This window comes from Ictidomys tridecemlineatus, chromosome 16, assembly GCF_052094955.1.
Source record: "Ictidomys tridecemlineatus isolate mIctTri1 chromosome 16, mIctTri1.hap1, whole genome shotgun sequence".
Taxonomy (NCBI): domain Eukaryota; kingdom Metazoa; phylum Chordata; class Mammalia; order Rodentia; family Sciuridae; genus Ictidomys; species Ictidomys tridecemlineatus.
The window spans coordinates 7,283,247-7,355,335 of record NC_135492.1 but is presented as its reverse complement, the minus strand read 5'-3'; the positions used below and the strand labels follow the sequence as shown (position 1 = coordinate 7,355,335).

General features: G+C 39.4%; 3 pseudogenes; 2 read left to right on the top strand and 1 right to left on the bottom strand.

Annotated features, from left to right (window-relative positions):
• Positions 1-18,418: 18,418 nt before the first annotated feature.
• LOC144371385 (chemokine-like protein TAFA-3) lies at positions 18,419-20,611 on the bottom strand (annotated as a pseudogene).
• Positions 20,612-26,331: 5,720 nt separating this feature from the next.
• LOC144371384 (protein phosphatase 1J-like) lies at positions 26,332-34,026 on the top strand (annotated as a pseudogene).
• A 2,236-nt stretch (positions 34,027-36,262) lies between these two features.
• On the top strand, positions 36,263-69,321 carry LOC144371383 (uncharacterized; annotated as a pseudogene).
• The last annotated feature ends 2,768 nt before the right edge of the window (positions 69,322-72,089 follow it).

Here is a 72,089-nt window from a genome sequence, read left to right as displayed (position 1 = left end):
TCATCCTCCTTCTTACCTCTCTCTGTCTCTCACTTTCGTTTTCTTCTTTCTTTGGCTAAGACTTCTAGTACTGTGTTGAACAGAAGAGGTGACAGACGATAGGTATCCTTGCCTTGTTCCTGATCTTAGTGGAAGAGCTTGTTTTCCACCATTGAATATGATATTAACTCTAGGCTTTTCTCATGTGGCTTGTGTTATGTTGAGATAAATTCCTTCTATTTTTAGTTTATTGAGTATCATGAAAAGAATCTCATCATGATAAATACTTTGTCATGTAGAATCTTCACAAATGCTTTTTTTGTTTTTATATCAATTGAGATGATCACAGAATCTTTGTTCTTCATTCTGCAGATGTAAGCATATAAAGTTTTATAATTTCTTCTGTTCATAACGCTTGTAGATTCTAAAAAGAGTCAATAAAAGTTTCAATTGTTTTCATGAGTGTAGATCAATATCAGATCTGGGAGAAACAGGGCTGGACTCATGAGGTTTTAATGTTCATGGATATTTTGTAATGTAGATGTTTGCACACTGGAAAATTCTAATTTTTCACTAAAAAGAGAGTTATAATATTTCACAAAATTTTATTTAAAACATAGCTATTTTTCTCTTTAATTGTAGCTAAAGTGAATGAATAATGGAGCTTAGTTAGTATACTCCCAACTGGATGTGACTCAGGCCTGTTCATAGGATTTCACTGAGAAGATCCATTAAAAGTCTGTCTTTCTCAATGGCCAGGATGTAGGGAAGAAAATTTTTAACTTCTTGATGATGACAAAGAAAGAACACAAAAATAAATCACTTAACCTCTTTTTGAATAATTACTTCTTTAGGCAGAATGAGGCTTTAATGTCCATGGATATTTTGTAACATAGATGTTTTCACACTGGAAAACTCTCATTTTTCAATAAAATGTTTCATAAAAGTATTACAAAGATATGAAATATTTTCACCTCCAAAATATCATTGACCATTTAAAATGGAATCTTTTTTTGAAAGCTGGAAAATATTAAAAGTTTTCAAATATTATAAATTTATTTTTGAAATAGAAAATAGTGACATCAGTAAGGAAGGACTTCATATATTGTAGCACTTTATTAATTTAGAAATAGCTTTTCTTAACACTACCTCGTAATTTAGCCTTTCATTTCCTTTGCAGTGTCCTCTCCAGTGGAGAATCTTACAACCATATGCAAACTCTCACTTTTAATGATCAGTTCCCACAAATCATTAATCTTCACCCACATCTCAGGTGGTATACACATAGGATTCTGTAGATGCTTGGATCTGGTTTTAGAGTTCCACTGTCCTTATTTGAGTTATTCAAGTTAAATATAATGTTCATCACTCTTTCTTTTATTAAAAACTAGAGAAGTTAGCCTTAAATTACTCAGAGATCATGTTATTATTCTTAATGTTATGATTAAAGCTTTTGAAAAAGTATATGGAAATTAGATTAATAAGCTCTCACTTCTATTAGGATGAGAAAGTAATGATGGTGCAGCAGAAATTCTTTGGGTCATTTAAAAAAGACAATTAAATGTGGAACTTAAAGAGCTAGAGGCAATGGAGGCTATGCTGGCAAATGTTAAGCATAAATAGAGACAGAGAAGCAATAAAAATCAGAAGAGGTAGGAATTGTTTGAAGCAAAGGAATTATGTGAACAAGTATTAGTGGGGCTGAGTTTGTTCCTACAGGGAATATGGAAGACTATTTGTGATCATGCTTGGAAGAGCTGGGGGACATATGAATAAATATTGAGTTTATTGCATAAATAATAGAATACTTTCTTACTTTTGTGGGTATGGCATGGTTAAATGTTTATTTTAGAAACTAATGCTTGTGAGAGGGGAGAATGGCACACTTGAGAGAGGCTCATGACAGGAAGATCAACTAGGGGCAGGTCACTGTTCTCTAGGCTAGAGATAAGAGAAAGGAGGGTTGTAAGCACTGGCAATAATGACAAAATGAGAACTTATTTAGAAAGCAGAATAAACAAAACATAATAGTAAAGATTTAATTTTTATTTGGTTTGTTGTAGCTAAAATCACAAAATTTAGAGATTTAAAATTGCCTATAGTTATGTCTCAATTATGGTAAAAACTGCATTAAAATAATTGAATACTTGGTGTGTCACAGCAACTCATGTGGTGGGAACAGCAGCAGTGGCCAGGCAGCACAGTTTCAGAAGGTTCCTGAGAGCCACTGCCTGCAGCACCTGCATGAGCCTTGTGCTCTCAGCCAGAAAGTTCCAGAGGAAGGTCAGCTCTGAAGAATGTGAGGCTAAGAAGAAGCCCAAGAGGAGGTCTTCCAGGCTGTCTTCTCCGACTGCTGCTGCCAAGGCAGATGCCAAAACCAGAAAGGTTTTCTTTTTTAGTCAGCAAATGGAAATAGTGATGTGAATGAATAACTGTGATATGAGGTAATAAATGCAGTTTTGCAAATATTTCCAAAATAGAACTGACAGGAAGCAGCAAGTCATCAAGTTGACTGTATAAAGTGTATGTTCACAAAAGGGAGATTTTATAAGGATCCCAAAGAGGAGTTGGATATTTCCAGATGGAGCAGAGTGAGACTGAGAAGTCTGTGAAAAGAAAATAGGATTTCAGGAGGTGCATCATCATCTGCCTAACTAGAAATATATTAGACAGTTAAGGGAACTGAAAGACTTTAATTTGATTGAAATGCACAATATAATTCTATAACAAAGGGAAAATAGGCAAAAGAGAAATTAGAGAGTACATTGCTTGGTCCTTTAATAAGCAAAGACAAGAATAACATGGGGACATTTACATTTTAGACTAATTTCATTGGCTTTATTGTTGATGATGGGATAACAGATGTAAGACCTATGAATAAGGGGCTCAGAGTAGAGTTTACTATATTTTAGCAGAGAGATGATACAAATTTTAATGTCATTATCAGTTACCAGACGATGTTATTTAGAGTCAACAAAATATGATTACATAGAGAAGTAAATTGAGAAGTTGATATATGTTTGATTTGATATATTTTGACCTAGAATTTATATATTTTAAAAAACCTTTTATAATTTACACTAAGTGTTTACTGTGCCTCTATAGATGAAATATTTGAAGGATTTACTGAGTCTGACAATTTTAGTGTTTTAGCCTACTGATTCATTAATATAAAATGTTACATTTTAAGTAAGGGAAGTATTTTTTGTTTGAATTACTGCTGTCTAAAAAAGATATTTAAATGATTATATCAAACAAGGATTTATTATGTCTGTTTTTATTATTTAATTTTCCTTTTAATGTGTTATGGAAAACAAAAGTTTAATAATGGAAAATTACATTTATTTTACATAATTTTGAAATAATTTTTAGCTAAGTTATCTAAGGCAAAAAATCAAAAGTAAAGTTTTAGAAAGCCAGATATGTGGTAGGAGGTGGGAGAACTAGAGGTGTGCAGAATTTGTGGTTAGAGACTGATCTTTCCCATCTCTTCCAGATGCTTCCCTTATTCTTAACATTTCTCCAAATTTGATATTGATACTCTCTTCTCATATTTATCCGAAGAGGCAATTACATTACTTTCTATGATTGCAGAAAGTTATGATTACATTATATTAGATTTTGACACTAAATTACACACTGGTGAGAAAGCCATGCTCTTCATTTGGTTTTTATTTTCATCACTAAGACAATACAAAGATGACTCCCATTCTGTAGTCACAAGTTACTTCAATATTCCTAGTAAAACATAACAGAAACATATATATGTTTTATTTCATTAAGATCTCCTGAAGGGAGGAAAAGTATAAACTTGCTATACAACCAGACAATGCAATATTAGCAATAAAAAGGAGTAAATTAATGACTTACAACAAAAGAAATGATTCTCAACAACATTATGCTAAGTGAACGAAATTAGGCACAGTTAAATATAAATATGTATCTATAGTGTTCAGAAAGCAGTCCATTGATTGCCTGGAACCCAGATGCATGGATGGGTTGGAGTGGGGGCTGAGAATAGTTTGGGATACCACACAGATAACTTTGTGTGTGTGTGTGTGTGTGTGTGTGTGTGTGTGTGTGTGTTACTGAGCATACATGACAACTTTTAAGGAGATGTACGTGGTATTTAAATAATCATGTCAGTGGTATGTAAATGTGTCAAAATTCATCTAAATATTCACTTAAAATGGGTGCATTTTATTGCATGAAATCTGTACTTCGATGAAGTTCAGTTTTAAAAAAGAAAAGAAAAGAAAAAGGAGGCAGCTTTGACTGAGCTTCAACCTGGACAGGCAATATTCTGGCACCTTTGTATCTTCATTTTTACCTACAGAGCCCTAGGTTTTCTGCTCGGAGACTGTCGGGGTGCCACAGAGCCCAAGAGGAACTCTAGTTAATACCTTCAGCCCTGATGGACTCCGGACAGTGGAGCAGGTGAAGGTGGCGCAGGCTGAGTCCAGCGAACAGGCCTGGAAGAGCTGGAGATAGGATGTGGAGCTCCCTCATCGCCCCCGCGAGGTTGGGCGCCGGGAGCACCACCCGATCCCACCACTAGGGGCCGCTGATTGTTCGGAGGCCGGAGGTCCAGAATACCCAACCAATATGCGTGCCCCTGACTATGCACGGAGGCCGGATGGCCCTGGAGGTCGTGGATCCGCCCTTGGGTCCCCAATGCCTCAGCCTCGCACCGGCTCCTGCACCGAGCGCCACCGCGTGCCACGTCTGGAGGACTGGGGCGGTGGACCACCCAGCAGTGGGAGCGGGGAGGACCTGTCCGGCCAGAGCAGCCTACCGGGCGGGAAAGGAGAAGTCTCGGCCTCCTCTCAGAAGGCGGTCACACGCCCAGATGCGCCCAGATCTGCCCTCCTGCAAAGCCAGCTAGCTCAGGACGTGCAGGGTGGCTCTGGCTCGTCCACTAGCCTCCTGTGCCCCATTGTAGCCCAGAGGTGCATCAGTGGACATCCTCTGGGAGACGCCGCCGATCCCAGATCTGCGGGCTCCGCAGCTCCCCGAGGGGCACTGACAGAGCCTAGCCTGATGCGGTCCGGTCCCGACGGTCCTTGGTTGGTGCTGCTTCATTGATCCGAGGCATCTGCCCACCTCTAAGTAAAATAGAATTCCTGGGAGTCACTGTCCAACCAGAAGGGGATGGGGACGACAGGGAAGCAGAAACTGTCTTGGAAGAGCTGTCGCCCTGCTTAACCCAGAGACAACCCCCCCCCATCTTGTACATATCCTTCACCCACTCCCCACCTCCACCTTTCCAGCCCCCCACCTTCCCCTTGGACGTCTAATTGACTAATGTCTATGATTGCAACCAATTGTTTCTATGTAAACTTAATTAAAAGATTTTTTTTTCTGGAAGATTATTGTTTTGCAATCAGCTTACCAGCAGCTTAATCTTTAACAATCAACAACTAAAAGCAAACGATGTTTGCATGTCCCCTGGCTTGTATTGGACAACACAGAAAAGGGGCACGAGCTGGTGAAGAGCAAAGACAAACCCCCTCAGGTGGGAAAAAGGGAAGTATCCTTGACCTTTAAGCTTTGAAGACTTTCCAAGATATCACTCTTGAGGAGAAAACAAAAAACCAAAAACACTTTCTAGTCCTCTCAGCTGAATGCCTTGGGCTCAGTCCTACACAAGAGCTTAGGGACTGTGCAGGGTGAGACTTGGATACTGAGCTGCTCACACTGCTCCTGTTTTTGACTGGTCATTGATAGGTCTTGCAAGTCTGAATGGGCCTCGTTTTCCACATCTGTCACTTCTTTCTTGTGGAAAAATGCATCAGAGGAAATGTTCTATCATGTGCCTCTCCAGCTCTATCCAGGCTCTGGATGGCATGTAGCAATCTTGTTCTGGGAATCCTTGTGCCTTAAGAGACGTTAAAGAGAAACTTGATGCTGTGTCAGAATGAGAGGGAAAAGACAAAGCTCAAAATTCCTAGAAGCTAAAGGGCAAAAATTATTTGTGTTCAAAGAATCCCCTTCCTGCCCCAGCAGTCCATCCTTCCCAGGCAGAGTGGCCTCTTTTCTTTCTTGGGAATTCCTGGACATCTAGTCCTCCAGAATGGCCATACCATCAAAACTTTTGCATTTCAGTCTTTCCTCCCAGTTGGTTAAAATTCAAATGGTAGCCCTTAAAACAGAGTACCACTGTGTTTGCTTGTTATGAATACAGCTGTAAAAATAAATAAATAAATAAAAATAACTCACATGAAGGGGTTATAGGCTCTGCAGAAGGCAGTATATTGGAATACTGAGCCTTCAGTATGTAAGCAGTCAGTCATCTGCCTAGTAGATGGAATTAGGGCTGCCACTCATCAATTGGAAAGAGAAAACACACACACACACACACACACACACACACACACATACCACCACCACCAAAAACAACAACAAGAAGCATTGACTAGAGAATAGAAAAACCCTGGAGATGGAAAACATCTTCATCTTCCTCTCCCCTATCTCTGCACCCCCAGGCCAACTCTTGTTTTAAAAACTTATCATTTCTTACCTAGATTATTGTCAAAATTTCTGATCTTTCCTGTGCAGTTTCACCACTCATCTGGACTTAGCAGCTCTGTCTTCAATGTGCTAATCTACTTTGGCTTTTGCTCCTGAGTTCTTGTGTGGCTGTCCATTGTCTTTAGTGTAGAATTCAAACTACACAGTATCCAGCTTCTTCCAAGCTCACTCTGGCCAACTGTCAGATTCTGCAGTGGCATTTATTACTCAGCCTATCCATAGGCCTTCTAATACTTCCCTAAGCATTTCTTGTGGAGTGTTTGGACTGTGGGGAATGACCAAGGATATGACCAGGACACAGCCCACATGTTATAAAATGCTACAAACTCTAGAGCTGGGCAATCCTGGGTAAATCCTAGTTTTTCTGCTTGTGGGCTTTATGATCTTGGGCAAATTAGTTAGACTCTGGGTCTTAGATTCCTTGTCTACAAAATGAGAATATTAATAGCTACCTTATGGAATTGTTCTGAGGATTAATGAGACAACTCACATTGCCTGATCGTCCCCCACCAATTCTCACTTTGCATATGTATTTTCCTGGTCTCTCTCCCAGTTAGAATGAAAGCTATCGAAGGCCCAAAAGCTTTTTTTTCCCTCTCTGCTTCTGTAAACTGGTGTTAATAACACTTACCTCATAAGCCTTGAGCAGATTAAATGTTTCAAGGTACATGTAATCAGTTCACTGAAAAATTTTTCCAGTTCACTGAAGTATAATGACTTGGGTGGGGAGGCTCAAGTAGGAAATAGTTTCATTATTTACCACACCTTTGTCTTTAATCCCAACATTTTTGTGGTTCTGGATGAATCTCAGGCAGCTTCTGCATATATATTTCTAGTTGCTTTCTGATAATAAATTGCCCTGATCAATTTCATGAGTTTCAGGGAAGAAAATAAATTTTAGTATTTATGTTAACATATTGTATTTATATAATTAATTATGTTATAATTGTATGATTATGGTCATAATAATATTCATATAAATGTAAGGAAAACATTTTTAACTATTTCAGTTCTCTTTTTTATAGCTAGTTATGTGGTCATAGTTGGTGTTTTTAACTTCATTCTCTATTATTCAATCTATATTCCCTTTGCTTCCAGCACACTAAATGTCATCACTGAAAGATATCTGTATTATTGGGCTGGGATTGTGGCTCAGCGGTAGAGTGCTCGCCTAGCATGGGCAGGACCCGGGTTAAATTCTCAGCACCAAATAAAAATAAAGGCATTTTGTTGGGTCCATCTACAAAAAAGATATTCTCTCTCCCTCTCTCTCTCTCTCTTAAAAAAGAAAGATATATGTATTACATGTTTTACTTACATGCCATTAACCTAGGCAGTTATATATTTTTTTTCCTAAACCTGAAAAGAACAAAGTTGTGGGGCTAGAATGCAAAAAATTTCCCTGATGGATCACTAAGAATGACAATGAGAGGAATCATTCTCATTTCAACCTCTTGATTTTCAGACCATGAATGCTGAATATGGGGGAAAAAGGCACTACATATTGATCATTGCTTCAAGACATACACAGCTTCCTGAAGTACATTGCTTCAGCTCTGTCCAATGCGAGTATTCAACTGGCATTGAAACTGTGTCACCAAGTGACCATTCCACCATTCTATTAGGCCATTTACTTCAGAGTGACCAGGTACATTATAAGACCTCTGAATTCTATGATCATGAGTACTTTGCCATATTTTATTTGCTGTTAAAGGATCCTTGATCAGAAGCCATGTTTAGTGAAATATTATATTAATAATATAATATTATTAATATTCTGTAAGTTGGTGATCTAGTTAGCAGTATGTAGACCAGGAAGGAAAAATCCATATTCAGATTAAGTGTCTCCTAGTGAGGAGAGGCTTGCCCCTTCATAATAGAAGTATTCCAATGTAATCAGCCTGCTACCATGTGACTGGATATTCACCCTGGAGAATGGCACCACATTGAAGGTTCAGTGTTGGTCTAAGCTGTTGGCAAGTTGGCCTCTAAGCAGTGATTGTAGACAGATCAGACTTCATGAATAGAAGCCCAAATTACTAAGCCATGCACAATTTCTGTCCCTGAACTTATATAATGGAACTATGAGACACTGGACAAAGATAGAGATGGCTGATAAAGACAGTTGGGGAAAAAAAATTGCTATCTTAGTGCCCTGATTATGAAGATCATCCTCCACTAAGATTTCACTTCAGTGGACATTCATGAAGACACAAATATTTTCACTTTGTCTCAGCTCATCATGCTTCATTCATATACCTCTTCCCCACATTTCCTTATTACCAATTTTCTAAATGTATATTTCCCTTTAATACTATGAGTATCAAGTCAAATTTTCAGCCACAGCACAGACACCCACTCAAAAACTTTTTTTAAGTATATATTTTTATCACTGGCTATCTGGCCTTCCAGGAAAAATGAGCAACTATGTGTATTGCTCAAAACTTCTGAACAAAGGGAGGGTTTTCCAGCTATCTTTCTGGGTCCCCTCTGAGTGGGAGAGTAGTACTGCAAATATTTTCCTTTAGGTCAACTGGGTCAGAGAGAATTTCTCATAAGGTCACATGACAGGGAAAAGGCAGTTTAGCAGGGTTAGGAGTCAAGGGAATGTGGGGCACTTGTTTATGCAATTTTTTTTTACCTTTAAGGCTTGCTCAAGTTCTAACACATATGCATACCACTTCCACTTTATAGTAGAATATTGCTGTAAATAATATCCAGCTCACGATAGGCAGCTCAGGTCACATGGTAACTTGGCAATCCAGAGTCAAACATTGAGTTTCTAGTAGCCCCTCCCCAATGAAGCCAAAAAGGGAAAGTATTATCTGAGGAGAATGGCATAGTTTGGTCCAAAATCCTAAAGGTTTGTTCTGTGATTCATCTTTAGCATCTGCTGAAGTTTCCATACACTTATTCATAGTCCTACACAGTACCAGACACTTGAAGCGCCATTGAACCTGAAAGCTTGGTTCAAGGAGCAGATAAGTTTGCACATTCTGGGTCCTACTCAAAACTGCCAGACATTTGAATTATTTGATATATGAAAGCTGCATGACCAAAAAAATTGAATGTTTCTTTCCAAATCTAAGGAGGCTCACTAAACACTGTACCCCTTTCTTAGTGTAGAGAAGCGAGAGGTAGTAATTTGTCTTTCACCTTAAATGTGATACTTTAATGTATCTCAAATCTCTGGGCCTCAATAAATTTTACCCAAATTTCTATGGTACTTATTTCCAACCATCTGGATGCATGTGTCTTACCAAAGCCTCTGAAGTACTTACTACTTGCTACCTACCTGGTCCATTCAGCATCATCTCATTCCTGTAGTAGATAAAGCCCTGAGGAAGGAAGATGAAGGCATATTGCTGGCTTTACCAGTTGGCAGTAAGCTTAGTCTGGTGATCTTTCCTAACAGGCATAAAGAATAAGCATTTTGCCAGGTCAACACCTCAAAACAGATGCCATAAGAGGTCTTAGATCCACAGGCTGGAAATTTAAAAGCACAGCCAGCAGCTGCTCAGTTTCTATGAGGGCCTCAGTGTGGCAGGGAATATGGGTGTGTGCAGAAGAGGCAAAACCCACTCCTATGTGAAAGGCATTAACAACCAAATCACCTTTTAGAGATCCCACCTCCCATCAATTCAAATTACAACATGAGCTTTGAAGGGAATAAACCATGATCAAGGAGTATCCATGATTTTTGGAGACACTGGGGGAATAAGGTTTGCATAGAGAAATTGTAGGATCAGAGAAAGACTTTCAAACTTTTTGAGCTCAGGCAGGCCAGCTACTAGAGAAGGATCCTAGAGAAGTCAATGGAAGTCTGTTGTCTCTGCCTCTGAAATATGGACTGGGATTTCTGTGGGTCAAAAGGGCTGGAAGTTGCTACTACTACTGGTAGTGGCATGGGGCAGAATAAGTACAACCTGGAACATGCTGGAAGTAATTGCTGCTTCTGCTGAATTTCTCTGCCTTACACATAATTTAAAAATATATCTTTGTAGCCAACCCTAACCATGACAAGAAGATGATTCTGTAAAATATAGTTCTAGCTTACCCAAATTGACCCTATACAAAATCACCATACACCATTTATTAGCTTCATGATATTGAGCAAATTATTTAATATCTATGAATCTTTCTCTTTCTATCACAGTTTGGCATTGTCTTGAGGACATTGTCCTGGGTTTCTGGATGATGCCCTATTGCAGAGGATCTCTTACTTATAGGTATAAGTAAGAGGTTCTCTGCAATAGATGTGGACAATACTCCTCCCACTGGCCACTTAAGACCATTTGGCCATGTGGCTTCTGTAGGTCTTTCCCTAGTTAGGGTCACCTCTCTTTTCTAGGCCCTCCAGGGCAGTCTACATCTGGCCCATGGAAATTGCACACATCTGCTCTACTAAGCTCTCAGGGGTGCACTCACCCTGAAGGCAGTCATCTGGACTCACTATCAGAGCAGCAATCCTGTCACAGCCACTTGCCTTTAGATTATCTTTAGACCTGAGTCCCTTTACCCCCAAACATATATCAATGATTTCAGTTAAAACTCTTTTTCCTCTGGAATACCCACCTTAAGTGTTATAGTAAGAAAGAATCAACACCCTTGGCTGGAGGGGGAAGAAAGTGACATCTCTCTGCAGACAGCTCTTCAAGTGCACCATTTAGCCTCAACTCTTAGCCTTCTGTCATTCCATGAGGAGGCAGGTAATGAGCTGTTGACCACCCACTTTAAGTCTGAACAAATAGTCTTGCATCTTGATTTATAATGTAGGGTTGCTTGAGAATAATTCGTACCCCATTTTCTTTTTCCAACCTTTAATCCCTCTATCAAAATTTTAGGATGGGAGGAGTTCCATTTGTGAACAAAAAATAACAACTCTGCTCTAAGGAATAAGAAAAAGATTTATTCAGAACCAAACATGAGTAACCATGGGCTGGGAACAGATTCAAGTTCCCGGAATGACATGGTTCTCCTGTGGAAGAAGTTGAATGGGCTTTTATAGTCACAGAAGAAAGTAGATGGGGACTACAAAGAGATGGAGAAATCTCTTCTAGAAGACTCGGGTGTTGTCTTTCATAAATTGAGGAAATCTGTTATAAGATTCAGATGTTATCACATTTTTACAAAGCTTAGTATTCATTCCAGGAGTTTTATTTCATAGTCACAAGAATGCTAGGTCGGATACACAGGTCAATAATAAAAAGCTATCAAAAGAGATTAAAGATAGCCCAAGATAACTTGGCTCTTGATCTGCAACATTCCATCTCTCCACTCAAGATATGTTAGATGTCCAAGATCCAACAGTCTTCAGGCTCTTTGGAGATCTTTAGTTCACATGTTTAATATATGGTTACTTGATACATGGTAGACATTCATTAATAGCAGTGATGATGGTATATTGCCAATCACCCAGCATGTAGGTCAATCCAACTTTTGAAAATGCATAATTGTTTTCAAAAGTTGAACTCCCCTCCCAGAGTTAATACCTTCATTAATGGTTTAAAAAGCACTCCACTGGGTTTTCTTTTACCTATTCTACAAGGCTATTCCAAATACATAAATAGCCATCTGGGTCCAGTAGCTGCTGTGCCTATGTCCACCACAGAACCACACTGAGTGACAAACCACAAGCTTAAGGATATCAGGATCCAGTTTAGCTACTTGCCCTGGGGGAAGAGAGAAATGAGTCCTCTCTACCCTGTAATGGAGTCCCATCTTAACCCCAGCAGGTGGAGAAGAAATGTACAATAATGTGCTGGACTGTGTGCAGCCACTGTGTCCTGGTCTAGCCATCTGTCTTGATTAATCATCTCTGTGCTAAACTTGTTTGATGATACAAGTGTCATCCTTGCTTGTAGGTATGGAAATACAAAAATCCACAGATACCCCAAACATCAGCAGCATACAGGCATGTACAATTATATCATTACCCCAAGGTACATATGCAGTTTATTCTTTTTTATTAAAGTATTTTTATAGTTGTAGATGGACACAATATCTTTATTTATTTATTTATTTTTATGTGGTGCTGAGGATCAAACCCAGTGCCTCACACTTACGAGGCAGGCTCTCTACCACTGAGCTACAGTCCCAGCCCCTCCAGTTATATTCTTTAAGTTTAAAAGTAGAAACAACATTAACTTGGAAAGTATGAACTGAACTGATATATGGAGAGACAAAACCTTAGGGAAGGCTCTATCTGCTCCAATTCTTCTCTTGGCATCTCTCTTAGTCTTTATTTCTTTCTTTTTAAAATTCATTTATTTGTATGTAGTGCTGAGAATCAACCCAGTGCCTCACACATGTTAGGCAAGCGCTCTAACCACTGGGCCATAGCCTCAGCCCTTCTCTCTTAGTCTTGATGTCTTCAATTCTTTTCAGGTATCACAAGTGACAACGGAAGGGAATAAAGGGGACACAGGCACACTCAGTGTCAAACAAGCAGGCCCCCCCAAAGCAGGAATACAATGCAGTCTCATTTTCCAGATTGTGAAGTGTGCATATTGAGAAAGCTTACAAAAACTCTTTAGCAGGGATTGGCAAAATTGTTCTATAAAGACTCAGATAATTATTTAAGTGTTTATGGGGGAGGGAGGCCATATGGTCTTTTTTAAAAAATTCAACTCTGAGGCTAGGGATGTGGATCAAGTGGTAGCGCGCTCGCCTGGCATGGCTGCGGCCCGGGGTTCGAACCTCAGCACCACCTAGAAGCAAAGATGTTGTGTCCGCCGAAAAACTAAAAAAATAAATATTAAAAGAATCTCTCTCTCTCTCTCTCTCTCTCTCTCTCTCTCTCTCTCTCTCTTTCTCTCTCTCTCTCTCTCTCTCTCTCTCCTCTCTCTTTAAAAAAGTTCAACTCTGCTATTATAGCACAAAAGTAGCCAATAATAAGTAGGCAATAATAAACAAATAAACATGGTTCTGTTGCAACAAAACTTTATTAATAAGGAAAGGTGACCAAGGAGTTTCATTTACAGACTCCTGTAGCAGACTGTAAGAAAATAGAAGCCATCAGGGCTGGCTTCACAGCTTTCAGAGGTTGACAGGGGCTCCATTCTATTTACTCCAGAAAAGGCAAAAATCAATTCTTTTTGTAATGGCATTAGTTTTGTTTTATTGTGTCTTGTGTTTTAATGTTGTGGTAAAGTGATACAGTACTGGGCTTGAACCCAGGCGCACTTGACCACTGTTATATAAACACCCTTTTTTACTTTTTATTTTGAGACAGAATCTTACTAAATTGCCTGGGCTGAGCTCAAATTTGTGATCCTTCCGATTCAGCTTCTCCAGTCACTGGGATTACATTTGTGCCCACTGCACCTGGCTGCTTCTTTCCTCTTTCTGTGTGTATATCTCTAAATGTTTCCATTTTTCTTCTGTCCTCTTGCACTCAAGCCATGAAAGTGTCCAGGCTCTTTCATGTTAATAATTCTCCTCCTTTTCCTTTCTCTTCTTCATCCCTCTCTCCTCCTCCTCCTCCTCTTTTTCTTCCTTTGTGTTGGAGATTGAACCCAGAGGTGCTTAACCACTGAGCGACATCCCCAGCCTATTTTATAGTTTATTGAAATACAGGGTCTCAGGAACTTGCTTAGGGTCTTGCTGAATGTTGAGGCTGGATTTGAACTTAGATCTTCCTGCCTCAGCCTCCTGAGCTGCTGGGATTACAGGTGTGCACCATAGCACCTAGCTTCACATTCATTCTTGCTAACTACTTTCCAGGTCCCTCAGCAGTTCTGGGGTAAAAAGTGATGAACAGTAATGAAAAGATCACTTGTCTGGGTGGGTCCCTGGGCAGAACAAGCAAGCAGTCTGCTGCGTATCTTTGGGAAAATTATCTAAGCTCTCCAAGCCATCCGTTCGTTATCTAATAAATGAGTGAGTTAACTAACTGGCCTGAAATCCCTTCCAGCTGTGAGCTTGTGATTTTAGGAAGCTACAGCATAAACTCTGTGCAACTGTCTGGGGCCATTAATTAAGATGTCACTCACAGACCTTAAGGAAACTGCCAGGAGACAACAGAAATCCATTACGTGATCTGTAACTAGCAACCTTCCTAAGGCCTTCATAGCTGAAGAGCAGAGGGTGCCTGTGATCTCAGAGGATGTGAGACCCAGCACACTAAGGGGAGATGAGGAAGACAATCCATGGAAACCAATTTACATTCTAGGCTCTCATTGTACAGCTACAAAATGCACACAAATATTGACTTAGTTGGAAACAAGATCCCAGGTAACTACTATTGGAAAGTGGGACAATTTCTCCATCAGATCCTCTCATGTGGGGCTTTTCTGGCAATGTAAAAGATACCCTTCAAAGCCCTTCAGATAAATATATGAATAGGTTTAGAGGAAATGTGTCTTTGAGGAGCTAATAAAATAAACTACCAGATCCCAGCATGTGTCAAAGGAAAGCAGTCTCCTCTGAGCTTTTATTGCCTGACTCTGCTAAAGTTGTCTCACTTGTAGTCTAAATAATTAACTTACCCATCCCTAAAGGAGCATTCAGAGAAAAACAAAACCCACTCCTGTCCTCAAGTTCAGGTTTTCACGGCACCCAGGGCAGGCCAGGATGCTGGGAAGCTATCCCAAGCTGCAAACATGGCCTGACTTCAGAGGTTCACTGGGGTTAGTGACCTTCTGAAAAAGGCCAAGAGTTGCTTTTTGTATTTGAGCTAAAGTTTTTTTTGCAATTTTGAAAGTTTTTTTTAAACCAAATGACACAAACAGCAAAAACAAAGAATGTGCAACAAACTGTCCTCAATCTGATAGAGAAGGTGTCCCACTTTTGTGGTCTGCAAAGCCTAAAATATTTACTCTCTAACTCTTTCCAGGAATAGTATGTCAACCTTTACTCCCCTCCTCCAGGTCCTTTCCCAGCCTTGAGGGAGGCAAGAATGGCTCTGATCATCTCACTGACAACCCCATCTGAGAGCCCACTCTATGCAGAGAGTATAGTTGTCAGAGCACTGATATTTACAGTTCAGCAAGAAGCTGGCACCATTGTTCACCCCATTAACAAAAAAGAAAGAAAAAGGAAAAATACACTAGGGTGGGGTGAGGGAGACATCAGTCTTTGTTCTACTGTATAAAGAGGTAGGCAGAGAGGGAGGAACTGAAACTAGTCCCAAATCATCTTATTTGCCTACTTGAGGATCAGAAAGTGGCATCATCCCAGTTGATTTCTAATGACACCCTACCCCTAAAGCCCTGGTGATCCCCACCATCACAGAGGCTGCATCCAAGATATCATATGGTGCCAGCTGATCCTCAGCCCTAGACAAAGGCTCCAGCCTACCACCTCAGCAGGTGAATTTGAAGTGACAGGACTTTGTCCAGCCCTACACCCCTTTCAGACTTTCTCCTAGAACCAGAACCTCTGAGAGCATCACAGTCTAAAGACCACAAAAGAGACGGGTCAGAGCAGGTAATGGGGATGCCAACTGAGCACCCCTACTGCAAGTGGGCTGAGTGACCTCTGTGTTATCATGGAGCCTATTTGGAATTTGGGGGGCTTAGGGCAGAGTGGAGACAAAGTGACTCTACATCCTGGTGTGTAAAGATTCTGGTCTATTGCAGATAGGACAACAGTAAACTTGGTCTAAGTGTCTAGCATGTTCCAAGAAATATGTTGCTACTGTGCAGCCAATGCTTTACAGGGTCAGGTGTAATAAGGAAGGTCTAGGTTGGAATTCCAATGTCCACACTAGTGAAAGGCTGCAGTCTTAGAGATTTGAGAGACCAGGCTGTGAGCTCATGGGATAATCATCTCAACCTCAGCACTCTGAGCTCAGTTTCTTCTCTCTCTCTTCTCTCTCTCTCTCTCTCTCTCTCTCTCTCTCTCTCTCTCTCTCTCTCTCTCTCTCTCTCTCTCTCTCTCTCTTTTGGTAATGCTGGGGATCAAACCCAGACCTCTCACATATGCTAGGCAAGTACTCTACTATTGAGTTACATCCACAGCTCTTTTTATTTTGTGACAAGGACTTGCTAAATTTTCCAGGCTGTCTTTAAACTTGTGATCCTCCTGCCTCAGTCCCAGAATTGCTGGGATTAGGTGTGCGCCACCATATCCAGCTTTCTTATCTGTTACAATAAACAAATGAACAGAAACCTGAGGTGCTTGGATGAGGCTGATTCTAAGGACCTGTGCATTCCATACCCAACAACACAGCTCAAACATGCTGTGACTTCACAGATGCTTCATTGCTTTCCTTCCCCAAGTCAATCCAATCCCATCCAAATGAGAGATTACTGGCCTGGCATAAGGAAGAAAGCTTTCCTTCAACTTGTTAGCAGTTTACCATGGAATCAGAGTGGATGGAAAGGTGCTGATTGTGAATTCTCATCTTTGTGCCTTGTGACCAGGGAGTAGCTAAAGAGCTTCAAAAATTCCATCCCCAAACTCCTATCATACCCTCAGCAGGTGGTTCAGAAGTCATGGTTCCATAGACTCTCAATGACCTAAATTATCTATCTTCAATTCCCCAGCCCAACTGGATATTCCTTAAGGGCAGGAATTGTGTCTTTAACTTCTTTGTCTCTAGCAGAGCACAGTTTTCAAGATATGTGGTTGGAGATCCATCCATATCTTCTTAGAGACTTGATTAAAATCAAGAGAGTTAATGCTGAATTTGACATGAAGCATGAGTCCAGGTAAGTGCTGGGTGATGACTGGATGCCATTCTTCAGTCTAAGGCTCAATCAAGCTTCTCCTGTCCAGGCTGTGATCCCTAAGAGCTATTGTGTTACCTAAACAGCAAACAATAGAAGACAAGGTGGATCCATTCCATTGTGCCAGAGACTCTCCAGGATACACAGGTCACATTGCTGCTGGTCCCTTGCTCCTGAAGCAGTCCAGGCTGCAAAAGTGGCCCAGCTGGACAATGCAAACATAAATCAGGCACGCTTTACCCACTATTTGCTTCCAGGTCACTGTACAAATTGCAAGCACAGTGTAGGCTTTATGGGCTACAAACCTAAACATATAATGTGGTGACAAATGTCACAAGCTCTGTGGTGGGTCTCACTCTCATCTAGGCTTAGGTATATTCAGAATGGCTGTCTCCTTTCTCTGCCTACAGATAAGATGCTCTATATCTAGTCAAACTCCCTGCTCCATTTGTTCTGTGCTCTGGAAAAATTGTTGCTTTCTTCAAAACTGTTGAGGCTGCCTTTTTTTCTCTTCTTGTTTGCTTGCCTGTTTGATGTGTGTGGTGATGGGCACGGAATGTAGAAGGCAGTGCCTTGGCTTGCCCCACATTGTCACGCATCTGTACAAATGGTGATGACAAAAAGATGCAACTAATTAACCATGACACACATGGAATTGCTAACAACTTTAATAAAATTTTAATTACCCCTTGTTTCATCAGATAGGCAACAAACCATGAAAATAATAAACCTTTTGGGTGCTGTCACAGCAGACAGAACAATTTGACTAGAGGAAGGGAGGTATGAACTGTTTGGAGTTTAGAATTATGGAAATGGGGGGACAGTCCATGGAGAAGTGTTGGGCAGAGTGACTAGTATACCTGGAATTCAGGTAGGAGGAGAGACTCCTCCCTGAATTATCTAGATAGCTTCCCCAATTCCTCACTTTGTTTGTATAGACTTGATGTTTTCCAGAAGCAAACTCGCTATAGGCAAAGAAGAGAAAACAAGGCATATGGACCATCAAAAAATCTGCCAGAAAGACACTCCTGGATTTCTGATCCAGAGCCCTAACACCAGTCCTCAGAGTCTGACTGTACATGGAAGGACCACCTGGGGATGCAGTGAGTATCTCACTGCTCACAGATACCAACTTGGGTCATGCCATCCTGGATCCCCAGGGCTCCTGTGCCCCCTTGGATGCCCCAGGTGAAAGAGGAAGAAGAGGAGTAGAATGAGGTGTCCACCTGGATTCCTTAGTGGGTTTTGACTTTGTGTCCACTGCTGCAGCTCCATCCTGACAGGTCCGGAACACCTTACAATCCTCCCCTGGCAGGCAGGGCTCCATCTGACACCACCACCTCTGCAAGATGAGAGAAGCTATTGGGGCAGGAGGCAGGAGTGCAGCTCTAAGCTCTCTGCAAGCACAGCCAGCAGTCAAGAGGGGGGGTGTCTGTGAATGAGGTACACATTTCCACACACCCCTGGCATGGAGTCCTGTGTTTCCCTTGTCTTCTTCCTATTCCGGGGTGCCCAGAGAGGAAGAAATGTTGACGCCTGGGGACATAGCCCTACCAACTTTAATCCTACAGGTCCCAGCATCTCACCAAAGACATTGAGGGGGAAAGGAGGCAGGTGAAGTTATCTCTGAGGCAATAATGTCATTGGCACAGAGGTACCAATCTTCAGCTTGGTGTGTGTGAGCTACTATGCACCATGTGCAGAGGTCCACAGACCAGGAGGGCACAAGCTGGCATGCATGTGATCACACTGGGCATGGTTACTCAGATGCCACTTAAGCGTGAGAACAGAAGCCAGAGTGGGTAGGTGGGAAAGGGTGATGTGAAGGAACACACGTGTTCATGTAAAGGCAGGGTTGAGAGTAGAGCATGTGGAAGAGGCTGGGGATAGAGCAGTAGGTGAAGAGCCCACGTCTGAAAGGCTGTGTGTGGCAGAAAGCCTAAAGTATGAGGGAACTTGTCTGTCGGTGTGGGCTGGGCAGTGAGGGACAGCACACAACAAGAGCTTTCCTTGTCTATAACACAGAGATAGTCATATCTGCCCTCCTGTCCCCCCGGGGGTGCCCCATCATTTGAGACTCTGATCATGAAAGCACTGAGATGGGTATGAAATTAAATCCCCCGAAGATGAAAAGGCCCAACCAGACCTCCTTATTTCTCTGCTCAGAGTCTCACTGACCAGGGCCTAGCTTCTCACTCACCATCCACATAGAAGGTCTTTGCCCGCATAGTGCCAGCCACCTGGCTGGAAAAGCAGGAGCATTTTACGGTCTGGGAGTGATCCTCTATGCGGTTCCTGTGGCAGCAGCAGTGAGAAGCGATCACCATACAGGTGCCCTGCTTTACAAAGACTGATGGGGCCAGCCACATCAGATCAGGTCCCCAGCCCAGGCCTCCAGCCCTGCTCCCCTCCCACCCACCTGCTGGTCCTTGAGCCGCTTCTACCTGCTAGGGTGAAGGCCTTTCCTTCCTTCCTTTCTTGTTTGTGTGCGTTGGGTGGAAACTACTAGGGATTGAACCCAAAAGCCCTCTACCACTGAGCCGCACCCCCAGCCTTTTATATTTTATTGGGAGGTGGGGTCTAGCTCAGTTGCTGAGGCTAGCTTCAACTTGCCTCAGCCTCGGAAGTCACTGGGATTACAGGTGTGAACCACTACACCTGGCTGGGGGAAGGTTATTTAAGAGATTTCCAGGGCTTCGGTTTTAGCTCACTGATGGACCACATGCCCAGCAGCATCAAGTCCTGGGTTCGATCCCCAGCATCACACACAGAAAAAATCCAATGGCAGGGGAGAAAGAAGCAGATGAAATCTTCCTGTTCCTCCCCAGTGAAGCCGCACTCATCACCCTTTGGCAGCCCCTGGGTCTGAGCAGAAGAAAGCTGAAGTCCGGCACCAGGTCCTGCCCCCACCTCCCTGCTTTCTCAGGCTGAGGGCAAGGGTCCCAGGCAGGGCTTACAGTGCGTGGGGAGGATCATCCACTTATATAGGCTTCAGCCATCCCAGAAGGAAAACTCCAGAATTAGGCCAGGAGGCTAGACTTAAGCCCCCACCCAAGGGCCTCTCTCCCTGCAGAACACCTTCTGGCCTGGAAGGGACAAAGAACAGTGGGTCTGCCCAGGCATCCTCCTGGTGGGAATAGCAGAAGGGAGAAGTTGCCTGGGTGATTAACAAAGGAGGAGTCAGAACCCTGAAATCTATGGATTGTACTTTGCCTCTGAGATCTGCTCACTGTGTGGAACAGGGTGGGGTGTTATCCAGTTTTCCAGTTGTGCTGGAAAACCTCCTTTCCAGTCCCTGCTGCCTTCCCTTAACCTGTGGCAGTTGGAGGCTGTGAGGAAGCAGAGGCCAGGAGGGTCCACAGCCACATCAAGCACAGTGCCAGCAGCCAGTGGCCTGAGTTCCAGTTCTGCATGGCCCTTTCACTCATCCTGTGCACAGAAGGGCACACCTCACATAGCTCCAGGAAGGAGGGGCTCTCCTAGTGCCCAGCCCCAGTTGCTTCTCTGTGCTATGCCCTCTGGGAGGCAAGGGTGGGTAAGATGCCCACCTTGTCCCCAAGTAGCTGAAAGCCTGGCACAAAGTCACTGTAGGAAGTGATGAATGCCACAGAGAACAGGGGAGCAGGAAGGGAGGACCTGAGGAGGAAGTGACATTTAAAAGGGGTCTTAGAGCTGGGCACAGTGGCACACTTGTAATCCCAGCTGCTTGCGAGTCTGGGGCAAGAGCATCCAGAATTCAGAGCCAGCCTCAGCAAAAAGCGAGGTGCTAAGCAACTCAGTGAGACCCTGTCTCTAAATAAAGTATTAAATAGGGCTGTGGATGTGGCTCAGTGCTTGAGTGCCCCTGAGTTCAATCCCTGGTATCTCCCCAAAATTAAAAAAAAAATGGGCTGTGGTGTGGGAGGAACAATCATGCTAACTCCCTTTTTTTTTTTCAGTTCTTAACCCAGGCATGCTCTTGAATCCTTCATGACTATTCCAAAAAGTAGGATAGTTATTACCAATTTTATAGATGAGCAAATGGAAACTCAAAAAGTCTGGACATAACCCAAACAGCCACCAGTGAGGACTGGCTAAATACATTGAAGAGAATCTGGGCAGTCTCTTCCAAACAGCTGTGGAAACACAATGGAAAATGCTTTATTTAATGATGCATGCAGTGATTTCCAATGATAATCCACTGTTAAGAGGGAGCAGCAACATGTGGGATGATGTGTATAAAATGTGTAAAAGAGAGGGATTATTTATGCTGCTTGAATAGGCATAAACTAGCTCTGGAGCCACATGTGGTGGTCTGTACATGTAAATCTCAGCAACTCTGGAGGCTGAGGCAGGATTGCAAGTTGGATGTCAGCCAGGGCAACTTAGTGAGAACTTGTCTCAAAATACAATAAAAAGGGCATGCACTTCAGAGGCCAGATAAGTCTGGCTGAATATTCCTTAAATGGTGTGTCCTGCAGTGTCCTGTTAGTAGGTTCTATACTAGGCTCCGATGTCATTGGTGTAGGATCCATATTTTAATACTGTTCCTAAAGTTTCATTTAATACCAAGATGTCTTTGACTTGATTTTATTCTTTGTAATTCTAGAAATGAGATTGTAGTTTAGCCATTACTGATATTTTTAAAAAGGGATATGATTTCTTGCACAGCGCTTCAAAAGAGAAACAAGCTTCGCTTCTCAATGCTGACCTTTCTTTTTCAGGTACAAGTTTTTTAGCTCAGACAACTGAGAAAAACTATAGACCATTCTTGAGGAATTGGTTACACGTTGATTTTCTATATTGCAGGCAGATTGGGATGTGATGGGTGGTGTGTAGGCAGATACAGGATCTGACAACCTGGGAGGTTCTGTACTAAAATGTTACTTTGTATCAGTTTCAGTACAACAAAATAAAGGACAATTTCAGAAAAAAAATAATTAAAAATAGAAAGGGCCAAGGAAGTAGCTGGCAATAGAGTAGCCCTGAGTTCAATCACTAATACCGAGAGCACGCTCACGCGCACACACACACACACACACACATACACACACAAAAAACACCAAACCAAACCAAACCTCAGCAAACAAAAATGTCAAAAAATTAGCTATGAAAAAAAAAACAGGAATAACATTGTTTGCCATTAAGAAGGAAAGGTGGTTGGCTGAGAAAAAAGATGACTTATTTTTCTACCAATTTCTTTTTTACTCCCTATTTATTTTTTCCTTTTTTGTACCAGGAATTAGACCCAGGGATACTTAACCATTGAGCCACATTCCCTGCCCCACCCTTTTTATATTTATTTATTTATTGTTTGTTTGTTTGATTTGAGAAAGAGTCTTGCGAAATTGCTTAAGGCCTCCTTATGTTGCTGAGGATGACCTTGAACTTGCATCTTCCTGCCTCAGGGAGTTGCTGGGTTAACAGGTGTACACCACCATACCAGGCTCTTTTTAATTTTTTGAGTTTCAAACCTGGGGAATGTAGTGGCCATTTAATTTAAACAATATTTAAATCAAAAAATGAAAATGAAAATTGGGGGTGGCAGGGGCCAGAACCCAGCAATCTTCCCTATGCCCACCTACCACCTTGCTTCTGAGCCAAACTCTCTTCCCCTTTCTTTCTCTTCCTCCATCCTTGGTGGTTCAAACTCCTAAATCTGTTCCAGAGAGTCACTAGAAATGGAGGTAATTCCATCTGGAAAGTAGAAGTACACAAAGGCTTGGAGCTGCCCAGCCACAGATGGGGGCAAAATCAGTCTCAGGAGGCATCAGGGTCTCAAGCTCAGGGATAGACCCGGGTCACTCCCTCTGTTGCTCACCTAGCCCCTTGGGTCACTGCTGACCTCCCTCAAGTGCCAGCACAATTCTGAGAGTATTAGGGATCAACCAAATGCCAGGAACCTGCTGCCATATTAGAATAAAATGTCTGATGTCTGCCCACCCCTCACACTTCAAATCTTCAACTGTTTCTTCACTTACCTTTTGTTAGGATCTTTTAGATTCAGTCTGCTCATCTGCTGGTCTCAGACTCACTCCACCTGGACAAGTAGGAAAGATTTCAGTGAGTGTGAGGTCCAGAGGGAGCCCGGGCCCTGGTCTGGTTGGGTAAAAAAAAGCTTGGGAGAAGGCAAGGGGGTGGGCTGGCCAGAGTTCAGTTATGAAGCTGTTCTAGGCAGGGGCAGAGTCTCTTCTTCTGGATTGGGAATGGCCCTTAGAGAGTCAGGATGAGCCTGGGACCAGTGGTCAGGGAGCTTCAATGTCACAGGAGTGAAGCAGTGGTGGGAGGGGTCTAAGAATCAGCATTGTCATCTCTCTGATCTTGGGACAGAGCTGAGGATCAGGGGAGGGTTCTAATCAGAATCTGCCAGATCGATTCCTGCTGGGATAGACCTCTGGGGAGGATTCCCGAGCCCTGAATCCTCTTTGCCTCTACCACCAATTTCCCATGGCACTTGCTTCCTGGACTTACATACAGCTGGCTCAGTTCTGCCACTGTCACCCTCTTTCACTCCACAGAGCCAGAATGGGGGTTCAGCAGGTCTCTGAACTGCAGGCCACAGCTCCTCAACACCTTCTCCTAAGTACTCCTCCTTTTTCAGCCTCCTAAGGAGGCAGAAGTGAAACGCAGAATGGTGAGGCCCTGGAAGAAAGAGAACCCTCTTTCCTAGCTCCCAGCAACAAGGGTCCTACAAAGGGGAATGAAGGTGTTCAGAGGAAGTGATGGCAATATCCTGGAGATAGTTAAGCTCCCACCTATCTGGATGTATCTCTTTCCTGAATAGGTCTCTCCTCTCTCCACCCCTATCAGGAAACCTCATTTCAACTATTAGAAATGCAGCTTCTCCCAGGGGAGGGGTGCTGGGGATTGAACCCAGGGCCTCAGGAATGCGAGACAAGGGCTCTACTACTGAGCTACATGCTTAGCCTGTCTCAGGTGATCTTGTTTCTGAGCTTACAGACCCTTCAATCCAACTCACCTGGTCTCTCTTATGAACCCCAAGACTCAAAAGACCTGGGGGAGGGGAGAGGATTGGGGCTAGAGGAAGCTGCAGAAAGCTTCTGGGAATGTTTCTTCAACTTCTATGCTCTACCTCAGTTTCCCAGCCTGTTTCCCCCCTCTGCTCCAACCCATGCTATAGTGAGACTGAGTGAGCACCCTGCACACCAACAAGGAGTAGAAGACGTGAACCACAAGAACCTCCAACCTTCCCCAACCTACCCTCACCCAACTCTAGTGTCCATTCAGATCTCAAAAATTCTGAGCACTCTCACAGGGACCTACCTGCCCTACAGCGGTGACCACTGTTCAACCTGCTGGCCTGAGGTCCGCGCTGCCTCTGAACCTCGACCAAGACTCAGGGAGCACACACTGTTGGGTGCGGCCAGGTTGAATGCCCCCCAGTCCAGGGCTCTGTCTGCGTCCCTCACCAATTTGCTGCACCCTCAGGATGGCAGGGCTCTGGCCAAACTTGCATCACAGACACGGCAGTGACGAGAGCCCTGGGCCTGGCTCTGATCAGTCGGACCCTCTTCAATCCTCCCGTCTGAAGGCTGGGGAGCGTGCTGCGGCCACTGCAGCCTTGGCGCCGGTGCCGCCCCACTCATCCACCCTGGGCCAGCCCCACTGCTTCCTTCAGACAGACTCAAGACAGGAGGAGGGAGGGAAGAACTACTGGCCCCTATGGTCAGATAGGTAACCCCGAGGAAGTTCTCCCAAACCTGAAGGCCTCCTGACGCCTAGTTCTGCGGCTTAGGGGAAGGAGGTGATGCTAGGAGGTGAAGGGCAGCGGCGGGGTGGAGGTGGCAGTGGGGTGCTGGAAGTGAGAAGTCATTGCCCGGACCTGCAAGATGTCTTGAGCTTTGAAGATTCCAGAACTGCATTGTTCAGTGGGGTAGTCGCTAGCCGCATTTTATTTAAATTTAAATCTAAACTCATTAAAATTTTTACATAGCACTCAAACGCTATTTAAAGTGACCAGTAGCCACAAGAAACCAGGTACAAGTGCATTGGGCAGAGCAGATATAGAACATTCCACGGTTGCACAAAGTTTTTCCCTGTCCTCCTCCTACTAGGGCTTGATCAAGGGGCCCTCTACTGGAGTTAAATCCCTGGGTCCTTTTTATTTTGAAAGAAGGTCTTTTTTTGAAGGGGATATATATGTATGTGTATATTTATAAGTGTATATATGTATATATTTATATATATATGATATATATATATATATATATATATATATATATGATTTGTTTTAGATATACATGACAGTAGGGTGTATAGATGAGAGCTGGCCTCAAACTTGTGATCGTCCTGCCTCAGTCTCTGGAATCAACAGGATTACAAACAATCACCATTAGACCCAGCGACAAAGTTATTTTCAGAAGTCCTCTCCTAGATTGATATCTGGAAGGCAATATTTCTACCCCAGAAATGGTACCCTTAGTGACAGGCAGGAGGGCTATAATAGCCTGGTGAATGGTCCCTATGGATGATGAGTGTGAGTCTCAACTTGGGAACCAAATTCTGGGACCCAGTGTCTGCATCAGAAAAAAAAAATTGTTATATAATTTCTACTGTAGATTTATTTATTTAGGTACTGGAGATTGGACCTAGGGGTGCTTTACCACTGAGTTACATCCCCAGTCCTTTTTAATTTTTTTTTACTTTGAGACAGGGTCTCACTAAGTTGCTTAGGGCCTTGTTAAATTGCTGGGGCTGGCCTCCAACTTGCCATTTTCCTTCCAAGCCACTGGGATTACAGGCATGCATCACTATGCCTAGCAATAGTATAATTCTTTGCAAGGTTATGTTTTGTATGTGAAAAGTACTAGAAAAATAAAGGCAAAGAGATTCTGTAAGTTTTTCTCTTCATATGAAGGATATACCTCTTACTGTAACAGGGCTCTGGGGTTGGGGTAATGTGGAGGGAAAAGGCAAGGAGGAAGAAATGGTAAGCAAACTATCCCTGAAACACCAAATAATAAAAATAATAGGCCCTGAACCCCTGCATGTGGACTGTGAAAAAGGGGCCTGCCTTGAGGCTCTCTAGTTCCCCCTTATGGCTAGACATTATCAGTTTGAACTAAGGAAAACATCCCACAGATTTGCTTTATCCCATCCTGCTAACTTTCTCCTCTCACCTTCTGCCACCTTGGGATGGGTAAGGGCGATGACTGCATTACCGGATCTGGGACAGTCTGAGGATGGAGGAGGTGCGATCGTGTCAGGAATGGGTGGGTGGCTCAGGGAGATAAAAGTCTTAGGGTCTGGGTAGGCTGGAGTGCTGTGCAACAACCCACAGACGCTGCCAACTTCCCTGGGGATCATCTGGTACAGAAGCAAGGGGTCTCCAGGCCCTAGCTCTGTGGCCTATTTTTGCAGCCACTCCATAGATGCTGGGAAGAGCAGGGAATAAGAAGCTGTGTGACTGTGAGAAGTGATAAGTAAACTGTCCCAGAAACATTGAATAATAAAAATAGCTAGGAGTCATATTTTTCTTCAGTCTTTGACCTGGCAGTGATGTTATGTCATTTATCAAAGAACTGGTTCCCATTTTTCCTCAAACAGGAGGGGAACACCCATAACAAGCAGCAGTGTATTCTTTGTCCCTGTCTTTGCTGCTCTGTGGGGTCTGATGTTTTCTCCCTCTTGTGACTTCATTTGATCTGGCTTTCTGCCCAAATCTTGGGCATAATTACAACAAATAGATACACCTGAGTGACTATTGTAAGCTAGGAAAGCCACCTCTTCTGGAAGCACAGTTTAGCCTGGGGGACAGAGTATGCTATTTTCAGGAAGCATTCAGTGGACAGAGCTCAGAGGTAGGGTCCCTATAATGAACTTGATTCCAGTGTCCCGTGATGGCTAGCCCAACTTGCATTAGGGCACAGAGAACTTGACCTCATTTGAACTGTATTTTGGGTGGGTGTACCTGGGACCTAAAATGATCTATTCCCTGATACCGTGTTTAGAAATAGAGCCCTTCCCAGGTCAGGTCAGTACCACCTTCCTCCAGGAGGCAGAAAGCAGAAAGAATAAGCATCCCACCTGGTACTTGGTCTAGTTTCAGTCCTGGAGCAAGTGGGCTTTTAATACGCCAAGGCAGGAGTTTAACCTGGCCTCTGTCTCCCCCTGGCGGCAGAGAACTTCCCCAGCATTCCAGGACTCCCCAACCTCTGCGTAAAGAAGAGAAAGGCAGAGGAGGAACCTCATCCCTCTAACTGCTGTCATCTTCTCCCTAACTCTCCCTCCCTGATTCAGAGAAATCAACTTGATTCTCAAGTCAGAGCCGGGTTTTGGTATCAGGAGACTGACGTGGTTATGAATCTCTCAATGGCCTATGATCTCTTCTGGCATGCCATATTAAATGACAGGTACATCTAGTCCCGTCTCATTTGTAAAATGGGAGTGATAAATTGGTGTATAGAATGTGCTTTGTAAAAGGCCTACTGCCCAGTAGGTCTTCTATAAATGGTATTTATTTATTATATTACGTTGTTATCCTTATTAACTGATGAGAAGTCTAAATCTGAGTGTACAGGGAAGGTTCTGAGAAAGTAAGTGGGGTAGGAGTGGCAACCGCTCTCCCACACGTGGAAGTGGCCTTCAGAGATAACAGTACCATTAAGAGCCCAGGAATTTACCCCGGCTCTCTGATCCAAGGTGATGAGCTGTGACCTGCATGTTTACCATTGCCTTCACTCTGCACCAGCTCGCTGCTCTTGCTCTCACTCCAGTAGCTCCAGAGGTGTTGTCACACCAGCTGTTTCACACCCAGTGGCCCTGAAGCGGCTGTTTGGATCTGAGGTCATCAGCTTCGTTGCAGCCTTACCACCCGCAACCAGGAGCCGGGAGACCGCCTCCCCCACCCTCCTCACAATAGGGAAGGTCTATTTGATGTCTCTCCTACAGCATCACTGAAGTAAAATTTCCTTCTCTCAGACCTTTCTCACAACAAACCCATCTCCCTCTGAGAAATTGCGGCTGGACGAAGACAGAATGAGGTGGAGAAGAGATTGGGAGCCAGTGGGGCGTTTCCCAGGGTGGCCTAGAGCTAGGGGAAGTTCTGCCCCTCACAGTCCCAACCAAGCAGGGAGCCAATGGCCTCAAAGGACCAACAGGGGTAAGCACCGCCCACGCTGAGCCCTAGGGTCAGGGTCTGAGAGAGGCGGGGCCACAGCCGAGGGCGGGGCCAAGAAGCAGCAGGCTAAAACTGGTGCACTCTCCCGTGGCTCACCTGGTGAGCTCTGGGGGTGCTTCATCTCCGCGCACCAAATCCCCAGACCTGTCCAGCATGACCTCCGCGCCACTGGCGGCAGCTACAGAAACGCCCAAGAGCCCTCTAGGGAGGCCAGGAAGCGAGAGCTAGGCGTCAGCAAAGACAGCAGAGGCTCCATCGAGCTTCTCCAGACGAACATTTCTGCAGCTGAGTCCCAGAGGGCTGCAACGCGCCAATGACCACGCGGGCTGGGCTGTGCAAAGCCCTCCGGACAGGGGCCGCCGCCTGCCCTGGAGCACTGGCTACACTGAGTGAACGCCCTCCCAGGGCACCCAAACCTGAATGGGACTACCACTTCTCCCCAACTCTGCATCTCCGCTCCAGGGATGCGCCCCCCCCCCGTGCGGCGCTCAGAGTTATGAACCCCCATTTCCCGGGACCTTTGCTATCCTCTGGGCTTTGGGCACCACCTGCTCCGGGCCCTCTCTTCAATCGGGTGCAGCCTGAGTCACCTTCCTCAGGACTTTGTAACTCGTTGATAACCCTCACTCTCTCCCCTCAAAACCCAGTTTTTTCCCAGAGCTGAGGGGGGGGGGGCTCTGCCAAGGATGAGTTGGCCAGGTCCTAATCACGGCTCTGCAGGTTAAAGGCTAAGGGACTTCGGGGTGAGGGCGGTTGTTCAAAAAGGAGCGGAGTTCCTTCTAACCAGGGGATAGGGGTTGGAAAGACTATCAGCAGCTTCCAGCCCTAGAGCCCCAGTTCCCTGTCCCTCTTACGTTCCCCTCCCCCTCCACACCCAGAAATAGCCCAACACCAGAAGGCCGCAGGCCTTCCAGAGTGGGGGAGGGGGCAGTCTACTGCAGTGGGAGGGTACCCTTTGTATTGCGTTCTTTGGGTAGACTTATTGGTGCAGCAGATAAAGGAAATAGACCCCTTGATCAGGACGGCGGGCATGCTTCTAGGCTACATGGATTTTTTTAATGCATCTACCAGAAAACCTAACCCTGAGGGAGATGGGGACACTGAGATCGCTGAGAAAGGTGGCTGGTGGTCTCATGTTCCCACCACCACCTCTTTTAACTTCCTACAAGGGAGAAGTTTGTGGTTAAGTGACTCCTTTCCAGTCCAGGTTGGCCTATACTCTTACTCTACTTTCAATTCCTCTTTCAGGATCTGGGCTGAAGCACTTCCTCACTGCCAAACAGGAAGAAACTTTTGCTGGGTAGTTTTATGGTGAGGGTGGGTGTGCCCACGAGTTGTGGAAAGCTGGGGACAAAGTACTGGGAGAACTGATTGAGGTTGGAGGTGGAATGTAGGGTCTTGGCGAGCAGAGAAGTAAAGCTTCTTACCCTCATCTTGCCTTCTCCAGCAGAACCCCTGAGGGAGCCTCTTTTTCCAAGTAAGGGGGGATCTGAGGCAGGCAGGTGCTACTGTCTACCTTTCTATGAAGTAGGGCCTGCCATCAAGACAGTATTCCTCGTCAGCTCTCCCTGCTCCTTTTCTCTCTGGTCTGGATACCAAGTGGCTGTGACCTTTCTCAGCTTGGCCAGCCCACAGGGGAAGATGTGTATATGTCTATGGTGGGGGTCATTCCAGGACCTGGTCTGGTGTCCAACCTGATGTGGTCACTCTGGCCTGGCAGTGTCATCAACACTGGCAAGAGCCAGCACAATGAGGACCAGGCTTGCTGTGAAGTGGTGTATGTGGAAAGATGGAGGGGTGTTACAGGGGCCCCTAGGGAGCCTAGCCAAAGCCCAGTAAGACCTCACCCCTTCTCTTAGCCTCCAGAGACACAGACACTCATCCTGAGGGATATCAGGCATCTGGTTTTATTTCTGAAACTGGGAAAAACTGCCTCCTAACTCACTAGCTTTCTGTGTTTGCCACAGAACCCTTACGTGGCATTGATTCCTGCCACGTCAGATGAATGTTTACTTTTCTACTTCAAATGTAGATGTTCATGTATTATGGATAATTTAATTAATTACTGTTACTGATTTTTGCATCTTTTAACTTCAGAATTTGGCTTTTTTGAGGGTCTCCTTTCTTTTGACACATAGTGTGCCCTGGGTGAATAAGTGAATAAATCTAATTTGCCTGTAATGTCAACCTCTCTAATATTAATTGGATGCCTACAGTCTTGTTCTTTTCCCTATACTATACTATACTATACACACACACACACACACACACACACACACACACACATACTCACACATACACACACACACACTCACACATACACACACACACACACACACACACACACACACACACACACACAGATTTACTCACCTTCAACTTTTCCCCCACCAGGGACTCTGCTTCTATTATTGGGGCCTGTTTGATGGAAATGCCAGTGGTGGAGCTGCCGAAATGGCCTCATGGCTCCTGCATTGCCACATCCGGGAGCAACTAAAGGACATAGTAGAAACACTTCAAGACCACTCACCACCTCCCCTCTGCCTCCCATGCACCTCAGGGACCCCAGGTTTCTCTGATTCTACTCACTTGATTGGTCCTCAGTCCTGCTGGTCTTCACAGAAGGAAGTGACTCATGAAAGCCTGGTATTAGGAGCCATTGAGAATGCCTTCCAGCTCATGGTGAGTGGGTGGCCTGGGACAAAGGCTGGCTAGGCAGACACTCTGGCCAACTCTGTGTGAGAGTCAGGTGGCCTCAGGGACTGACCCTGAGAACCCACAACACTATTGAGAGCCAGAGCAGAGTTTGGTTCTGAGGGGAGGAAGAAGGGATAGTTACCCCCATGTGTTTCACTATTTTTCCAGTTGTAGTTTGGCTGTGCCAGATGATTTCTGCAGATGGGAGTGGGGAGGGTGACTCGGTGTCTGCAAACTCTTCTTTTACTCTCCTCCCTCTTGACCCTTCCTCACTTGGCAGGATAAGCAGATGGCTTGGGAGAAGGAGTGTCATGGCCAACAAGTAGAGGGGGGGCTGCTGTGCACTGGTTGTGGTGTACCTGCTAGGCAAGGTGTATGTGGTCAATGCAGGTGACAGCAGGTATGAAGGAGAAGGGCTTTAAAAGTGGCTACAAGGAGCCATACTCTCTAGGATGGAGGGATAGAAGAGTGAGGCGGTGGGGTTCAAAATCAAATATTGGACTTGGCATGGTGGCACATGCCTGTAATCCCAGAAACTCAGGAGGCTGAGGCAGGAGGATCACAAGCTCAAGATCAAACTCAGAACTTTAGTGAGACCCTATAATAAATTGGGTCTCAAAATAAAATCAAAATGGCTGAGGATATAGATCAGTGGTAAAGCTGCCCTGGGTTCAATCCCCTGTACTGTAAAAAAAATAAAATATTTAAAGAAACCCTAAAGATTGAAGGAGCTTGGAGGACCATAGATATAAAGAAAGGCCTTATATATCCACAAGGAGAGGAAAGATGGAGTCCTGGGTAAGGAATCCTAAGCAGAAGGCCTGGTCCCTCTGGAATTATCCATGAAGGGGGCTGAGGAGAGCCAGGCATTTTCTGTCTCTGGGCAGGGCCATCATTGTCCAGAATGGTGAAATCATTCCAATGTTCGGGAGTTTACCTCGGAGACTGAGCGCCAGGATCTTCAGCTGCTTGTAAGTAGAAACCAAACTTCCTGCCCACATCATTTACTGGTTCTTTTGCCTCTCTGCACTCTTGTCCCTGAGAACATCCCCCCAACCCTACCCTCTCTCTATCTCTCTCTCTCTCTCTTTCTCTCTCTCACACACACACACACACCACCACCACCACCACCAAACACAGAACACTCCCTACTGGGAGCTTCTTGGGAAGGTGGCTGTGTGGGCTCTTGAGTGCAGGGCTGAGCCCAAGAGATAATGCTACAGGAAGGAGTCTGAGATGGTTTGCAGCACCCACCATGGCCCCAGCTGAGGAAGGAAGTAAAATCAGAGGTGGGGGGAGGGAACAGAAAAGGCCCCTGGGCTCTGGAACTGGACTACCTGGATACTGAATCCTGGTTTGTTGTTCTCTGCTAATTATGTGACCTTTGACAATTCCTTAACCTCTCTGTGCAGTAATAGTTCCTGCCCCATGGGTTGTTTTGAAGAGTAACTGAGTTAATGTGTGTATCAGAATAGTGTGTAGCATGTGGACCTTTACTTAAAGGTCTGCTATAATAAATATCATCACAGGTGGCACACCTGTGATTCCTGCAACTCGGGAGCCCGAGGCAGGAAGAGCATAAGTTCAATGACAGCCTCAAAAAATTAGCAAGACCCTGTCTCAGAATAAAAATTAAAAAGGGCTGGGGATGTAGCTCAGTGGTAAAGCACCCCTCAGTTTAATCCCCATTAGTGCAAAAGAAGAAAAAAATTAACGCTATCTATATATTGTACTAGGGTACGCTGTGACTGTAACACCCTCTGGCCCTTTGCTCTGTCTGGCCATTCTCAACCCCAGGGCTTCCTGAAACCAGAGCTGCTGGGTGGTGAATTCACCCACCTTGAGTTCCCCTGCAGAGCTCAGCCCAAGGAGCTGGGGCAGAGGATGCTCTACCGGGACCAGAACATGACTGGCTGGTAACACTTCCCTCAGAGCTGGGTCGTTCCCATGGCAACCCAACCAGTCCCTCACCAGTAGCAAAGTGGAAGCTGAAGGCTGGGCCAGGCTGGGAGTTGGGGGATGGGGCCGTTCTAAGGGGTTTGTGTGTGGGTGTCCAGCTCCTAGAAGAGAGGAGGCTTTGATGCCTAAGTGATGCCTTTACTCCCCCCCTCCCCAGAGCCTACAAAAAGATCCCGTTGGAGGACCTCAGGTTTCCTCTGGTCTGTGGGGAGGGCAAAAAGTTAAAATCCACGGTAGAGGTGGGAGAGGGCAGGAGGACCCACCACAATTTGTCTAGGGAGGTTGAGGTTCTACCTGAGGTTAGGTGTGCGAGGGCTGTGTGGTTTCAGAGAGCCTGGCAGAGGACTAAATAGCTTTCCCCTTCCATGTTTCCCTCAGGCCCGAGTGATGGCCACTATTGGGTTAACCCTGGAATTGGGAGACCACAACCTTAATGTCTGCAGATCCACCCTGCCCATCAAGCCTTTCCTCTCCTGCTTCCCTGAGGTGAGCAGTATGGGGGCCTCCTTAACTATACCTTCCCTCCTCTGTGGGTCTCAAGCTGGCTTTCATCCAGGGTCCTTTTATCCCCAAGCTTCCTGTCCAGCAAACTCCACACCTCAATCCTCCCTATACTCTTTCCCCACCAGGTTCAAGTATATGACCTGACACAGTATGAGCACTTCCCAGACGATTTGCTAGTCCTGGGAACAGATGACCTATGGGATGTCACCAATGATTGTGAGGTAGCTGCCACTGTGGACAGGGTGCTGTAGGCCTAAGAACCCAATGACCCCAGCAGGTAGGGGTTGCATGACATGATGGTAAGGGGATGGCACTGGCAAAGGAAAGGGCAAAGGGAAGCAATGCTTGAGGACCCCATGTGGGCCTCCGTGTCTATATTACCATATACATGAATCTGCACATGTGCTCCTGGCAGGTATACAGCTCTGGCCCAAGCTCTGGTCCTGGGGGCACGGGGCACGCCCCCGGGACCATGGCTGTCATCTCCCTAACAACAAGCTGAATTTCGGGGATGACATCTCAGTTTTTGTCATCCCCCTAGGAAGGCCGGGCAGTTACTCCTGAGGGGATCAGCCCATCCCTCCCACCACCACCCAGCCTCTCCATGCTTACCCCTCTCTCAGCCCAAATTCTGCAGTTGTCTTCCTTTAGTGGCAGTTTAACCCAAAAAGGGATATCCACTAGACCCAGAATTACAGCTTTTGGCAAATAAATCTGGTGGATAAAGGTGAGTGTCTTCATTTGCTTTAATTAGAAACTAAAAGTTAAGGAAAAGTTCTGTGCTGTGGTGGAAAGGACATCAGGACAGCCCCCCCAAAATGAATTATTTTCCAAGTTCTTCTTTCTGCCCTCTCCTCTCCTCAATCATCTCACTTGCCCTAAGTGTTCTCAGACACTTCTGTATCTTCATCCATCTGCTGATGTTTCTTCCAAATTGGGCTCTCTTCCCAAATCTTTCCTGAGCTTTAGATTCATACATACCAATCATCTCCCAAATATTTCCGTGAAAACCCACTGACACTTCACCTCAACACACCTCAATCCACTATTTTCCCCACAGCATGTTACTTCTACTTCGTCTTCTCAAAGAGCATCAGCTTGGCTGCTCAAATTAGAAATATTGGAGTTGGTAACCCTTTAATTTCCTCTTCATCATGCTAATCATCACTAAGTACCATCATGTGCTATATGATGTCAATGAGCTGCATTTATGATGGTATACACCATATAGCCTTGGTGTGTAGTAGGCTATGCCTTCTCAGTTTGTGTAAATACACTCTAAGATGTTTACCCAACAATAAAATTGCCTAATGATGCATTTCTTATATCCCTATCATTAAATGATGCATGACTGTATTGTTGAATATATACATTTATGTATCCGTGTGTGTGTACCTTTTCCCACATATCTTCACTCCCACTGTCACCTCCTTATTTTTTCATTATATTAGTTTCCTAACTCTAGCAGCTCCTTGCTGTACCTGAGAAAAATTCACAGTCAACTCCTAGACATGGCATATAAGGACCTTCATGGTCTGTCTCTGTTTCCTTCTCCAGCCTCATCTTCCATCACCATCACTGTCTTCTGGGGAGTTCCCATGACTCTGTAGGCCTGCAGTACCTTCAATTTGTTATTTAAAATATAGACATCAACCTAATTTGAATACTTCATTTGTTCTTCAGGGCTGGGCATCCCACAGCTAATGCATTCTCTCCACCCCCCAACAGCAAATGCCTCCTGTATGGCCGCCTGCAAGAGTTGTCCATAGGGAATGGCAATTAAGAGCAAGGTCTCTAGAGTCCATTGGTTTGAATTCTAGGACCAGACCCAACATCAACTCTGTAATCTCTCTGAGCCCCCATTTGTTTTCTCAGTAAAATGGAGATAACACTACTAGGCCATCAGGTTATTGTGAGGACTGAAATAGTTAATGTGTATAGAGTCAGGTTCCCCAAGCGTTAGATATCTTGAGATTGTCTGTAGTCCTCATTTAGACTATAAATTATTTGAAGGCATAAATCAATCTTCAGCACATAGCTCTCACTTCATACTAAGTGAACTATTGAGTGGATTAAGAGGCCTGGGGACCAAACTGCTCTTGAGCTCAGTTTTCTCATTTACCAAATGCGTTGGCTGTACTTCAGATCTTTAAAGTCTGTAATACTTCTAACATGCATCCATTCGGCAAATATTTCTTGAAAACCAATCATGGGACACACACTGTGCTAGACGAGAGGAAGGGAAGACTGGAGGAGCACGGTAGTCATCAGAAGACAGCACCAGCATTGTAGTCACACAGGACTGACTGTATGAATTCTTGCTATCAGAAATCTCAAACATTTGCTAAGCTGCGTCTTCAAATCTCAGTTTCCTTACAGGCAAAAGGAGATGGGTATACTTCCCCCGAAAGTATTGTGACAAGTATTTAAAAGTTTGAGTTATGTAGTTCCTAGAATATACAAGTCAATAAAATCTTGATAGATTTCCTCCTTCTTTGTCCACTCCTCAGTCATTTTTACAAGAAAGATCTACATGTAGGTAAATATGGTATGTAACACATCATACGGGGCTAAGCATCACTAACGGCACAATAATACAATAGTTGTGGGAACTGTATTCCTGGTTGGGGATCCAGAAGCACTTCCAAGAGTACCCTTGGAGAAGTAGGTAGGAATTGGACTCAGGGAAATTCCAGGCAGTGGAAGGAAGGGGATATGAGGCAGAACGGTGGTCTGGGTCTGCAGGTCCCAGAAGGTCCGCAAGGATTCTAGTGGCAGAGAGTGGTCTTCTGCACACACCATGGCCCACTCCATCGCCCGCGCTGGCACCCGGGTTTCCCAGTCCTGCCTCCCGCGAGCGCCCAGGTGGGGCAGGAGAGGGTGCTGTTTAGCCGCGGGAGGGCACCAGCGGCCCTTCCTGACGCCACCCCGAGCGCCTCTCAACTTTCTCAACTTTCTCTACGCCCATCTGCCCCTAGGGGCTGGAATGCTGGGCAGAGGCCCCTCCGGGGTTCCACCCGCTCTGGTCACCGCCCACTCCTCTGCGGTCCTGGCAGCTCAGAGCGACTTTCCTTCCAGCCTCTCACCCAGCCCGGGGCAGGCGCCCCCAATCCTCGCGCAGCGGAGGCGACCCTTGGCCTCCTGGGGCTGGGCCAGAGGCCAGCCGAGCCAAGGACAGAAGGGGGGCGGGGGCGGGGGCGGGGGCGGGTCCCGGCCCCTAGGGTCAGTCTCAGCCTCCTGCAACAGCCACGCAACTCAAGAGGCAACCGAGCGGAAGGTACAGGGGTCCGGGCAGGGGGAGAAGGGCGTCCCAGTTCCCGGGAGAACACTTTCCTCCTCTCCACTCGCTGGGAGCTCGGGCGGGTCTGGCGAGGGGTTTTGGCCGGTTCCCTCCCCTTGGACGCGGTGTCCGGGCTGCGCTGGGGTCTGGCCTGCTGGGCTCCTCCCCGGACTGCAGCAAGGGGCCCCAGAAGCGGCCTGGCAGCAGCTCTCTCCTGCTGAGGCCCTGATAGGAGCCCTTTCCCTTCCCTCCGGGTTTCCCCTAGCCTCCCCCGTGGAACAGGGGAGAGGCCTTGATGTCCCTAGGCGAGGGAACCCAGCCCAGACGCCCTGGCTAGCCCCAGGCTAGACGGCCCAGCGCGGACCTGGCCTGGGGTGCTGGGCATGGGCTGGGAGTTCTCCCAGGCCCGGAAGGTGGAATGGCGTGAATAAGGGCGTGGTGTGACCCTTGGGGGCTGCTACTGTTGGGGGAGGTTGGACACTGCCCTTGACAGTCCTTGGAAACTGCTTGGGGCATGGGGTAGGGGAGACCGGGAAGGATCCAGCCCGTGTGTGTTCGTGTGTTCGTTCATGCAAGTGTGTGAAGGAATCTACCCTCCACACTCCCCAGCTAGGCTAAAGATTTATTTTAGGGGTGTCGGCTGGGGAGCCCGGGGCACAGAGTTCTCTCAGTTCTGGCTTTAAAGTTGAGGAAGAGGTGTCAACTGAAGAGTGAGTCTTTCCCAAACTTCAGGGGAAGTGAGCCAGGTAGGAGGCCCACTGGATCTGCGGGAAAATCAAGAGAATTAGCTAGGTATCCCACATATCTTGTCTCAGGGGAGGCGCCACAAGTTCCAGGTTCCGTTCCAGCTATACTTCAGTCTCTGCGGGGGTTTGGTTCCTCCTTTTAGGGTCAGTGGGGCAGTTCCTCTGGGATTTCCTCTCACAGGGAACTATTGTTCATGCTATCTTGGCCTTGGGCTTTGTGTCCTGGCTTGGCCTGGGCTGCTTGTTCTTCTGGCCCAACCAGAACCTGGAGGGAAAGTCTTCTGAGCTGGGGGTTCCAGGTCACTTAATTCATGTCCTTGTCCTGAAGTTCTGGCCTCTGCCTCCCACCATCTGGTGCCCGTTGCCTTGCTGGGGGATGGCAGTGGCGCACTCTTGCCTAAGTGACTGGTAGATCAGTAGTGATTGTTCTCTATCTGCACTAACTGGGTTGGAGTTACCCCAGCCCGTGTTTACACAGCTGCGTAAGTTGAACTAATGGGAGTAGGTGGGGGAGTTGGAAGAAATCCTAGTGTCAGTCACCTGGGTAGACTTCAATGAACCCCTGTTTGGAAAGGGATGTGCTGGAAGGGCACATCTTCCCTGTCATTTGGGATATCAGCAAGAGCCCCTCTATGATCCAGAGCATGGTTCTGATAAATTTCCAGTGACTCATGTCCTCTTCCCCCACATCCCAGTTTTCTGAAGGTGTAAGTGGAGGAGAGGGAGGGGCCACCTAGCATCCCACTGTTGAAGAGAAACAGCCTGGGGCTGGAGTATTCTGCTTCCTAAAAAGCAGACCCAGGCTATATAATGTGAGGTGGTGGAATGCAGGGACCAGAAGAGCTCAGCCCAGCATGAACGGATGTGGGACTGAGGAAAAACTAGGTTTGAGGCAGAGATCAGGTTACCTACCATACCCTGTGCTCCCTGCCTAGTTGGTGGAGGGACTGGTCCTCATTTGTCATTTCTTTTGGGGCTCCTCCCAGCCCAGGCTCTAGCTCCTTCCTTTTTCCCAACAGCCTAGATTTCATTTCAGCTCCAGAGCACACCCTCTCTTTCTCCCTGACTGCAGGGCTGGGAATCTAGCTGGCTCCCCTCCCTGGGGAAGGAGGAAGTGAGGGGAGATGTGAAGGTGTGATGAACTGCAGGTGTGATGAACTGCTCCTTCACGTGTGTTTGTGATGAGGGACGCATGTTAACCCTGGGAAGCTGACTCCTTGCCCTGAGTCACAGGGAGGGGTGGGCAGGGCATAAAAGTGAGCTGGACCGAGGGAGGAAGGGGCTGTTCCAGAGTGGGTGGAGGTGATTCCCTAGTGAATTATTCTGTCCCTCTGCTGTGGTGGATTCATGACTCCCTACAGTGTAGTCATTGTCCCCTATTGGGGGCTGAGTAACCTAGTGTTGCCACAAGCCCCGGAGGAAGAGGGGAGGAAGGCAGGCCGTTCGATTGTGTGCTGTGGGCACTGCCTGGACTGAGCCTCCTTTGTGTGACCCAGGCTTTGGGGACAAGGTGGGGTGGGTCAGAGAAGCTGCTGGCTGCTGCCTCTGTCCTCTGTCTGGGTTTTCCTCCTCCTTTCCACCTCTGAGGTGACATGTAGAAAGGCAGAGACTCTGGAGGCATACAGCCTGCTTTGAGTGCTGTCCTTGACACTCTGATTATCTAATCTTCAGAGAGTTTCCTTGTTGGTCAAAATGGGAAGTGCACCATTCACCTAACAAGCCACTGGAAACTGAGGTAAATAATTTTTTGTCAAATTACCCAACAAAGAGTGGGCACCTTGGGGCTTTATAAATATTCCTTCTCTTACGTATCAGCCACCCAGTAAGTGGTTATGCTAGTATCTGGTTTTGTAGAGGGACTCCTTGTTTTTGACGAGGCAGGTGTGACTCAAGCCAAGGGACAATCTGTTCTAGATTACACCTTAGCAATTATTAAACCTTAAATGTATAAAATTTTGTTACAAATGAAATCTGTCTCATGACTCCAATATGCAAAGCAGATAAAAGCTGGCTTTTCTGGAGGCATCCCTGAACACCTTGCTGAATGTTTCCCCTCAATTGAATGGATAACATTAAAAGTCATGTTTTCTGGTTCCCAAGTGGGTTCTTCCACCTCCCACTGCTATATTTTAACCCACTGGAGAAGACCTGTCCCTGCCCCCAGAAATTAGGAATCTTAAACTCTGTTTCCTACAGGATTGGTGCTTGGCAAGAATGTGCTGAAGCAAGCCCCCTTTTCTGTTTTCTCTTCCAGGTTTGTGGAGAGGTTTTGGAGTCCACAGAACAATTTTTGGACTACCATTTTTTCCCCAAATCCCTCCTGCCTCTTGTTTGCCAGCCCCAGCCATTGCTGCAATCAGAAAGAAGCTGGTGATTGTGGGGGATGGTGCCTGTGGAAAGACCTGCCTCCTCATTGTCTTCAGCAAGGATCAGTTTACAGAGGTCTACTTCCCTACTGTCTTTGAGAACTATATTACAGACATTGAGGTGGACAGCAAGCAGGTAAGTGCTGGTAGCAGGCCTTCCCTGGCCCCCAGGGCCCAGCCCCCAATTCCTTGTTCTGCATGTCAAAGTGGCCAGCTCACAAGGCCATGACGCAGACTTGCGGTTCTCCTGTTTATCCGCCTGAGACATATGTGCTCCACAGGAACATCTTGACCTTTTCCACTAAATTTAGAAAATGAGAAGATACTGAGTGTAAATCCCATAGGTGAGTAGAGATTTATGACAAGTGCAGGTCATTTTATAGTAAAAGTGTCTTTAAATACTATCGTTTTTTTGCCATCAGGAAACAAGTGATGCTATTTTTATTTTTAATTTTGTTTTTATTTCTTACATACATGACAATAGTTGAATGCATTACTATTATAATTATCCATTCACAACACCATTTTTCATAACTCTTCCCTCATCATTATACAAAATACATGTATGAAGACATGAATTTGGTGTCAACATACCTTATATACAATCAGAGATACGATGCTATTTTTTAAATCAAGTTTTTTATTCTTATTTTCCTAGAAATTTATTCTGCCCTCATTTTTTCTTCTGCCTGTCCTTACACATTGCATATATTCTTACTTGCCATTATTTATAATAAAGTATATAGTATAGAATGGAGAAGAATAGTGAACCTACTTACTAATATTTCACATTGACTTGTTAGTGATCTCTTCAACATAGGCTATAATTAGCATCTTTGATATATTTCCTAACTATTTCTTATAAATTACATATGGTATTTTCCCATGGTACTTCAAGCACATAAACAACATAAAAACAAACATGGTTTTGTCGAATAGAGACCATGTTCTAAAGAAAATGTGTTCATTTTGTAACTTTCAGAACATTCTTCCAAAAAGAGTTAAATTAGGGTTGTGCAATATGTTAATAGTGATATAGGTTTATTATAGATAATTGCTTGTTAATAATTTTATTAAAATGAAAACCTTGTGTTTTCTGTACTTGTAGATTATTTAACAGTTAAATACTAATTTCATTTCTCCAGTGACTTTTATTCACTATTGTATACAACTTTAGTTTTCTTTATCTAAACCTTTTGATTTAAAGTAGGCTAGAAAATTATATTTGGAAATTTGCTCCAGGGCTGGGGATGTGGATAAATTGGTAGCGCAATCACCTGGCATGCCTGCGGCCCGGGTTGGATCCTCAGCACCACATACAAACAACGATGTTGTGTCCGCCAAAAACTGAAAAATAAATATTAAAATTCTCTCTTCTCTCTCTCTCTAAAGAAAAGAAATAAAAAAGAAAATTTGCTCCAAAAATTAGTGATTATTATGTGCTGCTATATACAATGACTAAGTGAGTACTGGGAAAGGTGGTAGAGAATGAAGGCTGAGGTAGGAGGTCCACAAGTTTAAGACCATCCTCAAGAATTTAGTGAGGCCCTGTCTCAAAAGTAAAATTTACAATTGCTGGTGATATGGCTCAGTGGATAAGTATTCCTGGGTTCAACCCAAAGTACCAAAACAAAAGTTTTTCATGTATAGGTAACTGTTTCTTTTCTGAACTGTCCCTTACAATATCCACTAGGCATTTGTGGCTATTCTGAATTTAGATGCAGGTGAAATCTCAAATTTCATTTTGATTGCATGTTCAAATAAAATTATTGTTACATTGGGTAAAATATTTTAAAATTAATTTTACTCATTTTAATTATTTTAATGTGGCTACTAGAAAATTTTAAATGATGTGGCCTAGATGTCACTTCTATGAGAAAACATACCTTTAAGCTTTATAAGTTTGTATTCTTACTACAAGAAGACCTCATTAAAACTCATCCTCCCAGTATTTCCTTGAAATATGGGATTTAGTCTTTAATATTTGGATAGCCAAGAGGCAAACTTTGCAGTAAATTCTTCCTAGAGCATATAGTTCAAGTCAGAGACAATAGTATTTTAATCCAACTTCTACCTTTACCAGTTTTTTTTACTATGAGGAAGTAGATTATTTATGTAACCTTCAGTTTCCTTATGTATAAAATGGGAGTATACAGTTTTATAAATTTATTTTTAGAATTATCGATATATTGTCTGTCAAGCATAAAACCTTTTAAGGAATGTAAAATATTCCTAATATTGTTACTCTAAGGTTGCCACTCATTGGAACTCCAGAATTGGAAATGTGATTTCTGATACTTTGGTCATATAAGTGGAAGTGGTTAATACTGAAATGTCAGAGAATTCAGAGAAGGAATTAATTCACAGTAGAATACAGTTCTGAAGATACCACCTTCTTTGTTTTCAGTTATTTTTTCCTTTTTAATTTTATTCAGTCAGATTAACAGTTACAAGTAACTTGCCCCAAATTTAGGTAAGTCTGTATAGCAAGATATCAAAAAAAGAATTGATTTAGGCATGGGTGAAACATTATAAGATTATTAGAGAAAAGAATGCTGCAGACACAGAAACACATATTTCAGAGGGTGCTAAAATAGTTGGAGAAAAGAAATTCAAGTATGGGAATACATATGTATAAATTAGATACTTTAATATTTCAATAGAGTTTTAACACCTTTTAATATACTTGTAAGCCCTTTATCTTGTGGACCCTCTATAGTTTAATGTTAACAGAATGAAAGCAATATATTTCAATGATATTTTAATGATTTTCTTAACCACCCATTCTTATTTGAAAACTCAATCTCAATGTCTATCTCTGGTTTTTCCTCCTTTCCCTTATCTTCTGTTCATCTTTTTCTACCTTTACTCTTTTGTTTATCCTGTCTCTCTAGCTTTCAACACTGCTGAATTCTAGTTTTATATTTTCTGTAGTTTTATGAAATTTAAAATGTGGGTTTGATTCCTGGTCACAATTCTTTCTAGATAGGGCAAAATTTCAGTAAAATAATTTCTTTCTGTAAAGTGAGTTTAAACTTCCATAACTTCTTTATAGAGCTTTGTGTGGCTTATAGACCATATATAGAAGTGAATGGCATGCAACCTGGTATACAGTGTGTACCAGGTAGTATAGAATCTGATATCTAGTAGGTTAACAATAGTAACTGTAATGACAAAAGAAGTAATTATAGAAGTGCTACTAAATATGGTAAGCTACTCTTGCTAGTTTTGTTATAATGATGTCTCATATATGTCTTTGTAACACCAGCTTCCCATGTCAAAAACTTGTAAAGCATTATTTTACTATTCCAATATGCTAAATCTGTTCCATGTGAAATGATATTTTTAACAGTGAACCATTATTATTAACTCCAGTTACTACACTTAACCTTTTCCAATTAGCTTGTCACTGAATTACTGCAACATTTTCTTAGCTGTCACCCCCATCACATTTTATATTTTTATCTCATACATTTTATATTCCTCCCTGCAACTTATTCCCTGAACACCTACCTATCATACCAAATCTAAGGTTTAACAATTTGGATATGTTTTTAGTCAGCAGTGATACTGTAAGATAAGCAGGGATAAGATCATGGATTACTTTAATTTACAAGGTAAAACCTTTGCATTTTACGATAATGGGAAAAGCTTTCAAAGGGTTTTCTGTGTTGGCAAATTTTGGACAATGAGTCTTTTTTCTGTTTGGAGGATATTTAAAAGATTAAAGACAGTAATACTACTTGTGAGAATAATGGGAAAATTTGATTTCAATTAATGTTTTTATTTTTTAATTTTTTGTTTATTTGGACACAGTACATTTATTTTATTTTCATGTGGTTCTGAGAATCAAACCAGTGCTCCACATGTGCTAGGCGGGCACTCTGCCACTGAAATATAGCCCTAGCCCTGTTTTGTATTTTATTTATAGACACAGTTTCACTGAATTGCTTAGAACCTTTCCCTTGCTGATACTGGCTTTGAACTCATGATCCTCCTTTCTCAGCATCCCAAGACACTGGAATTACAGGCATATGCCACCATGCCTGGCATGCTTTTTTTATTACAATGATGTTTGTTATTAACTTTTATACTTTATTTCATGAATTTGTGTTGGTACACAGTAATCACAGTCATAGCCATTTGGAAAAGCAAGGCTGCTTCAAAAAGAAATAACAAACTGATTTCCAAGATGTGTTAGATGAATGGTATATGACTCTTAGTGTAGCTGTGACTATAGAGTTGTTACAAAAAGTCTTTATGGAGGGAGTCGGATTGAGGTATATCCTAAAAGATTTGGATAACTTAAAGAGCAAGGATGATATTAATATGGGAATCATAAAGAACTCCAAATTTGTTGCTCTCTTTTGGGTAATATTGTCCTTAGGCTAGAAATTTTCTTGAGTATGGAAAGTGTAATAATATGTGTCAAATTTGGGGAGATTATTAGAGTTTTTAGATGATGGACTTGAAAGTAAGCCCTATCTTTAAGGCAGTGGACCATCAACAGTTGAGCTCATTAATCACATCTGATCATCTGTTGGCCAAATGTGTTTCACTCTCTTTTGAGTTACTTATATTTCCTAACCCTAACAGGGTAACTATACTTCAACATGTTTGGCAAGTCATTTAAACACTCTGAAACTTAGTTTACTTATTTGTATGAATGGTAAAATAATTACCTGCCACTCTTGTGGGTAAACGCGACACAGTATAGAGTACAATGCTTGATAAATAATAGACTTTCTGAAAACATGAATTTATCTACTTTTTTCAAGATTCTTCATTTTAATATTTCTAATTGCTTAATTATTTTTGCTCCCCAAAGTATAATGATTCTATGATGTTGATATTAACATAGATGTTGTGGTCTAAATGTGAGATAACATATTTTAAGGAAAGCTTGTTCATTAAAATCAGTGTTTTAGTTTATCTTTCTTTATAATGGGAAATGTAATCTGATTCAGTTGTCAATTATTAGACTGAGATGTTTCCAGTTTGTAACTGCTATATTAACAGTTAGAAATGGTAATTTCTTGAGAGTCACCCTAATTAAACTTGGGACATCACCTGGTAGACCAGTGGATACTTAAATACTTAGTTTTCATAATTTTCTTTTTCCTCTTAAAGATCCTGATAAATTCAGTGCCTTTCTATTTTCTAATGATAAAGAAAATGCTGTTACTGAGGAAATAAATGATAAAAGGTGGTTTAAGTACTAATATTTTCTCAATACATACATCTATTGCAGTGCTCAGCAGATATTGTAAAGGAAATCTCTCTTCCATTTTGAAATAAATTCTGCTTAGTTTTATTCCTGGGAAACCAGTACCATTTTTATCTATTTTCCACGTGTGTGTTTGTTTGTTTGTGTGTGTGTGTGTGTGTGTGTGTGTGTGTGTGTGTGTGTATGTAAATAGAAGTACAGGCTAATCATGATCATGACTTAGTTGGAAAAGAAATAACAAACTGATTTTTGTGATATGTTATATGAACGGTATGTGACTCTCAGTGTAGCAGTGATGAAAAGTCTTGGAATATGCATATGTATATATAATTTTTACAGGCATGTACTGGTGCTTCTGGGGATTACAGGCATGCAATTTCTTTTACGTCTGGACATATAATTTTTTCACACATGGTAGTAAAGTATGCTTTTTGAGCTCAGTTTTCCTCACTTAACTATAAGTACTATATGTTAAATATATTAATATTTAGCATATAGTACTTTTTCTGTTCTAGGCTATGTTTATTAAGCATTTGGTATTGATTATTAATATTCATTTCAACCTTGAGAAATAGGTAATGTTATTCCTTTGTCATAGGTGAAGAAATAGGCCACAGAAACTGTAAGTAGCATCTTTGTTGTTGAGTTGAACTCCAGCAGACTGGTAGAATCCTCACTACTGGACTGTTTGCTGCTGTACAATAGTTTCTCTTTATCTATAGGAGCATGATCCAAGACTCTCAGTGGAGGCCTGAAACTATGGGTAATACTATGTTTATAAATTTTTTTTCTTACAAACCTATGAGAAAATTTAATTTATAAATTAGTCACAGTAAGAAATTAATAGTATCTAGTTATAAAACAGAAGTTTTTACAAATGGACATTGGATGTAATAACTGAGCTAATTTCAGTAGCACATACAATGTGGATATGTTTGATTCCACATCCCAGGTGGAAGGTAACAGAATTGTATGAGATTTCATCCTACTAGTCATAAGAGTGCACAGTTTAAAAGTTGTGAATTGTTATGGAAATTTTTGTTTGATCAGTTAGGATTATGGTTCATTGTAGATAGGCATGAAAAGCAAAAAAGAAACTAGTACTGATTCAGTTGTTTCCTACCACTATATAGCTAACTGCTGTATTCTTTTAAATAAATACTTAGAATTCTATTAATTAAAAATTAATTCTTAATATAACCAGGTCCTAGTTGGTGGACATGTGTTTCCACCTATGTAATGCCTGCATCATTTTGAATATGTACAGAGTTTCTATATGTTTTTCATCCTTTCATATTTTGAAGTAAACGAGTCTTGTAGTCACATAATTATGTTTTGGTTTTTGACTTGAAGCTTTTTCTTACAGTAGATATATTTAGAACATTTGTATTATGGAATAATGCTTAGTTCTTCATATTTTAGAGATAATGGTTTGAGATAAATGAATGTATGATAATGGAGGTGTGCTTAATGGTGTAGAGCAGTACAGTTGTAACAATGTTATAACTCAGTCCATTTTTTTCCTCAATTTTTATTGGTTATGCAACATTGTCAGTGACTCTATCATTTGTATTTTGAGGCAAAGTTTTTTTCCAGAGGACTCTATAGGTATTCCTTCAATGATTTTTAAAAATATTTTTATTCTTTTTAGTGGTACATGAGAGTAGAATGTATTTTGACATATACACATAGAGTATATTTCCAGTTTTTAAAACATTGATAACTCCATCCTTCTGCTTTATACATAGCAGTGCTTTTGCCTAGATTCTCAAAGGATTCTCTTTTTAAATCTGTCAAGTATATTGAATATAATAGTATGTATTTTGATTAGTTTGTACCTATTGTTCTTAGGAAAAGGTGTGTCCTTTCAAATTATGACTTCTTCTGATTCTTCTCTGTCTTGAGTGGTGCCCAAGGATTTGGGTGAATGTTTCAGGTGATGCAAGCCAAGGATTGATTGGCTGTACAATCTAATTTAGTGAACGGATGATAGTTTTTAGATTTGAAGCTTATATCTTTCATGCTTGCTTGAGATGTTCCACCATTTCTCGTTAGTTTCTTCACTGCATTTGGCAACTCTTCTATAATGTGGCTATGGTGGTCTCCTGTTTATTTGAAGATAGTATTCGTATTTCTGTTTCTCATTTTTCTCTCCTGGTTGTTTTGAGACTTTCCAAGAGGAAGAGGAGGCCATCTTTCCTCTACCATTTTTAAAACTAGAAATATTACAAACTATTGGTCTTGTTTTCTTAAATTAAAATAATTTTGCTATAACAAATAAAATATGGGAGCTGGAGTTGTGGCTAAGCAGTAGAGCACTTGCCTAGTCCATGAAAGGTGCTAGGTTTGATCCTCAGTACCACAAAAAAATAAATAAAATAAAGCTATTGTGTCAAAATACAACTGAAAAATATTTTTTAAAAATAATAAAATATAAACTCCCAATTTTACCCCAAATGCAGATTGCAGAATCACTTTGGTTACACATCCACAATTTTACATAATGCCCTATTAGTAATTGTTGTATTCTGCTACCTTTCCTATCCCCTACTATCCCCCTCCCCTTCCCTCACATCTTCTCTCTATACCCTATCTACTGTAATTCATTTCTCTCCTTGTTTATTTTCATAACCCACTTCAATCTAATGTATGAAATTTGATATGTCAAGAGCTTTGTAATGTTGTGAGCAACCAATAAAAAAAATAAAAATAATAAAATACATGCTTATCTGTCAGTGTAGTTTCCTGAGAACTAAAACCATTTTATTTACAGAGGCTGTGCTAGGTTTCCCCTCCATCCATGCTTGCTAGGGAAGCATGTCAGCACTGATCTACATCCCAGCTATAGAATAAAAAAAATTAACTTAAAAAGTCACATTTTAGCATTAAATTGTTTTTAAAAGTATTTTTCTTAGCTGTAGGTGGACACAGTATCTTTATTACATTTTTTTAGAGAGAATGAGAGAGAGAGAGAGAGAGAGAGAGAGAGAGAGAGAATTTTTAATATTTATTTTTTAGTTCTCAGCGGACACAACATCTTTTTTGGTATGTGGTGCTGAGGATCGAACCCAGGTCGCATGCATGCCAGGTGAGCGCACCACCGCTTGAGCCACATCCCTAGCCCTCTTTATTACATTTTTATATGATGCTGAGGATTGAACTTAGTGCCTCATGTGTGTTAGGTGAGTATTCTACCACTGAGTAACAACCCTAGCCCTACTATATTATTTTGATTGTATCAATTTGTGATTATGAAGCCTTGTATTAGAAAATATTAAGAATGATATTAGAGAATATAGTCAGGCACTATTAGTAGATTGGTTATTAGTTCTTTAGTATGTCTTACTGTTGATTCCTTTTTGAAATGAATCTGAAAATTTAACTTTGATGTTTTAGATTCTGCCACTCAAATAATTTTACTTTAAGACCCTTGATATAATAACAGTAGTTATACAATATATTTTTTCTGAATGACATTTTGTTTTCAAAGGAAAATGCCAATCATTTTTCTCACTTAAAGATACTTTTAAAAGAAATATTTAAAATCCTTATGTTCTCTTATTTGGATATATGCATTTGACTCAGTTTCATTCTCCCTATCATTTTGGATTTGCAAGAGCAGTATAGCAGTTGGGAAGAGATCAGTGTTTTCCCCTTAATTTTTCCTAGGCAATGACAAGATTACTTTCTTAGTTCCAAATTAAAAGTATGTCTGACAGGGTTGGGGTTGTGGCTCAGTGCTGGAGTGCTTGCCTAACATGAGCAAGGCACTGGGTTTGATTCCTTAGTATCACCTAAAAAGTAAATAAATGAATAAAATAAAGGTATTAAAAATGACATCATGTTTACAAACAAAAAAATTACATATGACAATGTCACAGAATATTTTAATATTTGGTAGATTATTGGAAATTTTGGTCTCAACTCTTTATCATTCTAGTTACTGGTAACACTATACTTTTTAAAATCTCAAAATTATAATGGTTTTAAAAATATATATCAGTGTTCTAGTTTGTTTGATAAATGACACATGTTTGCTAGTAAATGAAACTTTAAATGCTTAAAATATTATGAGATTAATAGATATTCCTGAGAAAATGTTTTATTATCCTCATAAATTTGAGAACTTTTGTCTATAATGTAATGATGGCCCCATGAAAAATATAAAGAGCACAAATAATCTCTTCTGAAAATTCAATCAACATTGATGTTAGAAACACATTTTATCCCAAATATCTTTGACCATTTAAACTAGAGGATATTGAAGTATATTTTGGGGAGATGTTGAGAATATATTACAAAATATTTTCAGATTAACATATTGTTAGGATATTCATAAATATGTGTTTGGAGATAATCATGGTTACCTAAGGCCATGGGGACCTAATATACTTTTAAATATTAAAATATCTCAGTGTGTAAATATACTCAGAACAATTAATAATGTTTGTGTCTTCTATTGTCAAGTGTATTTTTCTATAATCCTAAGAATTTTATTAGAATTGATTTTCAACATTATGTATTAAACTTTTGGGTTTTTTGGAACTACATTCTATTAAGACTTAGTAGTAGAAATTCTGGTGTTTTAAGGAACCTATGAAATTATTTTATATACCCTCAAGACTTACTTTTCTTATAAAAAATTGAAGCCCAGAAATATATATATTTTTTTGCTCAAATCATATTGCAATTCATCAAGGGATTTAGAACCAAACCCCCAGTTCCAGATCTTTTGTTGTCTTTTTTTCTTTTTACTGCGTTTTCACGTATGTATTATTCTTTTAAGGACATTTCTTCTGAGATGGAAATTAGTTAAATGATATCTCCACTTAACAAGAGAATTGAGGGAAAAGGTTGTTTGTATAATTGAGGTGAGTCATATTTAATGAGAAACTAAGTAAGCCACTAGACACACAGTAAGTAAGCCCCCCAACATAAGATTACTAGTTTTAAAATAAGCATGTATACTTACTGGTTATACTACTAAGCAAATTATCAGGGCTAGGTATTAAGACCAGGGAAATGGGCCAAGGATAGGTGAGTTCAACTCTTTTCTGAATTGAGCTGCATCATCAATTCTTAGTGGCTGGTTATGGAAAGATTTATCTATATCATCTAATATTATTAGACAAGTGCACTTAAATGACTAGAGTTAATATCTACATTTTGAATTTAAATTTATTTAAAAAACTATTTTGGCATACTTTTTGCATACAGATATTTAGTACAATTGGACTTTATGAATTATGCATTTGATATAAGTGTATTATTTTTAAGTTCCAGAATGATCAGTAAATTACTAATGTGGTTGAAGGATCAGGACTGAATTGAGGGGGAAAATAATTTCTAAAAAAATACATATTTAAGTTTTTTGTATTCAGTTGGCAATTTTTCCTTTAAACCATAGAATGCAATCCTACCTTTAGAAATCTTTTTCTGTCAAATATTTTTCTTGGTTTATATATCCAATTCAAATTATTTACATGATTATTTATATTTACTTATTGTATTCTGAAATTCAATAGGCATATATAATCATAGGTGATAGTCTCATGACTGTAAAAAATATCTTCTTAGATAGGTCATTTAATTTCTTTAAGCCAGCATTTTATTATCTATAAATGGGCCTTAATCTGCCTCAGAATTATTTTAGCAACTTAGTGAACTGAATGATAAAAGCACTTATCACAGTGCTTGGCACATAACAATTGCTCAATAATTACTTTTTTGCTGCTGCAAATACTGTTGTCAGATTCAAATCATACTATTTGGCAAATCATTTCACTAGACCTTGGTTATCTGTTAAATGGGAATGCTGCTACCTGGGATGCTTGATTTTTTAAAAAAATTGTTTTGGAAATCAAATGTAATAGTTGGTAAACTCTACTGTCTGAGCTGAAGTAGCAAATTTTATACTATTAGAACCAAGTGGGGTGGCATGTGGGGTAAAAAACATAGAGTGGAGGTCTGCTTTTAGGGAAAGAGTTTAAGTAAAGACTCTAAAACAGATTTGCCTTTCCTGAGTTCTGCCAGACATAGACACATGGGGATGGATATACAGCTTCCTTCTAGGCCAGCTAGACAAATACAGACTCCTTTGTTAATTGTCATTTAGAGATACATCATCCCTCGGAAATTAAAAATTATCAATCAAGATATTAGTTTCATTGGTGTTATTGATATATAGTACCCATGAAATCCTAGAAGAGAAATATGTGGCAGGGTATAGACTCTTTTAACGGAGTATCCATAGCCACTAAGAATTTGGCCTCAAATTTTTTACCTTGTTCAACTTTGCGCCCTCACCATGCCTTCCCCTTACCGCCTCATCATCTCAACTCCCACATCTTTTCCTGTGAGAGATTAAGCACGTAAGTTTGGTGTATATTTTTAGTTCCTCTGTGCTCTTACATAGATGTGTAACTCCCACATAAATTTATACTTTTTTATTTTAAAAAGATACAAAATTACTCATTATGAAGGAGACACATTTTTGGAATTTATATCCCAATACCAGCACATATGACAACAACAGTCTATAAATACAAAATCTCCGTCAAACTTCTGTAAATGCTTATAAAGTATACTACATATAACTTTGGAAGAAATTACATATGATTTTTCATATACAGTATATGTAAACATGGTGATTTATATAGTTGTGTAATTTTAGAGATATGGTTAGTGCATATTTAGGTATTGCTTATGTATTACAAGAAATTCATTAACATTCAAATTTACAGATTCTTGCTTGTTGTCATCTTTTGTTCCTGTGGTTTTTATCAGTTATTGGTTATATAATGTTTTTCTGATGCTTTTAATTAATTTAGACTTTTCTGTGACCAATTTAGAAACCATTACCTCCACTCTGTCTGGTCTCTTGAGTAATTGGCAAAGAAGGGGGTGTTGAAATCCTCAATTATAGAGGAAGATTTATGAGTTTTCTTTTTAGTTTTATTATGGTCATCTTGAGACTTATGAAATAATTATTTAAAACTTGCAACAGTGACAGGATAAGACTTGTTAAACTATGGACCAGTGGCCAAATGTAGGTTGAGGCCTGGTTTGCTATAAAATTTTGTTGAAACTCATCTACTTCTGTTTGTTGTGTGTTGTCTTCTTCTGCTCTCATACTGAAATAACAGAATTCATATTCCTGCCACACAGACTTAATTTGGTCTGCAAAGACTATGGCCCTCTACAGAAAGTTTTGACCTCAAAATTTCATGTATTAAAGGCCTGGGCCCCACCTTATGGCCCATTTGAGAGACTTTGGAACCTTTTATGAGGTAGAATTTAGTGGAAGGAATTTAGGTCTTCAGAGACACACCCTTAATGGGAATATTGAGACTCTGGGATGTTTTTCCCATTTTGCTTCTTGCAAGCATGTTGAGAGCAGTCTTGCTCCTCATGTATTCCCTGCCATGATGTACTGCCTTACAATAGGTCCAAAGGTAACAGGGCCAAGCAACCATAGCCCAAAGCCTCTGTAATGTGAACCAAAACAATCCTTACTTCCTTAAAGTTGTTTATCTGATATTTTGTCACAGTAACAGAAAACTTCCTGACAGAACCCTGACTTAGAAGATACTGGAAGTCTAAATTAATCAACACCCATATGCAATCATGATATGGATGCTTATCTTTGTAATTGAGCATGTTATAAGGCAAAGGATATACATGGAACTTAAAATCGGCATCCCTTTTTAAAAAATTTTCCACTTATTAGATGTGTCATTGTTCTTGTTTATATGTAGGGAATAGAGTCACTTTTCAACTTAGAAATTCAAAATTGTTTTCATAATTTATAACATATTTTTTTTGCTCATGAAATTACCTCAACCTAGACCTTTGCAAGGGGGAAATCAGTGCCATTTTCTGGTTTGATGCCATTTTGGATTAATAGTAAAATGGATTTAAGAGAGTTAACTTGGTTATAAAAATGGGATTTGTTTAATATATTCCTTAGGATCTGGTTGTGAGACTATGAAAAACACCATATAAAGTGCTCTATATACAGTAATTATTAGATGGTTGGAAATAAGAGTTACCAGGAGTGGTGAGTATCTCAGTATAAAAACACATTGCTGGCATCAGTTTAATTATTGATACAATTTTAGGATTTTTTCCTCAACTGGATTTGAAGCATTTGAGACTGAGTACTATTTATACTATTACATGAATGAGTACAAAATTCTCAATTTTTGTAAATGTAGCTGTCCCTCCAAACATTATACAATTAAAGTAATTACATAAAGCCCAGACTCTTGAATATCTTATTTTCAAGCAACATCAAAGATTACTCCGAGTAAATTTTCTCTTAAAAAGTCTGGCAGTGTCAATTGATTCAGAAATAGATTGAGAATTTACTTTTGGACTCTTAAGTCAGTTCACCTGAACAAAATGTTTTTACTAGATGTGGGTTTTTTTAGTTAATAATCCAGCCTGGTTATTTAATTAAAGAATAAAAGCATGGTGAACTGTGAGTAAACTGTGTAGTAGCAAACATCATTAGGTACAGGAGCTGCAGGATGGGTATGTGACTCAGCTCAAATCCATCACGGCTGAAGTAAAATCATTGAAATAGCTCAAGTATTGGTAGTCTGAATTTCAAATATAGTGTATGATGTTAATAAACTAAGGGAACTCCTTTAGACTTCAAGAGTACCCTAAAATTATGAGAAATTTTTTTCATTAATGTACTTATTTCATGAACTGTCCTTGACCTTCAACCTTCATTATTTTAGAATGATACTTGAGAAATACATTTACTGGTTTTCAGATCCCACATTTGGTCAGATCAAATGTTTCCCAAATTTGATAAGCTTTTATGCAGACACTTTGGTTTAGGTTTTAGATTTCCTGGACTCTCTTCCATAAAGGTTCTGATTGAGTAGTTGGAGATGGAGCCTCAGCTTTTGCACTTTTAAATATTATTTACTTTTACAAAGTAACATTGGATTTTTTCTTCTAAACTGTGTGTATATATCTAAATAAAAACTGAATTTTCAGAAACTTAGCATGATGGCCTTTCTTTCAATGCTTTTTTTGTTGTTTGTTTGATTTTTAGTACCAGAAATTGAACCCAGGGGTGCTTATACACTGAGCCATCTCCCTGGCTCTTTTTATATTATTATTATTTTTTTTATTTTGAGATAGAATCTTGCAAAGTTGCTTAAAGCCTCACTAAATTGCTGAGGCTGGCTTTTAACTTGTGATGCCCTTACCTCAGCCTCTGGGGATCTACTAGAATTTACAGGCATGTGACTTCATGCCTGGCTGATGATGACATTTTAAGTATATGTGAGTAATTCTGCATCCCTGAAGTGATGCATATTTTCCATTATTAATTGTTATATTGTTTAAGTAAAAGCACTTCGTTGGTTTGAATGGGCCATAGTGGTGAATGTCATGATCCAGAGTTTTCCTGGTATGCTAGCAAATAACAGCACATTTATTTAATTGTATTTACCAGTGTAAGTTCATACTTTTCAAATTATAGATCCTTCATTCCCTAGCCTGCTTATTTTATCATCGCAAGTCTCCTGTTTGATCAAATTCCTGGCTTTTCACTCATATGTAAACTAAGCCCATTCATTCTTATTTTAGACAAAATGTCCCCTTTCCTGATGCACCACCCCCTTTTCCTTGTTTGAACTCTACTCCATTAATAACGGGCAAGTTAGCCTAAGTTCACCTCAGCTGTTTTCACTGATATTGATTGTCCCAAACATTCTATAGTTTGTGTCACTTATATGAGGAATTAATATACTACACTACCTAGTTACTTAGTTGTCTTGAGTGTTCTGACAGTCTAACCTCAGAACTTGTGTGGGTGAGGGGCCATAGCCTACAATTTTTTCTGTTCTTGGGATCAAACCCAGATTCCTTATTTGTGCCAAGCAATGTGTATCATCAGTTAAAGCTAACAAGAGTTAAAAATAAGAATTGTATTTTTAAATTTAAAAATATGTTTGGGAGAACTGATGCCTTCCACAAAAGTTTTCCATACCATTTCTTCACCAGTGAACCTTTTGTACTTTTCCTGTGCTATTAATCTTTCACTTTTCCAAGAATATAGACATCATTAGAGATTGTTGTGTCATGGATTCTCAAGGGTGATCCTTCTGATTAACCTGTATGAGAATAAAATAGAGTGCTTACTAAAGTGCACAGTTTAATACTGTTTTCCCTTATTTTAAAAATTTTTCCATCTATAAAATTTTGTTCCTTTTGTTCTTTTGCTACACTGCTGGTCCATTCTTTTATCAACTTTATAACCCTTCCTGTTTTCTAAAGCTATAATTACTTGTAGGTAGAGCAGTTTAGGGTGCTGGTTAGGAATATAGCCTGTAGATATATGCTGATTTACAATGTTGGCTGTTTTTCACTTCCATAATAACAAAGCTAGTTATCTAAAAGTACTTCTGTGTTTCAGTGTCCCTTTTTAGAAAATGTGGATAATAATTCATCTCATAGTGCTGTTATATATATCTATGTAAAATATATAAATATTTGTAAATTCTTCAGTGTTTGTATTGGAACTTAATAAATGTTAGCTGTTGTTCTGATTTATCTCACTTCAACTTCCATAAAGTTTTACAACAGAGGGATTTGTAATCATTTACCTCTGTCAGATTCCAAATTCCTTGAAGAGAGGGCCATAAGTCAAAGAAAGAGAAAAGATGTCAAAGACCTCTGGAGTTTTGGAGAGAGAAAGCCTTAAAAAAGAACCTAAAACCAAAGGGAAAGATGCCAAAGATGGAAAAAAGGTCTCCTGTGCTGCCCAACCAGGGGTGGCTTTTTTAGTTGACAATATGATCAAGTGTCCAAACCTGCATGTGGGACTGGGGAAAAAGACAGTAATGCAGAAGTAACTAAAAAGCTCAATAAATGCCTGGAAGAGAATGTAGTGTGTTTGGACTTATCCAAGAAGTCTATGCACATATTGCCATCATCAATCAGACACTTGACTCAATTAACCGAGCATTATTTATACAGTAACAAACTGCAGTCCCTCCCAGCACTGGTGGACTGTCTAGTAAATCTCATGATACTGGCTCTAAGTGAAAATTCAATTACCAGTTTGACTGACTCTCTTGATAACATAAAGAAGCTGCAGTTGCTTGATTTACAGCATAATAAACTGAGAGAAATTCCTTCAGTGGTGTATAGGTTAGATTCTCTCACCACTCTCTACCTTTGCTTTAATTGCATAACTACTGTGAAAAAGGACATTAAAAAACCTTTCATAACTCAGAATGCTTAGCATTCGAGAGAACAAAATCAAACAACTACTTGCTGAAATTGGTAAGAATATTTGGGTTATTACTATTGATTTTACTATTTGTAATGTTAAATAATTCTGTTGAGTGCTTTTCCACATCAGAAAATTTCTAATATTTGTTTCTAAGTTCCATTTTCCCTGTGATCTACTTAATACTACATGACTTGAGATTATTTTGTAGGATTAAAATGTAAGATAGGATATAGATATAATTAGACCTTTATTACAAACACAATCAGTTCTGATTTGGATTGGAAAAATGAATTTGAAAGACGTTTGCTTAATTAATAAGTTGTCATCGGTTTTCAAAGTATATTTATACTAGATACATTAAGGCTCTACGTGCCCATTCTCTAACTTTCCTTTTTTTATCTGAAGGCTTTAAATTCACATCACTTTCTACTTAGTGTATTTCTAAAGATCTTCATATTATACCTTTGTGAACCTGAAGTGCCATAGGAAAATAGAAAAATATTTTTTAAAATTTTGGCAGTACCTACATTTTTATTTAAAACTCTAATATTACTATACTAGAGTGAATCTCATCATCATGTATGTCCACAAGACATTAATTGAAAAAAAATGTACTTAAATAGCAGAAAGATCAATAAAGGAAAGTAAAGAGGATCTGAGGGGGTGGATAAAGGCAAGTATTTTATGTTGAATTAGAGCAAATCATACTTCATACATTTATAATTGCATCAAAACGAATCCTAATGTATCACTAATATGATGCAATTAAAAAATAGGAAAAAAAATCAAACATAGTAGCTGTGCAGGGTGCCACATGCCTTTAATTCCATATACTTGGGTGGCTGTGGCAAGGAAGGTGGCTTGAGCCCAACATTTCCAGATATGCCTGAGCAACATATTGTATCAAAAATGGAATCAAAACAGCAAACAAAAAAAATCCAGAACAGAAAAGTAGATGAAGAGACATCTGTAGTAAACCAACACTTAGCATTTCTATAGCACTCATTCTTGTCTTTTATAGTAAGCTGAATATTAAGGAAATAAATGAAACGTTTTAAGAGAATGGTAGTAGGAAAAAAGTAATGAATATAGATGTGTAAAGTCAGTAAAAAATAAATTAATTATCTTTATGTTTAATTATAGGAAAACTTCTGAACTATTTTGAATATAGAAATTTATTGGCATTAATATTGTGAAATTAAAGTTACAGTTTTGTGGGGTTTTGTAAGAGTTTTTAAAAATCAAAATACAAAGTATATTTTTATTTTTTAAAGGGCAGCTTTTATTTTGTAAAAGGTTTATTCAAAATACACAAAGATGAATTAAATACTGAATTCTTGCATTCAGTATAGATCTTGTTAGTGATAAAGGAAATTTTCTTATTTTAGGCTCTGGAGCTTTTCAGGGAGATAATGTTCTGTGTTTTAAAATGGAGTTAAACTTTTAGATAACCTGTTTTATTAGATTTAAGTCTAGACACTTAATTATTACTTTTAACTTCAAATTACTCAAGACTATCCATTATAGACTTTCTCAACTAATACACAGCATGTATGAAGTAAGTATAGTTTGCTCAAGAGGTATTAAAATACTCCCAGGAATTTCTGTGTGGAAGTGATTTATTATATATGGTCCCATAGAAATGAGATTGTAGAATGACTGCTGTTAGTATCATATTGTCAAAATTTGACCTGCATTTATGGCTTATTGTTGTATAGAAATATAGACTTGGAAAAACAAATACTGAATTTTTTATTGTTCTGAGGAATTGAACTCAGAGACACATGACCAGTGAGAAACACCCACACCACATTTTGAATTTTATTTAGACCCGGGGTCTCACTGAATTGCATAATGCCACACCTTTGCTGATGCTGGCTTTGAACTCTTTATATTCTGGTCTCAGCCTCCTGAAATACTGGAATTACAGGCATGTGCCACCATGCTCAGCCAACAGCTGAATTTTTGTAAAGAAATGTGAGATATTATTGCTTTTCTTTGTTATTGTTGTTTTGTTTTTGTGCTATACTTAGTCCTAAAAAGTTTGACTTAAATTCATAAGTCATTCTGTAAGGGTTTCTTTCTAGAGCTTTGCTATCAAATTACTTAGACATTAATATAATATTGTTGAATGAGGAATTATTTAACAGGATTTTAAATTTAACTTCATTTTGTTCTTGAGAGTATACAAGCAGCATTTTTACTGAAAATTGAACATACTTTTCAAAAATTTCTTAAAATATTTCTTTTTTAAGTGTAGATGGACACAACAAAATACCTTTATTTTTATTTGGTGCTGAGGATAGAACCTGGACACAGCCTGTGCTAGGCAACAGCTCTACAGTTGAGCCACAATCCCAGCTCCTGAACATAAGTTTTTAAATTGGTATATTTGATGCCATTAAATGATTCATATTTGTAGCTACCTAACTTTTGTCTTTTATTCCTAAATTTCTAATTCTAAAAACAAATCATGGAATTGAAACATCTTCAGGTATTATGTCTTTGAAAAGATGATGACAGATCTTAAGTTTTATTCTGAAATGAAGAGTAGGAGTATCCAAAATTTTCTTAATTATCTTTATTCTTTCAATTAGTATAATGCTTTGCACTAAGCACCAAACAGACACAGTGAAGATGAGGAAGTACTCATGCTCTAAGGATTGTTATGTCTATTGTGAATTATTCTGTTCATTTATTATTATGTAATGTTTTCTGTATGCCAGATTATTTTCCTTGCTTTGAAGTTTGCTTTGTCTGAAATTATAGCCATACCAACTTTGTCTTCATTGTCTATTGTTTTAAAGTTCTATTAAATTGAGAAGTTATTTTTATTTATTAACAAAATTATTTATTTATGTAACATCAGATTATATGCCTGTATTAAGCATGTATATTTTGAGGTGTAAGGCATGTCTCTATCTAAACTCAAGTTGTATTTGATATAATTGTGCTATATTTGTCAGCTTTTTAAATCTGGACTATGTCATCCAGAATTTGTGGTTAAATTTGCTACTTGAATATATGACATGGAGCCCTGGATGTAGCTAGTGGTAAAATATGTTCTTAGTAGGTGTGAGACCCTGAGTTCAATCAACAGGACAAAAGAAGAAAACCCCACATGATACAGATTAGTAAAGTAATCTTTTACAAGCAATATTTTCATGTTATTAGATGTAATTTTTAAATAATAGATTCAAATTTTGAGTTCAATTTTAATATTTTCATAAAGAATGTAAATATGTTGGAGAAAACCAGGTTTTGTACTTACAATCCAAGTATGATCATTGATTTTCCATTTTCAAAAAAATGTTGCTGATGTAATAATTTAAATTTCTAGTTATGTTTCAAAATCACAAAAAATGACTCCCTTGCATCCTAGTATTACCTTAGATATTATTTAATAATACTTATTAAATCACTATGTTGGTCAATTTACAGGTGAATTATGTAACCTCATTATTCTGGATGTAGCTCATAATCAACTTGAAAACCTTCCAAAGGAGATTGGAAACTGCACATACATAATCAACCTTGACTTGCAGGACAATGAACTGCTAGACCTTCCAGATACTATAGGTATGAGAGAAGAAAGAAGATATTGATGGTTATTTATAGCAACCTAGATATTTAAAGGGTTATTTTTTATCCATTTTGGTAGCACAAATTAAAGAAATTATCAAAGTACTATATAAATAATAAGAATTTTAAAACAGTGTTTGAAAACTTTTTCTATTTCAGGAAAATAAAATTAAATTTTAGGAAATTAACTCAGTTGGTATAAAAGAATGTTAAGTTTCATGTATATACTCTATTATTTATAGATAATTATAAAATGATGGAGTTTTGGTATTTTTATTTCAGCATATTACATGGAGGAGGTCCCTTCTTTGCTAAAGTAGGCAATATTAAAAAATAAAGCCTTTGCTGTTTAGTTTTCTGAACATGGCCAGTATAGTTTAAAAGTTGCTTATTTGTAGTGTTGAGGAAGTAGTAAGAAAAGACATGTTTTGAAGACTTCATACACCACAATGCAAAAAGTTTAAGCTTACCAAGACAATGTTCTATAATTATGTAGATTTTTTTCCAAAAGCCCCAACATTTATACAAACACAAAAGGTAATTTTAAAAAGATAATGCTTTTTATTTATTAGTGCAATATAAGAATACAATAGTGCTTATTTGGAAAAATATTCATATACTCTCATTAAAAATATTTCAGAGATGCTATTGTATTTTTTGAGATGTAAGTTTGTCTTATCTTTCTCTAGAAAGATTTTTGATTAACTGTGGCAGGTACCTAATGGGACCACTATAATCAATCCGTGTTCATAGCTGGATATTTTTGTGGTCCATTAGGTAATACAAAATTTGTTACAGAATATTTAGAGGACTGTTTTATCTCTAATTCACCTATATTATTGGTTATAGTCATGATTGGCCCCACCCTGCTCAGGCCCTAGATTTGACTCTTGGCATAATCACAGCCTTGGAGCTGCAGGTTAGGAAAGTGCTCTCAAAATCTTCAGCCTTTTGATTATTTATGGTCTATTATTTAGTTCTTGTTAGTTCTTTATTTTTATTTTGGAAGATGGTTTTTAGAGTTTTTAAAGGGTATGGTCTGAATTAACTCCCAAGGAAACTGCTAAAGAATTTTAAAATCCAGTTATTTGGCACAACTCTATACAGAAAAGCTTGCTGAGACTTAATTATAGATACTCTCCATTGAACATATGCTTTCCTGAATTCTTGTCATGGGTCTTTATGTCATATTCTATTTGAAGTGATAATGGGTTAAAAGTATTTTATAAATGTTGTTCTGAAAGGCAAGATCATCTGTAACTCATAATGAATTGGTCTTATAGCCATAGTGAATATTTTATATAAATTTTCTCTATGAGATTTATATTCATTGATCAATATAGTAGGAAACAAGAACAACTATATCCTAATTTTCTTTCTTTAAAATCTATTGAAGGGGCTAGAGTTTTGGCTTAGTAGTAGAATGCTCATCTAGCATGTGCGAGGCACTGGGTTTGATCCTCAGCACCACATAAAACTAAATAAATAAAATAATGGTATGTGTCCAACTACAACTTTAAAAAATTAAAAAAATAAAATTACTGAAATGGCAATGATGAACAAAGAGAAATGATTCTGGAAGAAAAAAGTATAGAAAATATGTATTGTATATAAAACATGATCAGACTAATTAAAAAAGGAAACATGAATAAAAGACAAATCTTAGAAATATGTTTTGCAAATCAAACTAAATAGAAAATGCTATATACTATAGTGATCACAAACACCAAAAATATTGATCTATAGGATAAAGTAGAATTTCCGTCGATATCTAGAACAGAAAGAAGGGAATGTATGTAAATCCTGTGAAAAATTATATTATGAGAATAAAGCTAGAAGTACTAGAAAGAGAATATTCGAGTAATCCAATGAAGAAAATTATAAAATATAATTTTAAAATACGCTGATTACTTAAACCTGATTAAGACTCAGAAAATAAGAATAAGACTAAAATTGGTTTCCAAAAAATATAATCAAAAAGGGTACTTTTAGTTTTAAAAATTATATTCATTGACTTATTTGGAATAAATTATATATTAATGTATAAAATTTTACAACCCATCTTTGTTTAATTTTGGTCTAAGGATACTGCTGGCCAACATATAGTAAGTTCCGCTTTTGTTTTTGGAACAATTTATATGAAATTGGCATTATTTTATCCTTACTATTCATAAAGTTTTCCATTGAAGATGCCTGGGCCAGGGGTTTTCTTTTATATTAATGCTTTTTAGAGCATTTCCAATGTGTTTAAAGGTTATAGGGTTGTTCAGGTTATTATTTTCTTCTTGAGCAAATTTGGTCATGTGTTTTTTTAAGGAATAAGTTAATTGCACTTGAGTTGTTATTAACAAGACATAAAATTATGACATTTTCTTATCTTTAATATCTACAGAATCTAATATTGGTAAATTGTTTTGTCTCTCGCTCTCCAATATTCTTTATCAAAACTGTAAGCTTTATTGCTCCTCTCAAGGTTTTATTGATATTTTTCTATTTCTCTGATGTTTAGTTCATTGATTTTTTTTTCCATTTTGAACTTTATTATTCCCTCTCATCTGCTTACTCTGAATTTTATTTGCTGTTTTTCTAGTTTCTCATGGTGGGAATTTGAAGTCATCGATTTAGATCTTCCTTCTTTTTCATAAAGATATATAGTGCTATGACATTCCCTTTAAGTATTGCTTTAGTTAGCACCTCACAAATTTTTATATACCATGTGTTCCTTCTTTCTGTTATTGATTTATAATTTTATTTCATGTGGGGAAAAGCATGACTTTGTATGTCTTGAATCATTTTTTTTAAAGAGAGAGTGAGAGAGAGAGAGAGAGAGAGAGAGAGAGAGAGAGAGAGAGTTTTTTTTAATATTTATTTTTTTTTTAGTTCTCGGCAGACACAACATCTTTGTTGGTATGTGGTGCTGAGGATCGAACCCGGGCCGCACGCATGCCAGGTGAGCGTGCTACCTCTTGAGCCACATCCCCAGCCCTTGAATCATTTTTAGTGTATTCAAAATTTATGGTGCAAAAGTATGAGGTCTATCTTGTTAAATATTCTGTATGTAATTGAATGTATATTCTACATTTGATGAGTCAGGTGTTTTGTGAATGCCAGTCATGAACTGTTGTGCAGATGAGGCAATCAGTGAATTTATTCTATTTCCTGCCTTTTGGGGTCAATTTTCCTTATAATTTTTATAATGTCTGGACAGGTAACATACACTGCTGTGCTAATCCCTAATCTTCATTTTTGTTTCAGTCTTAATGGCCATCAGCAGGACTGTTACCAGAGTTGTTTTTGTCAGTTTTCCTTTAGTTAAAGTCAATCCTTGTAGAAGTTTTTCAAACATAGTTTATGGGAACAGTAGTGTCTCTATTGTGTTTGTGACATTTTTACTTGAACAGGTTGAATGTGTACAAAGTCATTGTATTTGACTTCCTTTTCTTGAGAATCTTAGTAGAACTAACATGTAGTTTCTCTGTTCTTTGGAATTGAATGATCAAAACTACAAGGCCAGTCCAGTATTTTTTATTATAAATGATTTAATCTATTTGCCTGGCCACTCAAAGATTATTCTTTATTTCTAAAATTCAAAAACTAGATTTTATCTCCTAGTGGTTTTTTTTTTTCCCAAGGATGCATGTCCCTGGTATGCTATGGGCCAACTCAACATGTACATCCAATTTTTATTTCAGTATACTTTTTGAATACAGAATTACATTTTTAATTTGTTATATGTTCTTACATTGAAATATATGTCTTTAAGTTTACTTTGAACAACCAACTAATTGGGATGGTAAAGGGAAAAATAATGTGGAATCTCAGCAGGATAACTTCAGTGGAATTCCATTTTCAGAAAATAACTTTTATCATCAAATACAAAATCTTGTTTAGTTTTTAAAAGAGAAGCAGAAAAATTTATTACTATTTATGCAGATTAGACAAAAGAAGCAAAAGTTAAGATACTCAAAATGTTTAAAAGTTAGGTTCTTCTCATTGGTGCTTAGTCACTGTGTATTACTATTTCTCTTTCCTCATTTTTTATTGATGCATCTTAGTTGTAGATTGTGATGGAATTTGTTGTAACATATTTGTTCTTGCACAGGATATAACAATATAATTTGGACAGTTGTCACTACCCGGCTCCTTAGACCTCTCACAGCCTTGTCCCTTTCCTCTATTGTCTCCCTCTTGATTTTTATTGATCCCCTTCCCTATCTCTTTTCTTTTTCCTTTTTTATTCTAGTACCCACAGATGAGAGAAAATATACAACTTTGGACCTTTTGAATTTGGCTTATTTTGCTTAACCTAATGGTCTTAATTCCATCTATTTTTTCTTGCAAATTATACATTTTATCCTTCTAAAAAATGGCTGAATATATCTCCTCTGTGAACACATACCCCATTTTCTTTATCCATTTACCTGTTGATGAACAGCCAGCTGACTCCATAGTTTGGCTATTATGAATTGTGCTGCCTATAAATGTGGGTATACATGGATCATATATTAAAGCTTTAATGACTTTAATTCTTTGAGAAAAAAGTACTGATGAGAATTGTTCAACTGGGTCATACAGTGTTTCCATGCCTAGATTTTGTGGCCCCATCATACTGATTTCCATAATGGTTGTACTAATCTGCAATCCCATCAACAATGTAAAAGTTTCTTCTTTTCTCGACATCATCTCCAGCATTTGTTATCGTTTGTATTTTGATTTTTTGTTCTTGTTGGGTGTTTTTTTTGTTTTTTATTTTGTTTTTGGAATTGAATCCAAGGACACATACCACTGAGGCTGTAACCCCAATCACTTTTATATTTTGATGTGGGGTTTCAATAAATCAGTGAGGCTGACCAAGAACTTGTGAATTCCTTGTCTCAGTCTCGGGAGTCAGTTGGGTTACAAGCATTCTATACTGTACCAGCCCATGACTGCCATGAGATCAAGTCTCAGTGTAGTTTTGTATTGCATTCCCTAGTTTTTAAAGGTGTTCAACTATTTTTTTCATGCCATTTAGCCATCTGTACTTCTTTTGAAAATTATCTATTTACCTATTAGGGGGTTATTTGGGGTTATTTGTTAGGTTTTTGGAGTTCTTATTTTAGCTATTAACACTATTTCAGAAGCACAGCAGTGATTCTCTCTCAGGTGTGTACTTTTTCTCATTACATTCCTAATTACTGCCTTTGCTGATCAGAAGCTTTTTAATTTGATATTGTCCCATGTATTAACTCTTTTTACTATTTCCTAGGGCTTTTTGGGTTCTATTGAGAAAGTTATTGACTGGGTCTAAAAGCTGGAGTGTTGACCCTGTATTTTCTTCTAGGAGTTTCAGTTTCTGGTCTAATTCTTAGGATTTTTATCTATTTTGAGTTGATTTTTGGCAGGGTGAGGCATAAGGGTCTAGTTTTATTCTTCCCATCACCAAGTGCAAAAAAGGCTATCTTTTTCCTAATATATGTTTTGTACCTTTTGAAGTATCATATGACTGTGGGTTTGTCTCTGTGTCTTCTATTCTGTACCATTGATCTATGTCTCTTTTTATGCCAATACAATGCAGTTTTTGTTACTGTAGTTCTGTAGTACAATTTGAAGTAATTTATTGTGATGCCTAAAGCATTGCTTGGTTGGCTAAGCATTGCTTTACCTATTCTGGGTCTTCTATTCTTCCAAATGAATTTTGGGATTTTTTTTAGTTCTATGAGTAATGTTATTGGTATTTTGATGGGGGTTGTATTGAACCTATATTCTTCTTGTTGGAGTAGGATCATTTTAATAATATTTTGTCTATTCATGAACATGGGAGGTCTTTTCATCTTCTGGGGTCTTCAATTTCTTCAGTATTCCATACTTTTCATTGTAGAGGTTAGATTTGTTCCTAGGTTGGTCAGTTTGTGGTTTATTTTGTTGTTGTTTTTTGTTTTAAAGTCTATTGTGAGTGAGATTGTTTTATGATTTTTTTCTCTGTGGATTCATTGTTGGTATATAGGAAAGCCATTGATTTTTGTATGTTGGATTTGTATCCTGCTAATTTGTTAAATTTGTTTGTTAGCTCTAACAATCTTTTGGTGGAATTTTAGGATTTTCTAATTATTGACACTGTATAATTCTTGGAATATTGTGGATGCTATACACCATTGGTACTTGAGCTTATCAAGTAAATTCTAGCCTTAAGGTCTTTATTCTTATTGTATCTCTCCTTAGGCCTCCTTTCTCCTAAACATTGATATCATTTTCTTATTCATACAGTTCATCAAATGGATACATGGGGCTTGGTAAGCAATCGACCCTATCCATTCTAACATTTTAGCAATATTTTCTTGTTTTGTATTTTTGAGCATGTATTTGTATCCTTAATCCATGGGTGATGCAATAAGAGCACTAAAAGAAAGGTTTTGGCCCACAGAGAGAGCATAGATGGGACTAGATGGTAAAATCTCCCAGAAAGTAGGACGCTCGGGTCCTTTGGGTTCACTTCTTTGACACAAAGTAACTTCTTTATGTATTCCTCTTTGTCTTGGTTTTCTTAATTATTCTATGTTTCCTTTTTATTAGAAATGATTCTTCTTATTTTAATTTATATTATGAATATGAAAACAATTATCTTCATTATAAATATCTTGTAATTCAGATGACATATCAAAAACATATGGCTTCATGTATAACATTTTCTTCAAGGTCAGGTAATATTTTAGAGATCAATAAAGTCTAAGAATAATATTGCCCTTATTTTATATGATTTGCTAGTGGTCAGCAAATATAGTACCATTCCTATTTTGAGTAAAGGAAGTTAATAATATTATGTTTTCAAAATTTTATAAATCACAGTTTTTTCTTATTTACAGTGTTTATTAGAATAATTTTTTTCTCTTTTTTTTTCATCATTCCTGTTTCATTATCATGTAGCAGAAGCCTGAGTTTTTGGTAAAAATTTGAACCTTTGAATCATGATCTGTTATAAATCTCAGCAGTCTTAATTGACTTTTGAGATTCTACCTGTCATCTCTTGGAGAAGATTGATATACCTGAAATAGTATTCACAAACTTAACAGAAATGTATCTTTTGATTCTGTTTCTTTACCCTTGCTGCTAGCTTAGCACTTCAAAAGTGTAACTTATTATGAAAAAAATAAATATCCAACTGCTGTCTTGAAGAGCTAATGCTAGTCAAATATCAGCTGCCATAATAGTTTTTCCTTGGGTTAAATAATGTTGCCAAGGAGTGGGGTTGTGGCTCAGCAATATAGCATGTTCAGAGAGGTTACCAACTTGTCCATTGTCACATAAGTACACTTTGTTTTTTCTATTCTATAGTGATGCCTCCAATTTAAACATTCTTTTTCTGTTGAACATTTAGATTGTCTCCATTTTTGCTAATGTACATATAACTTAACTTGTTTAGTCATAGATTATTTTACTTTTGGCCAACACATATTTTGCTGTTCTCAATGTCAAAATGCAGTGATCACAATAGTAAATATTTTTGCCTGTATTACTAACCACTAAGTTCTCTGGAGCTTTGAAAATGCACCCAAGCCCTCCATTCCCATCTCCCCTTCAAAATGGTTGCAATTTACCAGAGTGTCATCAAAAAGATGCTAGTAAATTTTCTTAGTTAATTGAGAAGATACATTAAAGACAAAACACACTTAATATTTCCTAAGTAATAGTTTTTAATCTTGATTTTTGTATACTATTTTATTCCTGTTGGAATATTGCTTAATTGGCACCAGAATACTCTTTGGCTCAGTTTACAAACCCTGTTGAAGTAAAGTGATGTGCATGAGCCTAACAATAGTTGTACTTGGAAGAACTGAGATTGATGCTTTTCTGCATTATAGTTGACTAGATTTAGAGTATAGACTCATGAGATTTTTTTTTTACTGTCAATGACTAATTTTTATAAATGTAGAAAGCAAAACTGTACCAATTAATCATTTTCATGTAGCTTTCTTCAGCAAGAGGGAAAGAAACCAATGAATGAATGAAAGAAAATTATAAAGCATAATGACTGTCCTCTTAAGTTTCAAGGCTTAATTTATGCCGTCACCTTAATGTATGCTATCATCCATTTATGCAAGCATTATAAACATCAAAAAGAAAGTTTATCATACAACAGTTTTTTAAAAATGAGCAAACCAAAAAGAAACAAATGGACAGATACTAGAAGGTTCTGAAAATTGAAAGCCCACAAGTATTTGTCACTAAAAACATAAGTGTGATCTAGAGACCAGACATTCTTTTCTATGTCTTCTAACATTGGAAAAAAAAAATTAAAAGTAAAGGCCACATCTGGCATTTTAACCTACCCTATGGAATAATATCATAGCAACAGTTATATCAAAGAAACTTTTTTCTTACATATGTTATTTGGTAAGTTTAATTTGATTTGAATCTTTTATGGTAGTAGATGTCATTATATCCATCTGTGTAGCTCATGTGTATTTTCATACTGACAATAAAACTAGAACATGCCTGGAAAATAAAGTACTATTTTTAATGTACTCATTAGTGGCTAATATGTTCTTAAGCAAGTTTTGCTTAAATTTCATTAATGTAGATGTATTTGTGTATGGTGCTCAGAAAGTTATTGATCTTGAAGCACTTCAGATTTTCACATTAGTGATGTTCAATCTGTGTAACTACTTGTCACAAGTTGGTTCTAAAGATTAAGTTGTTAAAAGATGACAATAATTTTCAATTGGATACTTAACAAAGTATAGCTGCATATTTGATTATTTTTCTTATACAAAGTTCCTTGGTTCTAGAAGATAAGAATCTTGTAATCCGGTGGATACCCTGTGACAGTAAATCGATTCATTTTATATTTTCAGGCAACCTGTCTAATTTATATCATCTTGGTCTGAGATACAATAGACTGTTAGCAATACCCAGATCACTAGCAAACTGCAGTGAACTTGAAGACTTAAATTTGGAGAACATTAACATTTCTGCCTTACCAGAGGTAAGAATTGGATGAGAGAAAACATAACTGGATTAAAATAACCTTCAAGATAATTTAGGGAAAACTAACCAATCTTTATAGCTGAGGACATAATTCGGTGACTGAAATTGTTTAAATAACAAGCATCCTATATAGCCACCACTAAAATATAATTCAAAAGAGGAAAGAAAGGATACAGGGAAGCTTTTTTTAATATAAAGAAGGTAAAAATCAGAAGGAAAATTAGTGTGCTATAGTTCCCTGTAGCACTGTGTAAATCATTCTTATGTCATTTTGGGCATTGACAGTAAAAATACTAAGAAAAAGTTGTATGGCTAGTTTTAAACCTCATCTATCATTCACAGTTCCTTAGAAAAATGTACTGTAGAAAGATGATAAATGGCAAGAACTACCTTGATAGAACATACTACTTGTTATTAAAATTAATGTTAGCTGAAACTCTAATGTGACACAAATTATTACCCTTATCAGTGCAGTAATATTAAAAGTATTTAGTATATTACAATCACCAAAATCTTTCATTTTTAAACATTACTTTTTAATTTTTTGAAAAAAATTTTAAATTACTTATTCATGACAGTATTATGCATTTGTGCACTTTTATATACAAAGGTAGGTATAATTTATTTTTCTGATTTTCCATGTGACAGACACAGTACTTTTATTTTTATTTATTTATTTTCTGTGGAGCTGAGGACTGAACCCAGTGCCTCACATGTGCCAAGCAAGTGCTCTGTCACTGAGCTACAGACAAAGCCTTGATTTTACATGTTATAGAATCACATTAGCAATACAGACATATATGTACATAAGGCAATAATGTTTGTGTCATCATTTCTATTTTTCTAACCTTTCCCCTCCCCTATCTTTACTCCCATCTACCTAATCTAAGGTAATCTAAAGTATTTTTTCCTAGTGCCCCCTCCTTAGTTTGAATTACCATCAACATATCAGAGAAAACATTTGGCCTTTGGTGTTTGGGGATTTGCTTATTTTGCTTATAATGATGTTCTAAAGCTCCATGCATTTACTGGAAAATGCCATAATTTCATTTTTCTTTAGGGCTGAGTAATATTCCATTGTACATTTTATTAAGCCATTCATCTATTGAAAGACACCTAGATTGGTTCCATAGTTTAGCTATTGTCATGGCTGTGTCATTGTAGTATGCTAATTTCACATCCTTTGAGTATAAACCAAGGAGTTGGATAGCTGGGTCAAATGGTGGTTCTATATCAAGTTTTCTTAGGAATCTCCATCTGCTTTCCATAGTAGTTTTACCAATTTTCAGTCCCACCAGCAATGTATGAGTGTTCCTTTTTCACTATCTCTTTGCCATATCTTCTTGTCTTTATTCTTGATCATTGTCAATCTGCCTGGAGTGAGATGAAATCTTAGAGCAGTTTTGATTTGCCTTTCTATAATTGCTAGAGATATTGAACATTTTGTCATATATTTGTTGATTGTATTTTTTCTGAGAAGTGTCTGTTAAGTACTTTAGACCATTTATTGATTGGGTTATTTTTGTATAAGTTTTTTTTACATTAATGCTTTATTGTATGTGCATGCAGTAAAGATATTCTCCCAATCTCTAGGGTCTCTCTTTATATTATTAATTATTTCTTTTGCTGAGAAGACATGTTTTAGTTTGAGTCTATCCCATTTATTGATTCTTGCTTTTACTCCTTGCACTTTTGGGGTCTTGTTAAAGAAGTTAGATCCTTGGTCATCATGGTGAAGAGTAGGGCCTACTTTTTCTTCTAGTAAGCAGAGGGTCTCTTTTCTAATGCCTAAGTTTCTATCCACTTTGATTTGAGTTCTGTACAGAGGAGGAGAAAGAGGATTAATTTTATTTTGTACAGAGGGAGACAGGTTTTATTTCATTTTGTTACATAAATGTTACTTTTAACTTGGCTTGTGTTGTATATATCAAATAATTTTTATTTATCTTGTGTTGGTAGTAATTGGGTAAAATATAACACTGTTTTAAACTGTGTCTCTTGAAAATGAAAGGGAATTTTACCATAAATGTTTGCTTCTGTTTACTCAAGCATAATATTCTAAGAAAAGAATGGAATGTGGACTTAAAAATTGATAGATCTTTTGCAAATTTTTTTCTTCCCTAACGATTAAAACTGTAGATACACACACACACACACACACACACACACAGTAAATTTGTGTATCTGAATTTTCATGAAACAGCTTGGTCAGGGTTGAAAGATGAATTTCAACCAGGCAAAGTGGTGCTTGTTTTTAACTACTCCAGAGACTGAGGCAGGAAGATTGCATGCCTAAGGCCAGCATGGGCAATTTAATGATACCTTATCTCAAAATTTAAAATAATAATAATAAAAAGGGCTGAGGTTTTAGCTCAGTGGTAAGAGTGCCCCTGAGTTCAATCTGTAGTACTCGTGGGTGGAGAGGAAATGAGTTTCCCACAATTGCAGTTCTAGACTAGTTATTCTAGTATTTCTTCTTTACTTTGGAATTAAATAAGGGTTCTTCATTTCCTTATCAGTTCATTAAGACTACTATGACAGGATCCTACCTATAACAAAAGAGTACTTCTCTTGGCAACAGGTTGAATGGGACAAGGAGTAAATCTACAGATATCAGATACAGCTCTGAGAACCAGAATATCTGAGTTTTTGTCTTTGATCATAGTAATTTACACATGGTCAAAGTGTATGAGGTTCTTTTGTTTAATGTTACCCTTCTTGGTAATGAATGACTTGTATCTATCAGAGGGTAAGTAATTAGCACATTGACTAGTTCTTTTTGAGATTATATTTGGACGTGGTTTGTGAGCTTAATTAAGAGTGACTGGTTTTAATATATATCCATATACATAAGTATAAAGACTGGGTCTATATCAAAATTCAAAAAGTGGAAATTCAATTTAAATATCTGTGTATATATTGCCCCAGTTTTATTGTCAGTGAGGGCACCAAAAACAATTCTGAGTAAATATACAAGCAATGATAAAAGAAAACAACATATTTTTATAAAAGCAAAAAGCAATAAAAACAAACTTCTTGGGATGAGGTTGTGGCTCAGCAGTAGAGTGCTTGCCTAGCACATGCAAGGCCCTGGGTTCGATCCTCAGCACCACATAAGAAATAAAATAAAATAAAGTTTAGTTGTCCATCTACAACTAAAAAATAAATATTTTTTTTAAAAACAAACTTCTTGTTCTTTCTT